This window comes from Sabethes cyaneus, chromosome 3, assembly GCF_943734655.1.
Source record: "Sabethes cyaneus chromosome 3, idSabCyanKW18_F2, whole genome shotgun sequence".
In the NCBI taxonomy this organism is placed as follows: Eukaryota; Metazoa; Arthropoda; class Insecta; order Diptera; family Culicidae; genus Sabethes; species Sabethes cyaneus.
The window spans coordinates 191,538,711-191,610,799 of NC_071355.1; the positions used below are offsets into that span (position 1 = coordinate 191,538,711).

General features: G+C 39.3%; 1 protein-coding gene across 1 annotated transcript; it reads left to right on the forward strand.

Annotated features, from left to right (window-relative positions):
- Positions 1 to 22,780: 22,780 nt before the first annotated feature.
- On the forward strand, positions 22,781 to 50,251 carry LOC128740529 (transmembrane protease serine 9-like). Its single transcript, XM_053836073.1, has 12 exons — positions 22,781 to 22,904; positions 23,056 to 23,097; positions 23,161 to 23,362; positions 23,425 to 23,589; positions 23,726 to 23,811; positions 24,140 to 24,540; positions 24,608 to 24,700; positions 24,917 to 25,017; positions 43,891 to 44,016; positions 44,141 to 45,028; positions 49,372 to 49,533; positions 49,861 to 50,251. The coding sequence occupies exons 1-12, from the start codon at positions 22,781 to 22,783 to the stop codon at positions 50,249 to 50,251; spliced, it is 2,781 nt and encodes a 926-aa protein (XP_053692048.1).
- Positions 50,252 to 72,089: the final 21,838 nt, after the last annotated feature.

The following is a 72,089-nucleotide window of genomic DNA, read 5'->3' on the forward strand; positions in this document are numbered from 1 at the left end:
CTTCCAATTCCAATCGAAAATAGTCGAGTAAAAAATGCCTTTTTTAGCGTTTTGAGCTGGGAATGATCATACATATATCGAGATATCGGCTTCGGAACTTAATTCAACTGTTTGTTAACTGTGCTAGTTATCATCCATATGCATCCTAGCGATAAACAATCTTCAGTGTGTATTTTAACCTTCTAAATAACTTTATAGAACATATGAAAGCAATGAAAACAGCGTATACAGAATTTTTGAGCAGAACTGATTTTAAAGTGGCTGTTAGCATCGGGGTACAATGCTAGCCTAACAAGCCAATCGTCGTATGTTCGAAACTCGACTGATCGGTGCCGTAATAGAGTTAATAGGATCTTTGCCCTAGCCCGAAATTTTCCTGTACTCTAATAACCGGCTGCGAAGTCTGTCGATACAGAAGGGGCAAGTTCTGAAGGACGTTTACACCCATGACTTTGCTTTGCTTGAATTTGAACTGGTTTCTTTATACAAATCATTAAATTTCGTAAGAGATAGATAGTTACTATTTGCAACAAAGTTGCTTATTTTAGTGTGTTCTACAATTTTTGTGAAGACGCTATTTTTTTGGACGCGTTTCAAAAATAAAAATTTGTGTCACCCTTTTAAGCGGATTCACGGTCACCCTAAAAGTGTAAGAAAATGTGCTATATTTTATTAATTAACTGCTGCAAAGAAACAAAAATGAAAAATTACACATTTTTACTATATTATTCTGTTTTTGAGGTTTGGTCCCATTAAAGGTTTGGTCATTAAGGTTTTCTTGAATAAATTTCATCAATCATTTTTAAATATCTTTTGACCAGTAGAACCAATCCTTATGAAATTTGGTAAATATATTTGCAGTGTTAAGACCTCTCGTTTAATACTAAAACAATTGAAACTAGATACATTATCTTGGTTAAAATCGCTATAAAGTATTGTAAATTTTAACGTGTAACTTCAATTGCTCATAACTTTCAAACTAAAAGTCCAATCAAAAAACCATTCAATAGAGATCTATCCGGTTATATTACCTTTCAAATGAGACTAATAGCGCATAAATCGGCTTGGCCATCTCTGAGAAACAGGCGATAATTATTACCTTGTCAAAACACGTTTTTAAGCATAACTTTTAAACTACTTGTTTGTTTTCAATAAAACTTCCTGAAAATTTTTATAATTTAGCAAGAGCTTTCATTTGGTACTAAGATCATTGAAATCGGCTGCGTGGTTCCGGAGAAAATCGTGTCACGTAGTTTTCACATTTTTGCTTATAACTTTTAAACGAAACATCGGACCACGAAGCAATTCAATAGTGATATATTAGGCAATAATACCTTTCAAATGAGACTAATAACGCATAAATCGGTTCAGCCATATTCGAGAAACAGGCGATAGAAAATGAGCTGCACACACACACATACACTCACACATACACACACACAGACATTGCTCAGTTCGTCGAGCTCTATCGATTGGTATATGTGATTCGGCCCTCCGGGCCTCGGATCAGTTTCGTGTTTTTCGACCAATTTCTAAACCTTTGTTATATACTATAACAAAGGTAAAAATTATTTTTCTTCAGTTTCAATATAACACATTGATGTATTCTGCAAAGTTTTAGAGTATATTATTAAGTACAAGAAATTTTGCTGAAGACAGTAACCCCCTATCTCTTCAGCGAAGCTAGAAAAATATTATTTATTGTATATGAATTAGTGAAATCAGTTTTTTATTTTAGCTCTTTTCGTAATTGTTGTATATGACTTTTCCATGTATTACAAAATTGCACAAATAGTAAAAATACACAACTTTGCTGAATATAGTATACCTCTATGTTTGCTTGTTTAGGAACTGTAGAACTTTGATTATAAAAAATACCCTAATTTTGACTCCGGATTACTCGACTACCAACAGACGGATACATTTTAAACATTTTACATTATTGCTGATTGTTTTGATGCATACAGACACCATTTTTCCATATGAAGAAACGAGAGAAAATTCCAGGCCAATTCCGGTACACCTCATATGCTGATTGCTTCATTTCTGTGATGTCAGTTTATGCTGATCAATTTTCCCAACAATTTAAAGTATTAATGCATTGAATAATTTTGACATTTGGCTCATAACAAGTTTATTGAAGAATATACGTTAGTTACACAACGATTTGTAACTTTATAACAATATGGCGTTCAAAAACCTACACGTGTTATACAAAATACAACAGCGTGAGTAACGGAAGGTTAATAAAAATTGATGAAATTTATTCTAGAAAACTTTATTGGTGTGAATCAAATAGGCATTACAGGAAATTATGCATAGTTCAAAAATCTATAAACTAGACCTTTTCTACGCAATGTATATGTTAAAGAATAATATTTGCTCTTACAACCTACTTTTACTTGCACTTACTCAAATGTTTAACAACTTACTTATCCTTATTCAGCATTTTCATGAAAAAAGGATCTATCAAAATTTGTAAGTGGTCATATTTTGTTCAAATTTTGTAAACGTATTCAATTTTCAAAAATTTTATGTAAACCAACGCACTACGCAACGTTAACCAATAGATGGATTATACTCCGAAGACGTGTCGGTTTCTATCTCAAATAGCAAGTAAGGCCGTATAACAAAGGTTCCTTTCACCACTAGGTAGATTAAATCGGGTTTTTCACTTAGCAACCTAGCAATGTATATGGAATACCACAATTAAGGGGAAACCGAAAGTGGCTCAACGATGGCTGGGTAAATGGCTACCATTCGAAGCATGTATTGTTTTGCGCCTTAAAAATGCATCTGTATTGACAGAGCACTAGGGCTGTCGGTATTGGGCGCTTTTGGTGAAAACCGGTATTTCGGTATTGGCGTAGAAAATACCGGTAATACCGGTAAAATACCGGTATTGGCAGATTATTCGAAATCAATAGAAATGTCGATGTTTTTCAGTAAATCTTTTCTTTTTGAAACTTTAGCTTCAGTATTGTTGCTTAGCAAAGTAGAATTTAAGCAGATATAATACTCTTAGCGATTTAATGCCCTTACTAGAACGAATTTTATTGCCAACACTTCCAACAATTGAAAAAACTTCCGCTTTCATCGATGCCTGGCGAACGGCTCTAGCTCAGGAATTTTTCTTCCATTTCTTCAAATTTATAGTAGGAAAACCCGCCTTTAATTACAAAATATCTTGTATTGTAGCTTCCAGCATAATTAATGCCCCGGTCTCCTACAGCCTCTCAACATTTTTTCTCTATCCCCAAACCGGAACTCCTGCATAACGTCATCCTCTTCATCATCGTTCACAAATACCTTCTCTTCTTTGTTATCAATTCCACTATTCGAAGATAGTGGGATGCAGATTTCATCTTCTTGTTTAATCAATGTATCACTCGAAAGACTTGAAAAATATTCCAAATTCTTTCCTCTGATGGCAAGAATGCTCAAAAGCGCAAAGATCCCCGTATTCTGATCATTTGTTGAACAGAACGTTTCAAGCAAGTTTCAGCTGAAGCTACTGACTATGTCAAATGACGACGATTGACAGTCAGGCACCATTTGTCGATGTTGTGTAGATTAATCATAACATGCGTTAAATTGTAGGAAATGTTACTCAAAATCAATTCAATTGCATTCAAAGTCTAGGCTGACCTTTTTCTGAATATTTGATAGAGAAATACAAATGAAACTTTAAAACCGGTTGTCATGATGAAGTGAAAATCGTTTCAATGACGCTGATTAAAGCCAGTTTTGAAACGAAGCGGCGCAGCTTCTGTTGAAACTGAAGCTTCATTACTTCATTGTTGAATAACAATTTACTACTTTTTGGGGCGAACCAACCACCGGTTGAAAGCCCCATCAAATAGTAAATAAATAAACAATTTACTATTGTAAGTGACATTTCTGGGCCCTAATCTTGTTTCCTAAACTTGTTATTTAAGAGCTTCGAATAATTGGTGGCTTTTGAATATCAAGTTATTCAAAAATAAATTGAAACGCGACGTCTGGCTCATACAATAAAACATTTTTACAGCAAAGTTACTCTACTGTACCTTAAACGGGTTCAAGAGCTATAATTATTTGACCCACAATTTCACTCTCTTCATTGTTAGTAGTCGAAGAATCTCGTCGGCATTAACACCAAGTTGGTTTTCTAAGAGTTTATAATCTTTTATCAAATTTAGTTCTTATTCAAATAAGGAATTGGAAAAAACAAGCAGATTAGAAAATACCGGAAATACCGGTTTTTTGCTTTTCCAAAACCGGTATTTCGGTATCCAAAAATTGGCCGGTATTACCGGTTTCGGTACTACCGGTACTACCGGTTAGACAGCCCTACAGAGCACGCTTTCGCCAAGTAATCAGTGCTTCCAGCGCTGTTATAATTTCCTAAAACTTGTAATTCAATTTATCGATCTGCTATGTATCAATAAACGCTCAGCAAAACATAATTGCTAATGGAAAATAAATTTAACTGATCATATCGATTATTACGTGTTCATAAAAGCGACCAATGTGTAATTTGGAATTAGTTAATAGATATTTGGTTGCGCACATATTTCGTTGAACTAGCGATTTCGGAAAAAGCAGCAACACAGTATCAAACTTTCGTCACATCAATGAGCTTTTAAAGAGCTTTCAACTTTCGCCGCATCAATGAGCTTAGAGTGAAGTAAACAAACAAAACCTAAAAATAAAAAATAAGAAAACTTATCCAATTTAATTCTACTATGTGTATTTTATTCACGACAGATACGTATTTCGCCTACGACTTGCAGGCTTCCTCAGTGTCTGTTTTCGAACTTCGAACTTTCGAACTTCGAAAACAGACACTGAGGAAGCCTGCAAGTCGTAGGCGAAATACGTATCTGTCGTGAATAAAATACACATAGTAAAATTAAATTGGATAAGTTTACTTATTTTTTATTTTTAGGTTTCGTATTCTACTAAGACGATCCAAAAACTTCAGTCAAACAAACAAAACGCAAATGCAGGAATCAAAAACGCAATCCGTTGCAAGCGGATTATTTAAACATCCTAGTGATCCTAGGCATTAATTAGTTGCTGCAGTTAATTTTGATTGAATCGGAATGCCTTGATAAAGAAAACAAACCCTTTTTCGGGATGTTTGTAGTCAGTGCGGTTGGCTGCGGATCAGCTGTTTATGTTTGCAAGCTCCGCCATTTGACATTTATTACGAATACTAATGCAATATTCAAATAAACGTTTAGGTTTTTAACGAACACTTGAGATGTACAGTACAGTGTTTGTCGCACTAACACAATAACGTTAGCCACTTTCGGTTCCGCCTTAAAGGAACATCAAACTTAATTAAGGAAACATTAGCGCAACTGTTGGTACAATATAATTGAATCGGAAAATTCATTTTTTCTTTATAAAGCTTCTCGTACAACGAAAGCAATTGTCTTGCCTTGTGACAAATACCTTGTATTTAATAAATTTAAATCCCACAAGCATTAATTGTAGCATATACCTCAATAAACAAGCAAAATGAAGTTATATTGTGCTTAGTGGCGCAACTAATGGATCATCTACCCTAATGCCGTTGAAAAATTCACGAATATATTGCAACCTTTGATCTTATGGTGATTATAAAGATTACTGCAACCCGCGTGCGTCGATTCGCGTCTAATTAAGAGCAGTTCAGAGGTTTCTTTTGTCCGTCTTGAATGCAATCTGGTATAAGTAATTGGTTTGAGTCTTTGCTTAATATGGGTGATTCTTACCACGAAAATATGGCGCCTTATCAGGGGCCTGGTTTTGGTTACAGACAAGGCTCTCTTATATCATTCCACGTTAAGTGTCCGAGTGCCATGTAATCGACCGTCTTAGATTTAAACCAAATTTTGTCAGATTTTTCGTTTTAGGTCAGCAAGAAAAAGTCCTAAGTTTGATGCCGATTGGAGGTCCCCTGGATTAATGGGAGTACTTCCATTTTTAAAGAAAAGACACGTTTATGTCAAATCCTCTTATTTTCTTTTGCTTATTTCTCTGGAAATATTAGGTTTAAAAAGACAATATTATCATATTTACAAAAGAAATCGCCCAAGGATTCCGAAAAAATATTAGTTTTAGTTATTGGCAGTGCTGTCAAATGTTTTTAAATTCGATTTTAAAACTAAATTTGCATTTTTTTTCTAAATGAGTACAATTTAATTTCATTGTATTTTTCAGACTTTTTTACATAAGAATCACTCAAAACCACGAGGTGTTCTATGCCGATCCAGAGTTCTTGCTGACCTGAAACGAACAATCTGACAAAATTTGGTTCAAATCCGAAAGGGTCGTTTACAAGTTTGTACTTTTACTCGGTAACTTGATGTGGAATCTTTTCATACCTATAAAAAAGGATTTCGAAAACTACTGAACCGATCGGTTCGAAAATTTGCATGTAGGGGTTTTTGGGGCTAGGGAAGGTTCTATCGATGGCAAAAGACCCCTCCCCCCACTAAGAGGGGGGGCTCCCATACAAATCTATGCCTATAAAAATGGATTTCTGTCTCTCTGCCCGAATGTTCCTTATAGAATCGAAAACTACTGAACCGATCGGCGTGAAAATTTGCATGGAGAAGTTTTCGGGGCCAGGGAAGGTTCTTATGATGGTTAGAGACCTCTCTCCCCACTAAGAGATTTGACTTCCATACAAATAAAACACAAATTTCTGCATAACTCGAGAACTAATCAAGCAAATGAAACAAAATTTTACATGTGGGTGTTTTTGGAGACAAGAATTTTTTCTATGGTGAATTGAGACTCCTCCTCACTTTAGGAGGGGGGGCTCCTATACAAATGAAATACAAATTTGCTCATAATTCCAGAACTAATCAAGCAAATGGAACCAAATTTAGCATGTGGGTGTTTTTGCAGGCAATTTTTTTTCTATGGTGAATTGAAACCCCTCCCCTCTTTAGGAGGGGAATAATGACCCCTCTTCCTTTTAAAAGGGGAGGCTTTCATACAAATGAAATACAAATTTCCTCATAACTCGAGAAGTAATCAAGCAAATGGAACCAAATTTGGCATGTGGGGTGTTTTGGAGGCAGGAATTTTTTTAATGATGGTTTGAGACCCCTCACCCCTGTGGTAGGGGGTTAAGGAGTCTCATACAAATAAAACAGAATTTTTTGCGTAACTCAAAAACTAATCGAACTCGAGAAATTTTAGACTCTTTCATAAAACATCAATCAATAACAAGACCACCAAAAACTATCAATAGTAACATTAGATAATTTAGCGCGAGTTGGTCACAGGTCGCGAGTGTTGCCGGCGACCTGCCGTCGGAAGCGTCAGCCACTGCGGGGGGCAGCCCCCCATAGAGATCACCTCTATCTAGGTTTATTTATTTTCCTAGATCTACTGACCCCTATTACTTTCCTTCAGTTGGGTCACCCCTGCGAAGTGGTACTTTCTAAGAAAAGGTCTTCCATGAAATGGTACATCCCGTGTAAGGTTTTTCGCGAAATGGTATCCTGCGAAACTCTATATTCCGCGTTATGGTCAACCGAGATTTGGTGTTCCGCAAAATGGTATTCGGCGAAATGGTTTGTAATGATGGCGAATATTTAAATGCTATCCGCTTTATTTTATCAGGCTAAGCAATGGGGAGAGTTGTTTTCTACTTTACTGTGAGGAAAATTTGTATATTAAAACTCATTTCTCGTGGCGCAAGTAGAAACCGCACTCACGCACACGTTCGAGAACTGCCATAGAGGCTTCGATCGTGCTCCTGCCTGATGCGACCAGAAATGAGGATGTCGTCCCAGTACGGCTTGACTTTAGAGATGCCGGCCACCATGCGTTGGAATGCGCCAGGTTCGTTTGTTTGTTTGTTTGTTTGTTTATATTTGTACCATTTTTGGCCATTCAGGTCTGTGAGTAAACTTCTACTATATTATAATGCTTTCGTTAAATCAGTGCTTGCATTTTGCGCCTGGTGTTGACTTTTTTTTACGAGTAGGGAAATCTGCTGAGCACCTAAGAAGGTATGGTACTATCAGACACCTGAGAAGACAACTCAGGGAGTGGAGTGGGGTTTAGGTATCCCGACCCCCCTAATAGGGTGTGAGGATCCCGGCCCACTAAAACCCTACTCGAGTCTTCGGCCTCAATCCCCCCTGGCACCACCTTATCGGTATTACTTCATGGAGGGGCTATTGTGTTTAACGCACCCTCTTAGATAACTACTGGACTATGGTAGTTAGGCTGTTAATTCGCCGTTGATCGGCTCTCCAGCGGTTTTGTAGCTCAAGTACAATCTGGGTAGCTGCCGCATTGACCGCTCCCCAGGCGTCCGAGCTGGAGCCTGGTGCTGACTTGACACCAGCGGAAAGTCGGTTGTTTTGGAAGAGTCCACGATATTTTTTCACGATGAGCAACTTGCGGAATTCATAGTCAATCACTTCCAGTAAGACGTTTTAGGCACATTTTGGCTCTTCTTCGTGGCAACATTCTTCTGGTTGCGAGAAACAATGCTTACGTTGCGTGCTTCTTTGCTTTTCATCATTAGTGTGTCCTGTTTGAGGTTGGCCACGCCATGATATAATTCCACAAGAGAACGTTACCAGCGCCTTCTGCTGCGTTTTCATCCAGCTTTGAAATCAGTCTGGCTCGGATGTTCGCATGCCATGGCAGTTAGAGTTTACAGGCGAAATGGAGGGGTTTGAATTGATCCGGTGTGAACTTTAAGAGTTGAAACGCTCACAGTATTTGTTCACCACGGCAGCCTTTGATGTGATTGAAAACTTCTGCCGACCGAACAATTTCTTCAGTTTCTTGATTGTGTCGTCCAGAGTGTAGTCCAGGTGTTGCTTGGTAAAAATGGTATTTATATATACCTCGTGTAACGATGTGCGTAGAAGCAATTAAACGCGGGTGGCATCATCCAGAGCTTCGCCTTCGTGAAAACGTCCTTGTATCTTGCGTACCTGTCGTCGAAGAAAGTTTATGCGTCCGGATCGTTCTGGAAATCTTGAATGCCGCTGGCTAGGGATTCGATGATTTTCTCACTGCCGCTAACAGCCGAATTTCACCGATTTTCTCCAGGTTTTTGATCTGCTGCTCCGAAATTCTTGAAGAACTTCGGAATGCTTCCAAGTTCTTCTCTCGTTGCTAATTGTTGTGGCCGTGCGCAAGGTAATGGACTGGCAATTGGAGTAACTTCTAAAACAGGTCTATCTTGCTTGATGGTTGACTACCAGGCTAGCATTTTTCTATGTATATAAAAGTAATCAGCATCACGTACAGATATGCATGCTAATAAATCGTATTTAATACGCAAAATTAGCATATCCGTACTATTTTGGGATATACGTGATGTGGAATAATTATACGCATTTCATCGATATAAAGATTTATATACGATAATATCCGATTATGCCAACTCGCTCCGTACTGCTATACAATTCTGTACTGAAAATCGTATGTGTATCAGTTATCATCACTATATACGATTGAAAATCAACTCGGGCGTAGTTTATTTAACGTTAGTTATGTTAAGTTTGTTTGTTAAGAGATATATACGATAATTTTCGTACATTGATGTACGATTTGGCACTAGCTGGGTAACGAATGACAATCTTGTTCAATATGATTCGTTCAATAATCAAACTCGTATCTCTCTTCGGAAACAGGACAGATACTGGCCTGCCACAAAGGTTTGAGTTTTATTTCGAGTTGAGTTTGGAGCAAACTTTCTTGTTCAAGTTGAAGTAAAACAATGTATCTGATTTTTGTGTCTGATGTGAATTGTGTCTAATTTAACCCTAATATTAAGTTCAATTACATATCCAATTTCAAATTCAGTTCCAAGACTAGTTTCAAATCCAATTTCAAGGCCGATTTGAATTTTAATTTCAAGTTCAATTTTAAGCTCAATGTTAAGTCCAACTTTATGTCTCATTTCACATAGCGTGCGGAGCGCTATATCTCTGCATATTTGCATCTTATGGAAAATAATAGACCAACCATTTTGATCCCTTGTATGGCTTAAATTAATTTCTTCAAGCACAGCTTGCCGCATGCAAATATTGATCTCGAAATCCGTACCTTTTGTTGTGCGATGGTGTCTGCCTCATTATCTCACGGCTTCCTGCAATGAATTATTTGTTCACAGGTACCTACCGCCAGCTCCTGTGGAAATGTTTCATCATGCATGCAAGTAGGATGGGTGCACAATTTGCGATTCCTTTTATATACATTAAATCACAACATTCCCCACGTTGATGTGACATGTGGTGCTACGTTGTCGCCGAACTTGTAGTTTGCTACATTATCCTTCCGTGTTAGTTAACTTCATATGTGCTGTCAGAGATTAGCTTGATCACAGTACCACGTAAAACCCTGCATCCAACGCCGAAACGTACTTTGTTATACACCGTACATATTTACATCCCATTCTGACGGGAACTCGCTATCGTAATCAACAAGCAGCTTCCTTTCGAGCACATCATTACACATACAGTTAGACACACTAAATCACGAGAATCACCGTAGCAACAAGCGAAACCTGGCTGCTGATAGTGAGTGGTACCTTTCTTCACAAACGCTTATTTGCCAGCTCTTAACTTACGTCTCCTAATCTCCAGTCCGCGCTGCTGCTGCTGCTGCTGTGGCTTCCTCTGCAGGCATCTCGGCATCCTGGGATCCAAATCATGACAGATTTCCTCTGCATCGTGTCCTCACTGCATGAAAGTTTTGTAGGATGCGACCGATAAGTTTGCTGGAAATAAACAGCTTCTTTGTGTAGGTCTCCACTTTCAAGACGGTTGCTTACCGGTCGGTGGTATGTAGGTATAGAGATCCACCGTCCACACGTCAAGGCAATCCTCACATGGCAAAGAAGATGGATGGTCTCGGAATAATCCAGCTGTGATTGTTGATGCAGAGTAAAAAGAAGAAGGAAAAGAAGAAAAAAGGTTCGGAAAATGGTCTGTTTTTCTCAAGTTGGGGGAAGATGATGATTTTGTAAGGTACAAAGAGGTAAGGCAGGAAGAAGTTTGTTTATATGTTTTAGAAAATTGATGCCTAAGAATGATGTCTGTTATTTACACTTCGTTGTTTGAATATATGAAACGAAATTAGTGTAGAAATTCTTAACATGTGTCACAACTTTCACGGTAAAATGCAGGAAGACAGCTGTGAATTTAAAACGTCTTCCACAATTGAGATTTATAATTTTAATAGCAAAGTATTTTTATTCAATTAACAGGGGCCAATGCTCTGTTTAAAAATTAGACGGTGATCTGTCCAATATTCAAACAGCTAAAAGACGTCTGATGAATGCCGGCGATTCGCAAAGAACCGCATCGAAGAATTGAACGTTTGTTATCGTTGCAATAGCTCTTGCTCACTTCATTCTACCTTTGAATGGCGCATATCCGAGAATGAACGAGGAAAACGTGCCAGTGGATCGGTGAGGGTCTAAATTAAGGAAAGCAGATTGCTATATAAAATATAGAAACCCTTGATGAATTATATATCGGGACACAAAGTGTGCGCTAGAGGCAGTCCGAGTCTAGTGACTTACCTTTTCGATCCTTTCTGAGAAGTGGTTTCCATCATGCGAGTGTCTGAAGCAATTTCACCGAGCGAGGCAGACAATATCGGGCTATGTGGGTATTTTGGAATGAATCGACTGCTGGTTGAAGGCAGCTCGAAAGGACGTACCTACAATGATGTGTTGTCTCATTTCGGTTATACGGTACTGACCGAAGGAAGGCCAAAAGTGTATGCACTATTTATGGGAAAGCTTCGATGATATTTGTTTACCATAACAGAAATGAGACAAAACCGAAAAATTGTTTCTGCTTGACCTGTTTTATTATTTCAAAGTCAAGCAGAAGTTAACCGATGTCAGGAGATTGTTTATCATCTTTATATGTTTAAGGAAGCAATGCTTTTGTTGAAATTTTTTTTACAGAAATGTAATCGAATCATTTTCAAAATCTTTCTAGTCAGATAGTGGTATTTTGCCACTTTATATTGTTATGCAAAAATAATAGATAGATTGATTGTTATTTACAAAATCAAGATAGACTTGTTTACATTCTATTATGTTTAACAGAAAAATAACACCAAAACTCCATAACATAACTCTTACGAGGGAGTAAATGTGTTTTTATGTAGCACGAAAATTAAATGATCTGGGAAAAATAATATGCAAACTGTGAAAAATAGGTAACTGATTTGGATGTGAAGTTTTACAAAATCCCAATTGTACCAGAATTGAAGCCACACAATTATCTGGCACGTCGTACATTTAGGAAATGCCATCGAACCGAAGTTGCTGTTGATTCCACAGATCACAAAAAACATATTTTCAGCGATAAAGCTCATTTTTGGTTGAATAGATACCCAATTAATCTAAACTGCTGCACTCGGAATGTATGGAATCTTTGTGCCATTATAGAAACACAATGGGATTTAGAGCAAATCACTCTTTGGTGCGATTTATAGATCAGTGAAATTGAGTCCCGTCGATGTGGGGTAACAAGTGGTTCCCATAACCCAAGTAACACACAAAACAAGTTCTTCAAAGAAAGTAGTCGTTTAAGGGTACTATTAACGTACTTTGAAAACATGTGTCGTTATTATTAAGGTTTTGAAATGTTTTGTGATAACATGAATTTATTTGACAGCTCATTCTTCTTCTTCTTCAGCAGCATAGAGCCGGGGTGGCTCGTGCTGTTTCAAGCACTCGTCTCCATTCAACTCGGTCTTGGGCCACTCGTCGCCAATTTCCTAGTCGTCTCAGAAGTCGCAAATCGCTTTCGACCTGGTCGAGCCATCGTGCACGTTGGGCCCCCCTGTTCCTGGTGCCGGTGGGGTTGTTGAAGAGGACCGTTTTCGTCGCACTGTCATCCGGCATCCTTACGACGTGTCCGGCCCACCGTAGCCTGCTAACTTTCGCTAGATGTACGATGGGAGTCTCCCCAAGCAGTGCCTGTAGCTCGTGATTCATACGCCTCCGCCACTCTCCGCTTTCAGTTTGTACTCCGCCAAATATCGTCCGCAGCACTTTCCGCTCAAACACGGCAAGGGCGCGTATGTCCTCCGTAAGCAGCGTCACGGCTTCAAGTCCATAAAGAACTACCGGTCTAATAATGGTTTTGTACATTGTTAGCTTCGTGCGGCGGCGTATGCTTCCTGATCGTAGCGTTTTACGAAGGGCAAAGTAGGCCCGATTTCCCGCTTGGATGCGCCGCTGGATCTCCTTACTAGTGTTGTTGTCCGCGGTCACCAGCGATCCCAAATACACGAACTCTTCTACCACTTCTAGTTCGTCGCCGTCAACGGTTACCGTCCGTGGGAGGCGCGCATTTGTTTCCTTTGAGCCTCTTCCTTTCATGTATTTGGTCTTCGACGCATTTATTTTTAGCCCAATTCTCCTAGACTCCGCTTTCAGTCTGGCGTAGATTGTCTCCGCCGTCGCAAAGTTCCTGGCTATGATATCGAAGTCATCTGCAAAGCCTAGAAGTTGGCTACTCTTGGTAAAAATCGTGCCTCTCGTTTCAATGCCCGCTCGTCGGATCACCCCCTCAAGAGCGATGTTGAACAGCATGCAGGATAGACCGTCACCTTGTCTCAACCCTCGTCGCGTCTCGAAGGGACTCGAGAGTGTCCCAGAGATGCGTACGAAACACATCACTCGATCCAATGTAGCTCTGATCAGTCGCGTCAGTTTGTCCGGAAAACCGTATTCGTGCATTATCTGCCATAGCTTGTCTCGATCGACTGTATCGTATGCTGCTTTGAAATCGATAAAGATGTGATGCGTGGGCACGTTGTACTCCCGACATTTCTGCAAGATCTGTCGGATAGTAAACATTTGGTCCGTAGTTGCGCGAGCCCCCATGAAACCCGCCTGATAATTCCCTACGAAACCTTGTGCTATCGGTGACAGCCGGCGTAACAGGATCTGGGAGAGTACCTTGTAGGCGGCGTTTACCAACGTAATACCACGATAGTTGCAGCAGTCTAGCCGATCACCCTTTTTGTAGATGGGACAAACCACTCCTTCCATCCATTCCTCCGGTAGCTTTTCCTCCTCCCAAATCCTCGAAATAACCCAGTGTAGAGCCTTTGCTAGCGTTTCCCCGCCATGTTTATAAAGCTCTGCCGGTAGGCGGTCCTTCCCAGCGGCTTTATTGGTCTTCAGCAACCTGATTTCTCGTTTGACTTCTTGGAGATCAGGTGCTAGGACATCACTATCTTCCATGGGCGCTCCTAGGTTAATTTCCGTTCCGCCTCCTTCTGCGACTTCGCCATTGAGGTGTTCATCGAAGAACTGCTTCCACCTGTCGACCACCTCGCGCTCGTTTGTAATTAGATTCCCTCCCTCGTCCCTACACATGTCAGGTTTCGGTGTGTAGCCCTTCCGAGTTTGGTTCACCTTCTCATAAAACTTGCGCGTGTCATTAGCTCGGAATAGTTGTTCTAATTCTTCACGATCTCTGTCCTCCTTTTGGCGCTTTTTTCTCCTCAGGATCGTGGTCAACTGGTTCCTAGCTCGTCGGTACTTGGCCAGGTTCTCTCTAGTGGCAATACTTAGATAATTTTTCCAAGCGTTTTTTTTCTCCTCCACCGCTTGTTGGCATTCCCCATCAAACCAATCATTTTGTGTACTCCGAGGCTCAATACCTAGTGCCGCGGTAGCGGCCTCTCCGATGGCCGAGCGTATTCTGCCCCAACCGTCTTCGAGGTTTGAAGCACCTAACTCCTCGGAAGAAGGCAGTGCCTCATTCAGTACTCGCGCGTAGTTCTCGGCAGCTTGTGGGTTATCTAGCTGCCTGATGTTCAGCCGAGGAGGGCGGCTTTGACGTGTCCGGTATACGGTGGACAGCTTTGAGCGCACATGTACTGCTACTAGGTAATGGTCAGAATCAATATCCGCACCCCGACGGGAGCGTACGTTCGTGATGTTAGAGAAGAACCGGCCCTCTATGAGAACGTGGTCAATTTGGTTCATTGTACGTTGGTCAGGTGATCTCCAGGTGGCTTTGTGGATATCCTTGCGCGGGAAAAAGGTACTTCGGATCACAGCTTCGGATTGACAGCTCATATCAAATGAATAATGTTTGTTTTTGTCAACATGTCAACACAAAGTTTTTATTATATCTCCATTACTAAATCTCAACTACTGGAAGAACAAGTTGTAGGTTATGCTATAATAACGTTTTAAAATGGAATGAAATAACCTGATACATACTTCTTTCAATTGTTGTTTGATTAGACTTCAATTTTTTGCGCTTTTCTGGTAATAGAGAAGTTCTGATGTATGTAATGTTATACTATTCTATAACAAGCTGTGTTGCTTGGGAAGAAACATGCCGCACGCAACATGCCACACCGCGCGTGCCACAACCGATTTATTGAAAGAAAAGTTCATGGAACTAACTCTGGTCTACGATGATAAGTCGCAGACGGCACCTTGGAAAATATTTATCTGTGTTTTATTTAACTTCAAAATGTTGTATCTCTATGAAAAACGCTGATATTTTTTCGGTATCAAAATACAACTAATGAATGCATTCAATTGCAATTTATAAGAAATGTTCGATTTACACTTCATACGCTGCAATATCCATGTTTTGGTTTTCAGTACTTCAAAGTAAAAATTATTTTAATATACCATACCATACCATACCATACCATACCATACCATACCATACCATACCATACCATACCATACCATACCATACCATACCATACCATACCATACCATACCATACCATACCATACCATACCATACCATACCATACCATACCATACCATACCATACCATACCATACCATACCATACCATACCATACCATACCATACCAACAAGGGGTAAACCGAACTTTAAATAAGGAAAAAGAGACATGAAACGAAGAAAATATGAACAATGACGCAGAAAACAGGTGACAGAAAAAAGAATAACGAGATAAAAGAGAAAATACGGTAGAAAAAAGAATACAAATCAGAGCAAACCCACGGAAACAGTACAGAAAAGGAGAAAAACATAAACAAAAAGTAGAAAAACGGAACAAAATAGAGAAAAAAGTAATAGAAAACAGGAAAAACGTTTGATATGATGATGATAATGATGATGATGATGCTTTTATTAAGGTCCTCTTAACCTAAAGTTATTCGGGCCCAACAAACGTGTGAAAGAGTAAAAGTAGTGAAATTTTGTGTTTAATTGCACAAATTCATGTTTAATTTAATGTCCAGTAACAAGTTTAATTTCAAGTCTACTTGTATGTCTGATTTTAAGCCCAATTTCAAATATAATTTAATTCCAGTTTTAATATTTTTTGAAACGATGGTTCTACAATTGATGAAGGGACGGTAAGGGAAAGTAATGAAGGAGGATTTTTGGGAATGGGGGGGAAAAAGTGGAAAGGAAGGGGGGGTAATAGGTAGCTATGCTTAACAAGTTGTCGTTGTGACTCTTATCTTTTGTCCAATGCTGGAAGGTGCATGGGTCGAACTAAGTTATACTCTGAGTTTATAACCGTAGTCGAACCCACAACACCCGCCAAAGCATGTGGCTCGCTGGTACCCGTGTACCTATAAACCACAGAGGCGCTGAACAAAAGGAGTCTGTACAACCCCCCTTATTAATATAGCGACATGGGTTGGGCTAGTTTAGACACAAATTGTGTCTCTTCCTACACCTACTGTAGAAACCACCGACCGAGAAATTTAATCTAACAGTGTGTGTACTGGCGGGTCGACGACACTATGCAGGCCCTTGCGACTTACAAGGTGCTGCGTGTGAACGCTGTTCGTCTGCCAGCGTGTTAGCCGCGGTTCTCAGCGGTGTTTCGGAGGAAGGCCCCGTTCCTGTGAAAATTTGACCAAACCTCGTAATTTTAGTCATGACCTTAAAATGCGGTCAGGCATATATTAATATTTTCATCAATTGTAGAACCATCGTTTCAAAAAATATTAATATATGCCTGACCGCATTTCAAGGTCATGACTAAAATCACGAGGTTTGGTCTAATTTCAAGTTAAATCTAAACTCTGATTTCAAGTCCAATTTTTAGCAAAATTTGTTTAAAGTTCGGAGTTTTCAAGTTAATCATGTGTGGTGATAAGCACTGACGTGTGCAGGCTGGGGTACGTGACCAGCTTTCTATAATAAATTAAATGTACATTAACAAAATAGTTTCTCAATATGCAACCAGGAAGTCCGTAGTTATCAATTCAATATTGAATAATAAGCCAGAAGAAAATTGACTGAAGTTTTTGGAGCGTCTTAGTAGAATACGAAACTTGGAAATTAAATGAAAAGAAAACTTATCGCTTACGACTTGCAGGCTTCCTCAGAGTCTGTTTTCGAACTACAGTTCGTTTAGTTCGAAAACAGACACTGAGGAAGCCTGCAAGTCGTAGGCGAAATACGTATCTGTCAAGAATAAAATATACATAGTAGAATTAAATGGGATAAGTTTTCTTTATATTTAACTAACTGACCCGACAAACTTCGTGTTGCCAAAAATTAACCTGTGTTGTACATAAATCATGAATCTCAGATGATCTTTGTCACAACCTCGAGTTTTGCAAGTTTCTGAGGAGTTCAACCTTAGATGATTCGTTTTGGCAGTTACGTAACTATGAAAGCATCCCAGGTAACCAATAAGCATCACCAATGCTATTCAAATATAGGCCAATAAGCATTTAAGTCGCCTTAAATGCTACTTAAATGCTATTTTGGCAAAATATACAGCTACTTTACTGATAACCTTTTTATAGTGCTGACAATGCTAATTTATAGCTAATTACCGAGACGAAGAATTTGAATACAATTTTGGATGCCAATTTACAACACTTATGCAGTCAAAAAGCTAACATACAATAACGTGCACTATAAAATGCCAGATACGCTGATTTGCTGCTTGCGTTAAGGCTTATTAGTTACCTGGAATGGGTAGTTTAATATACAAATTTCCAATTTTTCCCCACAGTAAAGTAGAAAACAACTCCCCTGTCCCCTCATTGCATAGCCAGAAAGCGGATATTGATATTCGCCATGATTGAACAACATTACGCCGAATATCATTTTGCGAAAAACCATAAGCGGAATGTACCATTTCACGGAAAACTTGTTTGTGGAAAGTACCATTTCGCGATCCTCTCCTTACTCGCTGTCGCTCGTTCCAGAAAACCCAGATAGACCTAGGAAAACAAATAAACCTAGACAGTAGTGATTTCGGCGGGGAGTTGCCTCCCCCCAGTGGACGGCGCTTCCGACGGCAGGTCGCCGGCAACACTCGCGGCCGTCTCGTCCTGAATGATCTAGTGTTACTATAGATAGTTTTTGTGGTGTTGTTATTGACTAATGTTTTATGGAAGAGTCTCGAATTTCTCGAGTTCGATTAGTTTTTGAGTTTCGCAAAAATTTCTGTTTTATTTGTATGAGAGTCCATATCCCCCTACCACAGGGGTGAGAGGTCTCTACCTATCATAAAATAAATTAAAAACTCAAAAATCTCCTACATGCTAATTTTGGTTCCATTGGCTTGATTGGTACTCAAATTATAAGGAAATTTGTATTCCATTTGTATGAGAGCCCCCCCTCTTAAAATGGGGAGGGGGTCGTAATTCACCATAGAAAAAATTTCTGCCATCTAAAACTCCCACATGCCAAATTTGGTTCCATTTGCTTGATTAGTTCTCGAGATAAGAGGAAATTTGCATTTCATTTGTATGGAAGCCCTCACTCTTAAAGGGGAGATGGGTCAAAACTCGCTTTCTAAAGAGGAGAGGGGTCTCAATTCACCATAGAAAAAAACTTGCCTCCAAAACCACTTACATGTCAAATTTAGTTCCATTTGCTTGTTTAGTTCTCGAGTTAGGAGGAAATTTGTTTTTCATTTGTATAGGAGCCCCCCTCCTAAAGTGGGGAGGGGTCCCAATTCACCATAGAAAATATTTTTGCCTACAAAAACGCCAACATGCTAAATTTGGTTCCAGTTGCTTGATTAGTTCTAGAGTTATGAGGAAATTTGTATTTCGTTTGTATGGGAGCCCCCCCCCCCTCCTAAAAAGTTAAGAAGTCCTAATTCATCATGGAAAAATTGGTTGCCTCCAAAAACACCCACATGCCAAATTTGGTTCCTTTTGCTTGATTAGTGCTCGAATTATGATGAAAATTTGTATTTTATTTGTGTAGAAGCCCCCCCTCTTAAAGTGGGGAGGGGTCCTAATTCACCATAGAAAATTTTCTTGCCCTCGAAAACCTTCACATGCCAAATTTAGTTCCATTTGCTTGATTAGTTCTCGAGTTATGCTGAAATTTGTGTTTCATTTGTATGGGAGCCCCCTCTCTTAGTGGGGGGAGGGGTCTCTAACCATCACTAAAACCTTTCCTGGCCCCAAAAACCTCCACATGCAAATTTTCACGCCGATTGGTTCAGTAGTTTTCGATTCTATAAGGAACATACGGACAGAAAGACAGACAGAAATCCTTTTTTATAGGTATAGACTGGCTGACCCTACAAACTTCGTATTGCCACAAATTAAACTGTGTTGTACATAAATCGTGAATCTCGGATGACATTTGTCACAATCAGGAGTTTCTGGGGAGTTCATAAGTGTATTAATATACAAATTTTCCTCATAGTAAAGTAGAAAATAACTTTCCCCATTGCTTAGCCAGATAAAATAAAGCAGATAACATTTAAATATTCGCCATCATTACAAACCATTTCGCCGAATACCATTTTGCGGAACACTAATTCTCGGTTGACCATAACGCGGAATATAGAGTTTCGCAGAATACCATTTCGCGAAAAACCTTACTGAAGGAACCAACTGCAGGAAAGTAATAGAAGTCAGTAGATCTAGGAAAATAAATAAACCTAGATAGAAGTGATCTCTTCTTGTCACCGAAAACACCCACATGCCAAATTTTGTTCTATTTGCTTGATTAGTTCTCGAGTTATGCTGAAATTTGTATTTCATTTGTATGGGAGCCCCCCTCCTAAAAAGGTAAGGGGTCTCAATTCATCATAGAAAAAATGCATGCCTCCAAAAACACCCACATGCCAAATATGGTTCCATTTGATTAATTAGTTTTCGAGTTATGAGGAAATTTGTATTTCATTTGTATAGGAGCCCCCCCACCCCCTCTTAAAGTGGGGAGGGGTCTCAATTCACAATAGAAAAAATTCTTGTCTCCAAAAACATCCACATGAAAAACTTTGTTCCATTTGCTTGATTAGTTCTCGAGTTATGCAGAAATGTGTGTTTCATTTGTATGGGAACCCCCTCTCTTAATGGGGGGAGAGGTTTCTAACCATCATAAGAACCTTCCCTGGCCCCAAAAACCCCTACATGCAGATTTTCGCTCCGATCGGTTCAGTAGTTTCCGATTCTGTAAGGAACATAGATCAGACAGAAATCCATTTTTATAGGCATAGATTTGTATGGGAGCCTCCCCCCTCTCTTAGTTGGGTGAGGGGCCTTTTGCCATCGAGAGAATCTTCTCTAGCCCCAAAAACCCCTACATCGGTTCAATAGTTTTCGATTCTATAAGGAACATAGGGACAAACAGACAGAATCCCATTTTTATATGTATAGATTTCCAGAAGAAAATTAATTGCGTAGAAATATATTGTGCTTCAAGTTTAATTTTAACTCTGATTACGAGTCCAATTTAAATCAATTTTCAATTACGATTTGGAGTTTAATTTTAAATCAATTTTCGTGTCCAACCACAAGTACAATTTCAAGTCCTAAATCAATATTCCATTTTAAAGCTAATTTCTAATCTAATTCAAGTCCAATTACAATCCCAATTTCATGTTAAATGTCCAGTCTAATTTTAAATTAAATTTCAAGTTCAATTTGAAAGTCGAATTTTGGTTTAATTTTATGTCCATTTTAATGTCCCATTCTTGGTCCAATTCTGAGTGTAATTTTATTCCATTTTCATCTCCGTTCTCAAGTCAAGTCTAATTTGGTCTGTCCAATTAAATGTCCCATTTTAAGTCCAAATCTGGAGCTAGTTTAGTTCCGATTTCAGGTCCAATTTCAAGTGCAATTTAATGGCCGAGTTTAACACCAAATACAACCTACCAAATACCAAATACCTAATTTGAACCTCCAATGCCCTATTTTAAATCCAATTTCTAGTCTATTTAAATTTCGATTTCACCACTGATTTCAAGTCCAATTTCAACTGCATGTTCAAGCCACATTGAGGTCCATTTTCATGTCCAATTGCAAGCCTAATTTCAAAACAAATTTCAATTTCAAGTCTAATTTAAGTACGATTTCATGTTCAATTATCGATTTCAATTTTAAGTCCAATGTTAAGTCCGATTTTAAGTCACATTCTATATCTAATTTAAATTCAATTTTTTCTTTCTTTTTTCTAACGACGTATAGCAGTCGGCTTTACTTTTCTGTTGGGGAAGAATAAATGCTTAATGCTAGAAATGTAGATTCAGGCAAACTGAAAATTCTTGATATAAGGCCAAAAATATAGACTTAGCGAAGGTGAGAGTCGAACTCACAGCTCCAATTTCAACTCTAATTTGAAGTCCAACACCAAAACTAATATAAAGTGCAATTTCAAGCCCAATAACAGCTTCGAATTAAAGTCTACTGTCAAGTTCAAACCGATGTCCAGTCCAATTTCAAGTCAAATACAATTCTTATATCGAGTCTGCTTTCATGTCCAATTTCAAGCTCAAATTTGATCCAATTTTAAACAAATTCAAGTCCGAATTCAAATACAAATGGTAATCTAATGTCTAATCAAAAGTTCAATTTTAAGCTTGATTTCAAATCCAATTTAAATTTCACGTGTGGGCCCAAACTGGAACACACACCCTGTTTTCTCTATGAACCTTAATGTAATAAGTCCTAATAATGGTACTCCAAACTTTGGAGCTGTTAACCTATTCGACCGGTAATTTTGCTATAAACAAATTAATTAGGTAGAAAAGATCCACTATCCTACGCTAATATGTAATTTTCGGTCCAAAACATGGTCGTGAAAGGCCAGTGCCACACCTTCTGTTTAGGTCTGGGCATGCCAGTGAGTGGCGATAAGTAATAATAGATTCGCCATCATACGATTACTCGATTCGGTCAAAACAATTTTCTGAAGTGTACTTCACCTTTTGTTTACGTCTGGGCAAAAATTCTGAAAAACAAACCTACAATGATACTAAAATAATCATTAAACCAAATGATCGATAATGATGTTGCTTAGTTAAACCTAAAATGTCACGCAGCATTCAACATGCCTTGCAACAATTCCCATTCGTGCGATCTAGTTACTGGCGATTTGTGCGCCTTTCATTCATTTTCGGATCTGCTGCCACTACAGGTGAGTGTTGTCACGCATCGTTGCACCCAGAGAAGCCGGCTTCGATTGGGGCTGCCTCCAACCTGGAAGTGAAAGTGTTTTGTTGCGCGATGCTGCTGTCGGACAGTCAGACAGTCAGTCGGACAGTCTTGCAAAGATTGACCCAAAGACCGGCGGCGGCGGCGACAGCAGCAGCGCACGGCTGTTACGGCTATTATATAACACGTGGTGATCGATCGTCTGCATATCGTTTGTCGGTGTCCCACGAGGCTAGGCCACAACACGACAGCAAGCAGCAGACGCGACGAAGACAGGTACAGGTACGTTCGCATACGCATGCATAGGAGCCGAAATATGCTAGCAAGTAAGCAGCAGATCGGTTCGTTGGTTCGTCGCTTGGTTCGTTCGCGTGTATGCAGTGACTTCAACATACCCAGTCAGTTCGACACGCGCAATGAATGGAATCGGATTACGGTCACTGGTGCCGGATGGTGGCCAAAGATTTACACTGGGTTTCCTGGTGTTTTTCACCGTCTTGTCGGCTGACTGTGCTCTAGCATTCTACAAAACATTTGGAGGTTAGTAACGTGACTGGTTGTGACGAGTTGTGCTATGTTTAAACAAAAAAGAAAGTGAAAGATTGCGTTGTGATTTGTGCTGTGACATTTTAGCAAACGTACTTCAAGGTTGAATATTTACCTGCTGAATGTGTTTTACTTCTGGTTTCAGAGCTAAGCGTACACACGCTCACGGATTCCGGTTCACTCGACGGTGAGACGCGTTTGTTGCGAAAGAAGCCCGATTTATTACCGTTTCATTCTGTTTTATATCTAGATTGTTCTCTAAGACTGCAGAAGCTGTTAGATCGTAAGGTGTCTAGCCAGACGGCTTCGTATCCGACGTACTCTAGAGAGTATGCACACCTGGTAGCCATCGGGTGGAAGCAAACCAGTGGTGACTTCGAGTGGAGATGTTCCGGAACACTGATCGCCGAAGACTTCGTACTAACAGCGGCCCATTGTACGGTTGAAGATGGGTAATAAATTTAAGACATGATTGCCTAATCACGGTTCAAACAATTCTACTCGATTTTACCAGAAAAGAACCAACAACGATTCGTGCCGGTGACCTGGATTTGTACAGCGCCGAAGACGACCGCTTTGCGCAACAGCTGGACATCGCGGAAATCGTCCGCCATCCCGAGTTCGATACTGACAGTGCCTATCACGATGTAGCGCTAATCAAACTTGCAAAACCGGTGACGTAGGTCGACTTTTGATTACCGAATAATAATATAGATAATCTCTCTCAAATATGCACTCGGGCCGAGGTCTCTCCCGAGGACTGTCGGGTTCGGCTCTCAGCAGAAAATCTCTGTTTTTGTTTTGGTTTCTTTTAGTGTGACCGATTTTGTAACACCGGCTTGCTTGTATACCAACGAGTCGCTCGCATCGCTGCCGTTGTATGCTACCGGCTGGGATTTTTGTGAGTATTTTATGCAATTAGAACCGTCAGTGACATTAATTAGACTAACGATACGAATTTATTGACGAGCAATGGATATCAAATTTGATGAACCCAGAAGTTATCTCTATTTTGCTTGCAAAAAGAACACTTCAAGGCGATATATTAAACGTGTCAATTTTTTGGTAAAATAATAGCGGGACAGTTGCTTAGTATCTAGTATATTTAGTATCAAATTAAATTCTAATAGCTGTTTCGAAATAGAAACCCTCAGGCAGACAAACAGAACAAAGGAAAATAATCTTTTACTCTGTTCATTTTCATTTAGTACAATTGCACCACTTTTCAGATGCTGACGTTTCCCCACCCGTCTACAGCACCCGGTTAAATTTAATCGATCAGGACCGATGCAAGTTTTGGTACCGTGACAACAAGGAAGCGTTCCGAAAGGGAATCAATCGGATGCTAATGTGTGCCGGAGATGAACAGCAAAGCGACTGTCCGGGCGACACCGGTGGACCCCTGCAAGCGAGACTGCTGTCGAGCTCGAAGTACACTCCATTTGTGGTGGGTGTCTCAGCACTGGGGGTGCCATGCGGACAGACAACACCGGGAGTGTATGCAAAAATTTCCCACTACATCAATTGGATAGAGGATGTCACTAAACTGAACTTTTTCCCACAAGAATGTGTCGTGAAGCACATCTCCAAACGTGAATCAGACGAAGCACTTGTTGCTCCCGAGCTGAAGGTTCACTAACTATCACAGAGAAAAATTAGCAAACGCTCACTTAAACCGAGCTTTTCTACCGTTTCAGACCAGATACAACCAACCACACCTGACGGGAAAACGAGACATGACGACTTCCGATCCGCACCGGGCACAATTACAAATCTTTAAAGAGTTCAAGGTACGAACAGTCGCAATCCGACCGCCAACCTCTGTAGTGTAGTGCAGTGAGTGCACTTGACGACCTAACCTCTGGCTAGCTAAATTAGAGAGAGCTTACGTCCTCGTACGATAATGATTAACTTGTCTGTTCCGGTGGGAAGATTTACCGCAGTCTTTTTGTTTCTTTCTCGGTTTACACGACACCTGTTACACCTTCGTCGGTATACTCTGACAGTGTGCTGTTGGAAAGGACGGTGATAACGTGGATTGGATCTGCGGATGTACGATTGTAGCACAGGATTTTGCCGTGACATCGGCCCGTTGCGTAAAAAACGTGTAAGTACCTGCGGTGCATGCTTCTGTTAGGGAAAGGTATCATTTTACTGACTTTCAACGTACCTAGTTATATACCAACTGTCATACAATATTGGTTTGATTTTATGTATTCCAAACCACGAACACGAAAAGTTCGTTATTACATATACAATTTGTTCTTATTAAAGTAAATTATCTTATATTCGCAATCCGCAACTAATAATGTTCGAACTAGCTCATAGACAAAATTCACAGCTGCGTGTCTGAAAAGTTTGTTTTGGTCTAGCAATTGTTTGCCAGGCGTATTCTATTTCATATGCTGCAGCAGGCTTCCGGAATAATACTGCTGACCGCAGATCCACAAGAACCAGCGCCATTCCAAGCTCGTATCATCCGTATCGTATTGTGTTTCTGCCGCATTGTATCCTTCCTTCCTTTCACTCAGCCAGCTTGAGTTGTAAGTTTGCTTCCTCCGTAAACACTGCTCAGCGTACTTTCCCACTTGTAACTACCGTAAGGATGCCTCTTTACATAGATCAAACCACGACTACCTAGCTAGGAATAACGGTTTTCTAGTCTTTAGTATCGATGATAGTGGATGAGCAATGATTTCGATTAATCATTTGTAATCTGATCTTATTACCATGCGATCCATCGGAAGCAGTACTATGTTTAGATGCATATTTTTCACTGCTGATGGACTTTAACAGAAACTCACAAATGAAGTTATTTTCCATCAAGTAAATGCAGAATTCCATTGTTCAATTTTTCCTCGAAATCTGAGTACGTACGATAAAATGACTTCTTCATATTATAAACTGCTCTATGCAGAAACACTTATCGATTGGGCAATTGCAATTAATCAATAATTCCACTTCAAAATGTAGCGTAGCTAGTACAAAGTTTTTGTACTTATTTTGCTTGAAACTATCGTGAGTAGGGTGCCTTTCTAGGGAGCTTTTGCCCACAGCAATAATTAGGAAAATAGTAAATATTTGTTGCGAATACTCAAGATAGTAAATCATAGCGATGATGGTGAATGACTATGCTATTTCACCACCTTTTAGATGTTGAATGGAATTTTAATGCTACAGGAATTCATTTCTCAAGATTTTCTGAAAACGATATTGGACGGTATGTCGTCTATGGGACAATTTTCTTTATACGCAATTATTTCCGTCTCAATCCATTGAAGATGGTCGGTTGAAATTAAAGTCCACCAAAAGCATAAATTTTTGGGAACCTGCGGTAAGACGTAGTCCTACGGCAATAAAAATATTTTTGTTCGAAACATTCTATAACCGCAAACTTGTTTTCATCAATACACTGAGGGCATCATTTTTTAAAGCATGTGAATATATATGAATATATGGTACTACCACCTGCCTTAGCAGAACATCCGTTCATAGCAATGAGCCTATCATGTCAAAAAGAGTTGAACATATTCAACGATTGGTCATGCTTCCCAACTCTTGTATGAAGAGCCAAAAGGGAATTGGTCGATAAGCAACATCACTTACACCTACCAGGGATTTAGAGAATCTCCTTCCAAGGGCTAAGTCACCTGAGTCAATCGTTGAATAAACCGTCTTAATGCAGAATGACTCCAGCAGGTGGGGAGAAAAGCCCGCTCATTATCCACGATGTGTTATTAATCGGGCCAAGATTAACCCTAGAAAGTTGACTGTTTCACTCTCCCTAGGCCCACCGCTTCAAACAAGTGCTCTGATGGTCCCTCCCTCTTCCCGATTCTAGTTTATTTATGAAATGTGGTATATATGGGTAAAAATAGAACAATCTCACCAGCAGTCCTTCGAATGGAATAGAGTTGCGTCCCTTTAGTTTCCATAAATGCTTCTAATAATTAATCTGATTTTTCTTCTGGTATCCAATATCCATGTGCAGTATTAATACTCGTATTGGCCAAAGTTTTCACTATAAAGCAGTAAATGCTTCATAAGCTAAAACGAAAAAAATAATTAAAATAACTTATATTATGCTTACCAGATCGTGTGGCTCCACCGTCTGCCCAAAACCTCGATTATGAGATCAGGCAGCCGGGAACCACACAGTATCGCACCTCCTAGCTTGCCTACTCAATAGAGCACTACCGGGTATGGCCACGTGGAGGCGCTAGGTAGGGGCTTGGGATAGCTAGAGCTATATTGGACGCTCCTCATTTGCCTTTCCCATTTCATACTTGGCATCATTTTTTAAAGCATGTATGCGGAAACTGACTGATGTTTAAACATATTTTTAGAAGGTAAATATTTTGTGTTGCCAAAAACGGATACTTTTGTTGCCAAAATCGAGGCATGCCAAAATCGAACCATGCCAAATTCAAAATTCCACTATACCAAGATAAATGAGGCATAAAAATAGTTATAATTAGCTATAAAAACCCATTAAAATGGCCCGAAAAACAAATTGATTGTGGTTGCTTATATTATTGCTACGAAACTACTATTATTGCTGACTGTGCGGCATCTCTAATAAAACTGCTAAAGTACTCTGCATGGAAGGCGTAACAATACACAGGCGTAGTAATACAAAATTGATCTTATTATGATTACTGTGGCATAAATTTGTTACTTTTATAATGCTATTGAAATGATTATACCCTGCCCAAACTGGTTTATTCCCAGCAAACATTTTCGTCCGTATATCAAAGTAACAAATATGATATATGTACCGATATATATCTAGAAAAATCGCATTCGATGCACGAAACCAGCATATGCGTACTGTTTTGGAGGCGATATACGTACTGCAAATTATATGAAAACAATTCACATTCATAAGTATTTGTATAAGATGAAACCCGACTCAACATGATTAGTTCCATAATGCTATACAATTCTATGACGAAAATCGTATGTGAATCAGTTACTATCATTTTGTACGAATAAATGTAAACTAGGGTGAGCTTTATTAAGCTTTAAGTACGATTTAGAGTTTGTTTAGCGATATTCAAGATGATTTTCACACATTATTATACGATTTGTGGTTTGCTGGGTTGCTACTATTAGGAAGAATACTTGAGTTCAACATCAAATACATAGACTAATCTCAAGATTTTAGTCTTGACCTTGGAATGAGGTCATACATATATTTAATATTTTTTGAAACGATGGTTCTACAATTGATGAAGGGACGGTAGGGGAAAGAAATGAAAATTTTTTGGTGAAGGAGGGGGAAGAGCGGAAAGGAAGGGGGGGGTATTGGTAGCTATGCTTGACAAGTAGTCATTTTGACTCCTACCTTGGACAAAGCGGCATTGGACAAAAGGTAGGAGTCAAAATGACTACTTGTCAAGCATAGCTACCAATACCCCCCCCCCCTTCCTTTCCGCTCTTCCCCCTCCTTCACCAAAAAATTTTCATTTCTTTCCCCTACCGTCCCTTCATCAATTGTAGAACCATCGTTTCAAAAAATATCGAATACATCTTATTATGCTAGGCCATATTTACATACACAGAGTGTGTACAGGGGGCTGGTACCGAATGGCCGAAACACAAATGGCCGAATCACGAATGGCCGAATTCCAACAAAAGTCACATAAGGCCGAATCACGAAACGCCGAATCGCGAAAGACTGAATCACGAGTGGCCAAATCACGAAAGACCAAATCACGAAATGCCGAATTTTTCCAGAATGCCCAAATCAACAACATTTTCATTGCTCATGTTGTGAGACCTTACGCATTTTGAATAAATTTTTTCATCTATTTCTCTCCGCGAATTTGAAACATCCCTCTGAAAAAATCTTTAAAATGTTCCCCTCTATTGCGTTTTGTTCCACTCGCAGCTCTGTGATGGTCCGCGTCATTCATAGGCGAAGAAGAAAAGCTTTTCGTAAAATTCTGTACCTTACTTTCAGAAAAACAAGACATACTCTGCGTCTTATTTTTTTATTTTGGTAGATAGAGTATAGATGATTGAAGATTCTTTGTTCCCCTAAGCGTGAATTATTTACGTTTATTATAGGGTGCGAGGCCTATTGATCGTGTCAGTAGCAAATGTTTCCTAGATGATTCAGGGCGAGAGGGCCGCAGGCCGCGAGTGTGCGCCGGCCACTGCGGGGGAGGTGCCGTTGGAAGCGCCGGCCACTACTATTTAGGTGCATGCATTTTCCGAGGTTTACCGACTAGTAGGGATTATTCCTTAGTTAAGTCCGAACGAGCGGAAGCGAGGACAGGATATACCCAACATTTGTGCAGGCTGAAGGCCGTGATTATTGTCGGCCGAATATGACGTTCGGCCATTCGTATTTCAACCTTTTGTGATTCGGCCATTCGTGATTCGGCCATTTGTGATTCGGCCGTTCATGATTCGGCCATTAGATATATTATGCCATTTGTTATTTCGGCCATTTGTGTTTCGGCCATTCGTAGGTAATCCTGTGCAGGGAACAAGGGCACCAACCTTTCAAGAGCAAGTTTTGGACAGAAAATCGCCAAGTAAGGCCACAACAAATTATTTTTAAAGTTTTGGTCACCCCCCTCCCTTCTTTGAAATTGGCTTGAAAAATCACTGGACAAAAAAATAATTTGTAGGATATACTTAAGCCAAATCGGAGATTAAATTGCACTTAAAGTTGGACCTGAAATTGGAAATAATTAGACTCGGAATTGGACTTAAAATGGGACATGAAATCAGACTTAAATTGGACTTTGAAATTAAACTTAAAACTAGATTTGAAATTTGACTGGGAATGAGCATAAAATTGGGCTTGAAATTGGACTTGAATTAGATTAGGAATTGACTTTAAAATGGGACATTGAAGTTGGACTTGAAATGGAACTTCTGATTGAACATACAAATTGACTTGAATTTAAACTCCAAATTGACTTAAATCGGACTAGAAATTAAAGTTACAATTGGACTCTATTTTAAAGTAAATAATTTTCTTATCACTTAATATTCATTACCGGGCTATTGAATTGACAACTTTGGACTTCCCGGTTGCACAATGAGAAATCATTTTGTCATAATTAAATTTGTTATAGAAGGTTGGGGACGTGCCCCAATGTGCCCCAGCCTAGGAACGCCATTGTTCACATATTCTGGTATAAACCATATTTACAGTAAAACTATAATTTTATTTCTTCAAATTAACAAAGCTGGCCGGCTCAGCTTTCTTAAAAAAAATGCAAAATAGCTTTGTAGCACAAAACAAAAAGCATCACTAAGTTATGGTGGACACTGTCATATAAAGCAGCTCAATTAAACCAATGGCCAAGTGAGACCATATCTCCCTAGTACGAGCATCATTAAACCAACGACACTCTTTGATGATGAAAATTCCAGTAGGGTAGACGCACCAGTAGTGGTGGTAGTACCAGTAGTGGTTGAAACTTGAATTATTCCATTATTTTTGCATATTTTGGTACAAGTTTGATAAGTATCGAACTACCAGTAACAGTATTATTTGATAAGTATCTAACTTGTACCAAAATCTGCAAAAATAATGGAATAATTCGAGTTTCCACCACTACTGGTACTACCACCACTAATGGTGCGTTTACCCTAAAACATTCATCAACGAGAGGATCCGGTTTAATGATGACAGGTACTCGCGAGTTACTGAGTTACTTTGACCATTCTATTAATTGAGTTTTTTTTACTGTTAAGCGAAAGCGAATAATATAATCGATTTTGCTGCTGTTTTCAGTAGAGCGAAATGAGACTACTTGAGCTTAACCTTACTCTTAAAGACTTACTTTATAAAAATCTTCTGAAGAGTGAGTCACTTCGCAATTAAACGATTTTATAGCTGCTGTCAGAAGGTTGTGTGAGTCTTTAAGATTTATTAGGAGTCAAATAATTTGGCGGAAGACTAGAACTGCGGAAAAAGAACGTGGACGATATGCTAGCCGGTGCAGAGAAGCGATTCGCCAGCAAGGACACATGAAGTTTCTACAAAACAGTCAGGTGCAGGATTTTTGCCATGACTCTGATGAGCAATGATAGTGCTGGTTACTTGCTTACTGACAAAACAGCAGTAGGTGCCAGGTGGAAGGAGTACTTCACTTGGAGAGGTAAACACGGAGTTCAGAAGGAACCGGATAAGAATTTTGAGCAATGGCCAAACTATGGAGCCACCAAACCAGAGGCAGGTTAAGAAGGCAATCAGTGAGCTGTAAAACAGTAAGACTGCTGGGAAGGTTGGTATTCTGATTGAACTTCTAAAAGCGGGGAGCGAGAAACTGTAGGAAGCAATCCACCGGATTATTGTTGTCAGAATCTAGGAGGATAAATAAATGCCGGAGGTTAGATGGCCTCATTTGCCCTATTTTTAAAAGTGGACATCGACCCAACTGTAAAAACTATCGAGACATAACTTTGCTCAATTCTGCCTATAAGATACTCTCTAGTATCCTGTTCTGTTGGCTGCGACCATTAGCGGAGTCCTTCATCGGCGGGTACCAAGCTGGTTTTCACAAGGGTCGACGGATCAAATGTTTACCCTGCGTCAATTACTAGTGCTCCGGAAGTACAACTGGCAGACTCATCAACTTTTTAAGGACTTTAAGGCGGCGTACGATTTAGTCAAACGAAATGAGCTGTAGCAGAAAATGCTAGAACAAGGTTTCCCGACGAAATAAATTACGCTGATTCAAGCGACGCATGATGGGTGAGCATTATGCGTCAGAATAGCGCATAAGACCTCAGCCGTTTTCGTGACATTAGATGTACTGAAGCCACTGGCAGAACTAGCGCTCAATTCTAGGGGAAGGCTATAGCCCTGGCATTTTTTCGACTATTTTATTTCGTCGGTATATTAAAATTAAATGCACATTAACCCATGGTATCTTTGAAATGTGATGCATATAAAAATTACTCTCAATTTTTTTATTTAAAGTTTTCAAACAATATTTTTTTCTTAAATTCAGGAGGGCTTAGCTCCCCACTAGTTACATCAATGACTGCAGGAAGGGGATGCACTCTAACCTGCTCTAACCTGCTATTCAACATTGTCTTGAAAGGTGCAATACGAAGAGCAAACGTGGTAAGGAACCGGATTATCGTCACGAAATCTCACATGCTTCTTGGTTTTGCGAATGACTTCGATACCATTGCATTGTAATCAATCGTACAGCAATGGAAGGGGCCTTAAGGCCGCAAGCAGCTTGATTGGAACTTGCCATTAACACCGCAGCAGGTTTTGCAATGTCAAATAATCAGAGACAAGCTGTAGAACAAATTCAGTTTATTCTGTTTTCTGTTTTCTGTTTTCTGTTTTCTGTTTTCTGTTTTCTGTTTTCTGTTTTCTGTTTTCTGTTTTCTGTTTTCTGTTTTCTGTTTTCTGTTTTCTGTTTTCTGTTTTCTGTTTTCTGTTTTCTGTTTTCTGTTTTCTGTTTTCTGTTTTCTGTTTTCTGTTTTCTGTTTTCTGTTTTCTGTTTTCTGTTTTCTGTTTTCTGTTTTCTGTTTTCTGTTTTCTGTTTTCTGTTTTCTGTTTTCTGTTTTCTGTTTTCTGTTTTCTGTTTTCTGTTTTCTGTTTTCTGTTTTCTGTTTTCTGTTTTCTGTTTTCTGTTTTCTGTTTTCTGTTTTCTGTTTTCTGTATTGTAATTTTCAATCAAAATTTGAGGAAATCGTGAAACAAATTGTGAAGTGAAAATATGCGGCAACGGAACTAAAAAAAATTAAACACAATCAAAAATTTGCAGCGGAAGTACTTTTCTATATTTCACTCTTAGATTTGTGGACAGTTGTCATTTTCAGGATTGCATTGTGGGGAACAGGTTGGAAGACAAAAAGTGAAGTTAGTCATTAGGTTTCGAAACGGCACGCCAGTTTACGAGTACTTGTTGTTGGGATCGTACTTGGCTTTCAAACTCTTCCACTGATCCGGACGGTTCGCGATCAGATTGTCTATAACTTTGGTACTGGTTTCGCGTTGCTTGTCGCTGCACTTGGCACATTTGTTCTCTAACGCTTCCGGTAGCACTCGCTTCAGTTCGTTACCCTCCGGTGTGCAGACTCCCTCCTCCATCAGGCACTTGTAGTAGTTGTTGAAGAGACGGTCCGATTTCAGGATCTCATCCACGTCGATGTTGTCGTACTTAGTGGTGTACTTGTCATCCTGAGCGACGACCAAAACCAGCAGGGCGAGAGCAACAACGACGAACTTCATATTGATTGGGTACTGAAAATGCAGGAGAATATGATTATCAACTAGTGAACCTTTCGGTATCGTTCAGTAGATCTACCTTTTGATTGGATGCACGTCCTGAATCGAACTATAGTTTCAACGACGATTGTTCCAGTTTATATACAGCTTCGGCTCATGCTCATATCGTTCACAATTTTTTTTTGTCTAAACTACGAATTTTGGTGATGCACCGCGTGTAGCCATATTTTCACCAACTCATCGCTGCGTGGTAATTACCCACCGCGGCGCTGTCTGACATTGACGCGCTACAGTTTTGCGGCGGTTAAACCCGTACCGTTGGATGACGTTGCCAACCACTGCAATGCCTAAGTGCATCGACCAGTAAAACAATAATCATCCATCGGCGTTGGTTTTTTTTTTGGTTCTGCCGCGAACGAAATAATTCTAAGAAATTAACAGATTGGAAGTCAATTTGTTCCACAGATATTCGATAATCGATCGATAATTGTGCAAAAAACATACAGTAAGATATCCAATATAATTACGCGATCGTAAGAACAAGTGTGAGTCATATTATCTGCGTAAATTCGGAAGACATTGAAATAAAAAAGCTTACACTTGTAACAATATCATTGCTTAAGCATAATTGATAACACAAGTTGTTAATGAATTGAATTCGGACAAAAGACTCTTTTTGTTGTATCAGTGGTACCAGTTCGTAAATTCATTAAGGTCTAGTACAGTCCCGATCAGGAGGTCATAACAAGATTATGTTTTATAACATATTATGTTACAAATCAAAAATTAACTAATTAGGAAGAAACAAAAAAAAATTTAAATTTGTATTAGATTCCTCCACTAAAAATGTTACATATGAATTTTATTATAAAAAATATGTTACTTACAAAAAAAATTAGTTTAATTACAGATATATTATATTACATTAGATAAAACCATTACAGCGTTTGTTATAAATCAGGTATTTATTAGAGAAAATATAGTTTAAATTTTGTTTTGACCATTTTCGGAAGCTAATTTATAACAACTTTTGTTATAATTTACCTAATCAATAACAACCGTTGTTAAAAAAGTTGGTAACAAAATTACATGATCTTCTATAATTTTGTTAGGTCCTCCTGATCGGGGTGTCACTTACAATTCACCGATTCATGATGATGCATGCGTTTCTTGTTTGCCTTTCATCTTGGCACTTTTTTTTTTGCGAAATCGTATCAATTTCGCTGGATTCGCCAGATTAAATCATCAAGTTAAACGAATGTTGCTAACCTCTTTTCCCCACAATGATACTGGGGAATTCACAGCTGATTCCATAGTCATTAGCAGCAGCTACAAGTGTTCGGTCAATATGCCGCTAATCTCGTCAGGGGTCGGTAATAATGAACATACAGGGATTCGGTCAAGTTGCTTAGTAGAGCATAGCGTATTGTTCCAAGTATGCTGTTTCCAATCATCATTTCGCAATTTTGCTCAGCCCTAATCAATAACATAGTATAGCACATATGGGTGGTATCCTTCTACTTACACTTACCACTGGCGTGCCAAGGATGAGGTACACTAATGTTCAATAATTGGAGTTTTTTACAAAACTATTATATGGTTTGTGTTGCAGCATCTCTGAATTTAATAAAATTGTTAACACGAGTCTTGCTTGTGCACTTATTATTAAAAATATTATTTTAATTAGTAGCTATATGATATGCCCGAGTGAATCTTAAAATTTCCATAGAAATTTGGCTATGGTTTTCAAGGCAATAATATCTCGAAATCGTTAAATAATGTCTGCATCAACCATCAATTAAGCTGGCATGCAATATTTCACGAACCCAAAGGCCCAAAAATCTAGAAAAAACACATAAATATCCCTAAAATGGTAAAAAAAATGACAAAAGATATATAAAGGGTGAGTAGCAATAGCTGTCAGAAAAGTAAATGGTCATCAGTAAAAGTAAGACGCATGCATAAATTAGAAAAACTTTTTTCATTTAAATATGCCTATTTTGCAATGTATGAAAGACTTGTAGGTCATATAGTTGTCTATCTTCAAAAAAATTCATCAATTTCTGAGATGGCCTTGCTAAGAAAATAGATTTTTAGTTTTTAAAATGCTTTTTTCTCAGTGATAGAATTTAATTTTTATTTTTAAAGTATTTTTTATGAAAATTCAGAATGTTTTCTAAATGTCACCTATAGATAATTGTTTTGTAGGTCCTATAGTTTTCAAGTTATATTTTTTATAACAAAAAAACAAATTGAGCCCTTTCCAAAAGTTAGTCTAGACCAATTTTGGAAAAACTAAGTGAATTCTGAGAAGGTGCTACCAACTTCATAGACAAGTTGAAGTGAAATCCGTCTATAGCGCATTCCTGTAAAATTTTTTACGGGATCGTAAAAAAAAGAGAAACGAGAAAATACGTCATCTTATGCTTCCAATCAATTTGCAGTTTAGATTCTTCGATCTGAACGCGCAAATCGGTAGAACGACTGTTGACTTTTCTTGAGAGGCCGCAAGAATTATGGACGGCAGCAACGCAAGCGGCAGATTAACTGGATTCAAAAAACAGTCAAATGATCGTTCGAAAAACGCAGGTTGAATGCGGAAATCGTACGCATTCACACAGTCACATTCAACTTGCGATCCCTTTTCAAGCCCTGGATGGGACGCAAATGGTTTTTCAAAACATTATCGATGTAATATTTTGTATTGATTTCAATACCAACTTCAATGAACAGCAATGGAACCTTCAAATTTCAGCCTGGAAACATTCTGACATCTTTGAACAGCTAGTTTGTTCCCATGAATATCAGAAAGATGCTGCATATATCCGATCATTTTGTTGGTTGTGGTGATCCTGCAGCAGACACAGTTTTTCGTCCGAAAACAGAATTTTACAATCACCGTGCTGCCTCAGCAGTTGCCGTCATCTTTCAACTCTGTGGAGTCGATGAAGTGGAGTGGAGTAATTCTCGCTGAAACGGAGCCACTACTGATGCGAAGTCTTCAAGTATTGGAATTTTTACACCTGATTGGTTGAAAAAGGTAAGGTAAAGGTTGGAAAATTAGTAAGGGCCTCATAGCAAAAATTATGATTTTTGGAATCTAATATGGCGATCAAATCGAAGATGGCCGCAAAAAAATTTATTCCTTTTGTATGCCTATCCAAAGTTACCTTTTTGCGTCCATGATTATCAGGGCTCTTAAATGAATGAAAATTCTAAACAAACTTGCAAGTTTTGTTGACATTTGAATACACTCTAAACGAAAAACATACGGAATAGACTCATATTAACCCATTTTTAATTTAACACGTCTAATAAACATTGACAGCTATTACTACTCACTCTGTATTGCTACACCGTAATGTTATAAGATAGGTGGTGCAGCCAGTTAGTTTCATCGTATATAAACAACCACACTATACTTGATTAATTTTAAAGCCTTAATAAAAAAAAGTTAATAAATAAATAAATAAATACTTCCTTAATTAGCAAAGATTAATTAAATGAGATTAAAATATTATACAAATTAGATGCAAAAATGACAAAAATAATGACAGAAAAATTACTACAAAATAGAACAACAATGCAAAAATTACACAAAGATCATACAAATCGACACATAAATAATTCAAAAAAGGTACAAAGGGTAAAATGGTAAAATATTATTCAAAAATACAACGAAAATGATACAGAAATGTTGCAACATGGTACAATACTAGAACAAAAATTTAAATTAACTAATGTTTATTGGAGCGTCTGAGTACAATACCAGAAACGATAAAAACAAATTATGCATGGATGACAAAAAAAATACCCAAAAACAAACAAAAATAACATCGCACATCGCGTTTAATGCATCGACAACGAGAACTATCCAAGAACAGTGATAAGGAATTCGAAGGCCGCTCGCCCGAAAAAAACAGGTCATCTCCCAAAGAATCGAATGCTTGGTGACAAAAGCAAAAATTCCCCCTCCCCGATTATAGCAAAGGAAAAGCCTAGGTGCTACATTCCGTTATCGAAACTTAACCTTCTGTTTTTATACGACAGACTTCGCAGTCAGCTGTTAGAGTGCAGAACAATTGCAGGGCCAGTTGCTACGATCCTATTGACTCTAACAGCGTCTCCCAGTCGGGATTCGAACATATGATGACTAACTTATTAGGCCAGCATCATGCCTCGAGGCCAACTGGGAGGTATATGACCCCGATCATACCACGAATTATATTAATATACTTTAATACATGTACTACATGTACTAAACAAATGACCACAAACTACACAATACTACACAAACCAAATAGTTATCGCTGGCTCCTTATACAGTTAAGTACTGGTGTCACAAAAATGACACAAATATAACACAGAATGACATGGAATTTTTTTTATAACAGCATTTTTGACGTAGGACAACGTCTTACGGTAAGGTTTGATTCTCGAAAAGTGATCAGGTTTTGAACGCTAATAGTTTAGTGGTTTCTAGATCGATTTTCAATATTTTCCAATCGATCCAAACCGGTCTACGCGTTGATCCAAGTAAAGAAAAATATTGATCCTTGAAGTTGCACTATTGAAAAATTGAAAATAATGAAGCATTGTCTAACAGGAAATGCTCGCTTTGTGATTGGTTGGAAAAGCCGCCATCATAGTATTAATGTGTTTTTAGAAAAAAAAAGTGACAAAATCTCAACGTCCCAACAGGTGGAAGATTCTTTGCGACGAATGAACTTATTTAATATCTGTGCTTGGGAAGTAAACCAGAACAAATGACAAAGTCTCCGTATCCCAACAAGATTTCTTGAAACCGCAGTTAAACTCAGTCCAATTCGATGTCTGTGTTAGGGCAGTGTGCCAGTAAAAATGGCAAATCCCAACAGATCACAAATTCTTTACGGCGAGACGGTGTATGGAGCAGACCAGGGTTGATTTGCTCTTTTGACTACAGCGTTTCAGCCAAACAGAATTCGAAAAAGTGATTTATAGGAAAAGTGTAGAGTTAGCTATTATCTACAATATCATTGAAGAAAGTATAGTTTAATCTTTTGTATTTATAGCGTTACAGAGCTGCAATGCCATTGGTACCAAAAAGAGTGCTCTTTTGGCTACCAGCGGGGTATCAGCCCCATAGCGCCATAAATATAAAAGATTAAACTATACTTTCTTCAACTATATTGTAGATAATAATCAACTCTACAATTGGCCTATGCATCACTGTTTCGAATTTTGTTTGACTGGGAAGCTATAATCAAAAGAGCAAATATAAAGTAAAATGAGCAAATCAAGCCTGGAGCAGACTATGACCCTGCACAAGAAATAATGAGCGCCGGAGAGTAGACGGAAGAGAAAAGCTAATAATCATAACTGAGGAGACAAAAAAGAGTTGAGTCTCAAATTCAGCAGTTCAAAATAAAGTTAGTTTTAAATATTCGGAAACGCTGTGGACTTTAAGGTCCAGACACAATGCATACGGATTTTACTGCGTTGCGGCAATTTGACAGTTTTTCCATGGGTTTTCTGTCAAATTTCCGCAACGTAGTAAAATCCGTACGCATTGTGTCTGGGCCTTTACTCAATACACCTAGGCGAATTCGATATCTGTGTTGGAAAAGTGCGCTACAGCTGTAATGTTCAGTTGTAATACCATTCAAACGATGAAAAGAGAATGTTGATATTGTGTTGTGGCAGTTAAATGTCTTCAATATGGGGGAAGGGTTGGTAATAAAAACACAGTAAAAGTTTTGTTCTAGACTTTGTTAAATTGTTTCCAAATCTACATTTTCGCTAGGGCAACTATGATGTTTTCACGTGGTTTGATTTAAATATCTTTATGCATTAAGCGCTCAAAACGGTGCGATTTAAATCCACAAATCCAATGCATACTTTGATCTTTTCGAGTAAATACCCAGTAATTGATATCTTTTCTCCTCCGTCGAGTTTCCGATAAACGCCGGTTTCCCTACCATAGACATCAAATTCGTCTAGGCTTAATTGCGGTCGTAGAAATTTTGTTAGGACGAGGAGACTTGATCACTTTTACTGGCGCACTTCCCAAGCAAAGATATCAAATTGGTCTAGGTCCAATCGTCGTAAAGAATCTAAATTTTTTTCTAAAAAAAAAATAATCGAAATCACAGCGAACAGAAGGTGTATTTAACTGTCGTCCCTGCTTGAAAAGCAAGGCGTTCGCCAAGATAAGAGGGTATTTGACCTTGAAACTTTTTGTTAATTTTTACTAGATAGATATTTGGTTTTTATAAAGGTTTTATCCAGTATGAATCATTACCTCTGGTTTTATCATGGTGTTGCATTTATACCAAGATAATACAAGACTAAATCTATTTATAGCTAACTATGAAATCATAAAATAACTGTTCATAAAGCAAATTTATTGCGATTGCTTATCTTACCACGATAAAACTGGGTGACGGCGACACTTCTCTTATAAACTAACTATAAGTACGGCGTAGCAATACAATATGGCGCATCAATCAAAGATGATCTTATTGCGGTGGCTTGTCTAGTTGCTAGTTTCATGGTGCTATTAATTTGGTACCATGCTGCATCAATATCCGGACGGGCTGGTACCGAATGGCCGAAACACAAATGGCCGAATCACGAATAGCCGAAATCCAAATGGCCGAATTTCAATAACAGTCACAGAAGGCCGAATCACGAATGGCCGAATCACGAAAGGCCGAATCACGAATGGCCGAATCACGAAAGGCCGAAATTTTTCGGAATGCCTAAATAACTATTCAATAAAAAACCATGAATTGGCAATTAGTTAACAAATAACTTTAATCAAACAAAAAACAAAATACTACTATTAAACAAACAAAACATGCTTTACGAACGCCTTTGTTTAGCGCTTAATAAAAGCGCAACTGCGTCCACAAAATTTTTGCTGCTGATTTTGTGAGCATTAACACATTTCGAGTAGATTTTTTCGTCTATTTCTCGGCGCGAATTCGGAACATCCCCCTGAAGAATTCTAAGGATGTTCCCATCTATCGCCTTTTGCTCCACCCGCAGCTCAGTGATGATCGTGGTCATTGACAGGTGATGGAAACCAACAATGGTTGTCCATCGTTGATGCAATGCTTCCAAGTTGTTTGTGGTCCGCGGTAGCTTGTCAATGACGGCTTAAAATTTGACCACAGAATGGGGTGAAACAATGGCCTGTTGTTCCGGTTCCTCCCACTTATGTAAGTATTCCGAAAATATGTAAGGCAATTCTCCAATTCTTCAAGCATCGTTTCTTCCATCGCGTCGTACGCCTCCTGTATCCGATTTTGCGACAGAAAAGACAAAGCCTAGATTTTTTATTACATTATAAAAACATCAAATAAAAGTACTTTATCAACAAACCTGCAGCCGTTTTACCGCCATGAATATGTCTGTGTTGGTCGAGTAATGTTGTTTTAGTCCGCGTATATTTAATTGTTTTATTATATTTTGGGTGAAATGAAAAAAGCATAAGAAGCATTCCGCTTCTACTTGTTTTTATTGAATAGTATCCCATCAATGGAAAGCATCGGTTTTCCTCTCTGCGACAACACAATTTTAACGACTGGCGCACTTTCTTCGTTGTTGAAACCAGCAACATCGGATGAATCGCCGGATGCACTCATTTTTCACAGGACAACTACCAACTACCGTGCGGAAAGCAAACCGTGTTCAACAACAATGGACACAACTGTTGGCTTTGCTATGTGCGGTCAACAAAGATGGACACGGCGGGATATTGAATGAAATGTTTCGGCCGCTTTAGTAATAGGGTAATAAACTTGTAGTTTACTGCATTTACTTCTTTATGAAAATCCATGACAGTAAGAATAAGATTACAATTATAATATAAGCATATATCTACGGAAGATAATTTTTATACTGGTTTTTACCTCATATTTCTTGGTTATAAATACATCTTCAGTATAAGGTGCGAGACGTATTTACCGTGTTAGTAGCAAATGTTTCTTCGATGATTCAGGGCGAGACGGCCGTAGGCCGCGAGTGTGCGCCGGTGACCCGCCGTCGGAAGCGCCGGCCACTGCGGGGGGGCAGCCCCCCCGCAGAAACTACTACTATTTAGGTGCATGCGTTTTCCTAGGTTTACTGTCTATTAGGGATTATCCCTTAGTTAAGTCCGAACGAGCGGTAGCGAGTAAGGACAGCATGTACCCAAGGTTTGCGCAGGTTGAAGGCTATGAATATTTTCGGTCGAATATGACATTCGGCCATTCGTGTTTCGGCCATTTGTGATTCGGCCATTCGTGATTCCGCCTTTTGTGATTCGGCCATTCGTGATTCGGCCATTTGGTAAATTATGCCATTCGTTATTTCGGCCATTTGCGTTTCGGCCATTCGTGATTCGGCCATTTGTGTTTCGGCCATTCGTAGGTAATCCATCCGGACACTTAAGCAGGTCATATGTTTAATATGCTCCGTAAACAATAATTTCGCAACATTTTAGTAACTGCTTTGTACTATAATCAAATGTAAAGCTTAAATTTGCAATAACACGTCAATTTTACAACGAAAACTCAATAAAAACATTAAAATAAGAGAAATAAACTGGCTTGTCTTGTTCATAAATCCGGACACCTCACATCTCAGTGAATCAATATCCGGACACTTTTGAATCATTTTCCGGACAGGCAAAACTTTCTCATGTTTTGTCTAAGAAATGTATACCTATAAGTAAACAACTAATCACTTCTAAAATGTAGTATTAAAAATCATAACTTTATACATTTTTTTTTTACTTTTAATGCCACTTTGGTGTTATTAATGGTACGATTTTAGTCAAGTGCTGCACTGACCCTTACATAACCAGAGAACGAAAGTGATTAAGTATTTCTACATTAAATGCCTTAAAGTATTTTGGATTTCCAAATATTTTGACGGTTCCGTGGATCGAGACTCTTTCTCTTACCACACCTTCTACCTGGTTCAACGTGTCCTTTCATTTTCTAAGAAAAACATAAGGTAGATACCATCATACATGTCCGGATTTAAAAACATGGTTTTGAATCCGGACAGCGTAATTATTTTTAAAAATACACTTTATTTCACCACTTTAATCAATGACACCGTCTCAATTAATTAAAACTAACCTTCTTTGTTGATGCAAAGCCTAAAAAGTTGGTTTCTGCGTAATAATAAGTTCCCAAAACCTTAAATCGCGTAAGCACTACTTTTTAGTAATCTGAAAAAACTCGCAGAAAAAAGACACTGTTTGACACCAACGTTACTTTTGGATTTATTAAAGTTATTTCGCGCAGCCTACTTAACCACCGATTATGTTGAAAGGATCTTAGATATATTTGCAAAGTAATCCACATAGCTACACCTCATAAATTATATATATTATTGTTTATTGAGGATAAATTATAGAAGGTGTCCGGATATTGGTACCGTCCGGATTTTGATGCAGCATGGTAATGACCAAACAAATTTATTACTCCTATTACGAAAAATATTAACGTTCAACATCGAAATCATTTTTTTATACGAGGCCAACCAAGTAACAATCCAAAATTGATCTTATTCATTTCTTATAGCAGTTTTATCGTTTTCTATTCATATGAACTAGAGATTCCAGCTGGCCTGGAGATACGACGCTGGTCTAACAAACCAGTCGCACGTTCGAATCTCATGTCCCGAAAGCGAAATGTAGAGCCAAGGTAAAGATAAACACTTTAGGATATAAAAATTGCTGCAATATCATGACGGCTTAGAAAACAGAAATAAAAAACACTTGAGAATTTAAACATATTCATATTAAAATTAAATCTAAACTACAGCTATTTTGTATAAACTCAATTGGCGAAATGAACTTAATTACTGCGTATTGCAAAAGTTCAGTGTCCCACCTTCTACCAAGGTCTGGGCACGTCAGTGGCGGTTAGCTTATGTTAATGCAGTCGACTAATTATCATTATCGCCAACTGGTTCAATGTGGGTCTGTCTCTCGAATATTCCGACAAGACGCTTTCAAGCAGCTATTATTCTGAAATTCCAACATTAGAGCATCACGCATAGCGTTTTATTAAGGCAATTAAAATGTTAGAAAAACGGCTGCCTAATTACCGAAAGACGTTATGGTTTCATCGGAACTTTTCACTTTACTATTCACTGCAGTGTACCCTCTCAGCAAAAAGCTTTGAAATGTCTTTATCAAATATTTTCATAGTGCTTTATTAGCGAGTAAGTTTCCAAACATGCCATTCACTAGCTGAAATTAAATTTATCGAAATCATAAATTAGCCTTAAGTGTTACCTTGCTTCATATATATTATCATATTAACCCAGTTGTTAAAAGTTAAAACAATGAGTTTCTGGTTGAATAGCTAAATTAATTTCTCTTTTAGAATCACAACAACTCACAAAAGTTGTGAAAGCACCTGGCACGCTTCGATATTTGTGCCATATATTGTCCGCAATGTAACTGCCACTAACAATTGCAGATTGAAACTAATGAAAACGCTTTTCAAAGGAAGAGGAAACGTACCAAACCTCAAACCAAATCGGTTTGCGCTTTTGTTATCTGCCAATCGAAACTGGTGAAAGTTGGAAGAAAATACTCCTGAAACTCAATTTAATTTCAAATTCCAGAGCAAAAACCCCAGAATGGTTTCACAACATCCTGGGGCGCAAAGACACTGCAGTGTCTCTAATATTCTCGATTTTATTTTCCTTTCCCTCCCAAACACTAATCGGTTTCTTATTCCTTTCCGACACCCACCCAATTGTGCACCGCAGCGAGGTCGACATCGTCAACTACAAAAACGACTGGAAGCGCATAGACGAGATAATCTTCCACCCGGAGTACGACAAAAAGACGCTCTACAACGATCTGGCGCTGATACGACTGCAAACCGATAACAGGTGATTATCCAACGTGATTTGAAACTAGTCCTTCTTTTTTTTTTCTTTTGCCCCCCGCCTTCATTTACCCCATCACCCATTGACCGATTTCGTTGATGATGTCAATTGTGTCCGTGCCCCGCAGGAATCGATACGATTGGAAATCAGTTTCTTGCATCGCAGCCAACGAAGATCAAAGGCAGTTCCTGTCGTTCGGCATCGGGCCGTACAACCTGAACGATGATGGTTCGATGGATAACAACACCGATGGAACCGAGCGCTACCTGACAGCCACGTTGCAACTGATGGAAAACGCAAATTGTACCGAACACTATAAGAATTATGGCATCCTGAAGGATGGCATCAACGAGACGCAATTTTGTACGTGGTCTAAAGATAGTCTGGTCACGGGAGCTTGCGAACCGTGGAACGGGAACGAGGTGCTGAATGAATTACGACCCCCCAGCGACTCCAATCCGTTCCCGGAGGACCTAATCGGGATCGGTTCGTATGCGCCGGACTGTGGATTCGGTGGCCGACCAATGATCAGCACCAAGGCAATCGCTTTTCGCGAATGGATGAATTCGGTTATCTACAGGACGATTAACGTCAACACTGTTAGGCAAGTGCTGATGGAGAAGGAACTGGCGCTGGACTACATCTGCGAGGCTTCCGACCGGGAGGCCGGCGTCTGTGTGCATATCGACCACTGCAGCCATCGCGCTCTGGTGGACGAAATCAAATTCTGCACGAACGAAACGGCACCGATAGTGTGCTGTCCGGTTAATTCGTTCATCGCGACGGCACATTTGCCACTGCTCACCGACTGCGAAACCAATTACCAGCGCTTCAGGAAGAAGAACGTGGATTTCGCCTCGCCCGACGGTCGACAGGTCGAGGCCGGGGAACACCCGCACGCCGTGATGATCGGATGGAAAGTCAACAAGACCGCCACCAATTGGCACTGTATGGGAACGTTAATTAACAAAAACACCGTCCTTACAACGGCAGGATGCACGAACACGGTCAAAAGGTACGTTCCAATAAACTAGAAGGTAGAGATATGTGCTGGGTGGATTTGTTCGCCCGTGGGGCAAAATGAATGTGCTTGCTGGTTTTGATGGTTGTTTGTAGAGTAGACGCGGGCACCTGGGTCGGGTGACTGTTGACTTGGACAGCGATGAGGCGGAAAGCCGGTTTCTGTGGTGTACTACTACTGCTCATCGATAAAAATGCGATTTAAAATTTTGTATCACCACAGACACCGGAAGATTGGAGTATGGTTGCTAGAGTGGGTAATTTTTTTTGTGAATATCTGGAAGGGGTCCTCAGCCCCAGAACGTATTATAAGAAACATTGGATGAGAGCTAACTGAACAGATTAAGTTTAATGAGCGGTTCATGTAATGTTTCAAGATTTTGGACATTCAAATCCAATCCATCAAAATGAATTGAACTCCTCACTACAGCCTCGTTGAAGAAAAAAACAGATAATCTGAACTTTTTTTCGGAACAGTAAAAGTTTCATGTGAAAATTGAAAAAATGTGTGAATTGAAAAATCTTACTGTTAGACTAAAAATATTGACTAAGCGAAGGTATAAAACAAAAAAGATGAGACTCGAACTCACAGCTCTCAATTTCCGGTTGAACGTGTTCGTTAACCAATTACACCGCTAAGCCGTCTGTCCATAGAAATACAAAAAGTTACCTAAGGGCACAAAGGTGGAATTGACGTAGAACTATGAATACGGGTATAATTCGATAATGCTTGATATTTTCCCAATGTTTAACAGTTGGTTACGCAAATTTATAATTCACTAGCTGACCCGACAAACTTCGTAATGCAAAAAGAGAAACTGTGCTGTACATAAATCCTGCGGGCTATCCCCCGCAGTGGCCGGCGCTTCCGGCGGCAGGTCGCTGACAACACTCGCGGCATGCGGCCGTCTCGCTCTGAATCGTCTAGTGTTACTATAGGTAGTTTCTGGTGGTCTTGTTATTGACTAATGTCTTATGGAAGAGTCTAAAATTTCTCGAATTCGATTAGTTTTTAAGTTACGCAAAAATTTGTGTTATGAGCGTCCGCCGCCACTACCACAGGAGTGCGGAGTCTCAAACCATCATAAAATAAATTCATGCCTCCAAAATCCCCCACATGAAATATTTGATTCCATTTACTTGATTAGTTCTCGAGTTATGCAGAAATTTGTGTTTCATTTGTATGGGAGCCTCCCCTCCTAAGAAGGGGAGGGGCTCTAATTCACCATAGACAACATTCCTGCCTTCAAAAACCCCTACATGCCAAATTTGTTTCCATTTGCTCGATTAGTTCTCTAGTTATGCAGAGATTAGTATTTCATTTGTATGGCAGCTCCCCCTCTTAGTGGAGGAGGGGTGTCTTACCATTATAAGAACCTTCGCCAGCCCTAAAAACCCCTACATGCAAATTTTCACGCCGATCGATTCAGTAGTTTTTGATTTTATAAGGAACATACGGACGGACGGACGGAGAGACAGACAGACAGACAGACAGACAGACAGACAGACAGACAGACAGACAGACAGACAGACAGACAGACAGACAGACAGACAGACAGACAGACAGACAGACAGACAGACAGACAGACAGACAGACAGACAGACAGACAGACAGACAGACAGACAGACAGACAGACAGACAGACAGACAGACAGACAGACAGACAGACAGACAGACAGACAGACAGACAGACAGACAGACAGACAGACAGACAGACAGACAGACAGACAGACAGACAGACAGACAGACAGACAGACAGACAGACAGACAGACAGACAGACAGACAGACAGACAGACAGACAGACAGACAGACAGACAGACAGACAGACAGACAGACAGACAGACAGACAGACAGACAGACAGACAGACAGACAGACAGACAGACAGACAGACAGACAGACAGACAGACAGACAGACAGACAGACAGACAGACAGACAGACAGACAGACAGACAGACAGACAGACAGACAGACAGACAGACAGACAGACAGACAGACAGACAGACAGACAGACAGACAGACAGACAGACAGACAGACAGACAGACAGACAGACAGACAGACAGACAGACAGACAGACAGACAGACAGACAGACAGACAGACAGACAGACAGACAGACAGACAGACAGACAGACAGACAGACAGACAGACAGACAGACAGACAGACAGACAGACAGACAGACAGACAGACAGACAGAAATCCATTTTTATACGTATAGATTATGTTCCAATAAAAATAAGTAAGGCAAAGTTTAGGTGCTACGTTTCGCTTGCGGTACTTGAGCTTTTGTTTTTCTATGAAAGAACTTTGTAGCTAGCTGTGAGAGTACAGGACAATGCAATCCCAAAAATTAGAAGCCGCTGGTTTGAAATCTAACAAGATATTTATTTCTATATAAAAATATGCAGGAAATCGATTGGTGATAGTTCATCCTGCGCAGACTTCGGAAAGTGGCCTATTTTGCTCTATTTTACCCAAAAATCATGATAAAAGCTAATTAAACAGTATAAAAGCTTATTTGCCGCCTGTGAAATGACCTCAAATAGCTTCCAAATTTTGTCAAAACATCAGAAGAATCCAAGTCCCATCCATTCCATACTGTTTGAAATGCAAGAATAGTCCATTTTACCCAATTCACCCCCTTTTACATAGATAACCTAATTAAAGCGATTAAAACTAACTCAAAGGTAAAAACGGTCTTCAAAAAAAATGTGTGTTTTACCATATGGGTAACTTTGGAGAACAGTTGAAAGCAATAAATTAATTGGATGCGGAGTTATTGTGCAGAATTGATTTTTAAGTGTGCAAATAAATCATTATATTAATATATTATCATATTATATCACATTATATCGCAACTAGCAAAAGATAGATAGTTACTATTTTCAGCAAAGTTGCTCATTTTAGTGTGTTTTATAATTTTTCTGAAGAAAAATAATTTTGGACTTATTCAAAAAAACAAAAGTTTGTATCACCCTGATAGATGAGTATAAGATCACCTTAACGGGAAATTAGCAGTCATTAACATTTCGTCGGAAAGCCTAATTTCGGAAGCAGTTTTTGGGCCCAAAACAGGGTTTCTGTTCTTAAAAATGTATTCACTGCATTCTTCTTTCCAAGCTGTACACAGCGAATATATTTTCATGTATAGAATTTTTGATTCAAACAAAAAAACTGCTTTTGAAATTTATAGAATCAATGACGGCTAATTTCACCTTAATAGTTTAAAACGATGCGCTGTATTTTATTGATAAACTTCTCCAAAGACACCATCGTTGAAAAATTGCGATTTTTTACGCAATAGCAAATGAACGTGTTTTTGTAGATCTAGGGGAGAATCAGGTAAAACGAACGGATTGTGTGATTGAACCGAAACGATGACAATCAACTCTTCTGATGCCTTTCGAGTAAATTGGTACTATTCGAGTTTATTCCCCTGTCTTTGAATTAGTTTTAATCGCTCTAATTAGGTTTTACTATGTATTTAGGGGTGAATTGGGCAAAATGGACTATACCTGCATTTCGCACAGTATGGAATGGATGGGACCTGGTTCTTCTGATGTTTAGACAACATTTGGATGCTATTTGAGTTCATTTCACGGGCGGCAAAAAGTTTTTATACTGTTTAATTAGCTTTTAACATGATTTTTGGGGAAAATAGGGCAAAATGGACCACTTCCCGAAGTCTGCGCAGGATGAAACTATCACCAATCGATTTCCTGCATTGTTTTATATAAGAATAGGTATCTTGTAAGATTCCAAACCAGCGACCTGTAATTCTTGAGATTACGAGCCCGTTTTTGCACATTGTGCAATGGCGGGACTAGTGCTACGATCCTATTGACTTCTCCAGCGCTTATCAGTTAAGATTCGAATATACGACAACTGCTTTGTTAGACCAGTATCGTACCTCGAGTCCAACGGGGAGGCATAAACATTGTATTACGTAAAGCTAAATCCATTCCCATACGCTAGACACATGCAAATATTCTGCAGACCATAGTTGCAACCCAGTAAAGCAGCTCCTTGGATATCCCTGTTAACTGTTATCGATCAAATTTATTACTGTATCATCCCACCGATGCTAATAACATTTCATTTTCGATCCTACCTAATTTACACTGGCAGACCAGCTGTGAGCTCCGCTCGGCACAAGTTTGCAATAAACGGTTGTTCTTTGAAATTGCCTTTCACCTCATAACCCGCTGACGGAATTTAATCGTCAAGCGCATTCAACCAATTCCCCTTTCCCGTTCTCCGCTCCCTTACCCATATCCCTCGTAACGATGAAGGCTCGTGTCCACTAATATATGCCATTCTATTTTTCGCTGGTATTTAGGCGCCGCCCGGATGTGATCAGCATCGGTGAATCGGACGTGAGCAAAATCTATGATGGCGTGGCGCAAATTATACGTGTGATGGAGACCATTCGTTACCCCAGCTACAATCCCAAAACACGTGAATACGATATTGCCATACTGAAGCTGGAGTCCGAGGTGGTGTAAGTACCGAACTAACCGACTAAAAGGGACACAAACCGCAGCGGTCGGTTGTTATTAGAATGTTTTTGGGAAAACACTGCTTAGCTCTGCGCTGCTGGTACAAGCCATCAAAAACAGGAGCTTAAAGTTTTGTTTGATCAACAAACAGAAAGTTGCTGTCCAGCATCATAGTTGTTAGCATATTTTTCCCCAATAACATTCTCTGTTGGACCAACCGCTCGGAACTCTCATATTAAAACCTTAATTGTGCTCAGTCTGCGGTAAATAATGCACCTGTTTTACATGTACCCTGGGTCGGCGTGAATACCGATTGATCGAAAGGATAGTGTCAACGAGAATGCAATCCCCGCTTGTTTGTGGCGTGATTTAAATCGAACGCCTTACTATACGCAGGAGGTGCAGTTCGATAAACAGTTTCTCACCGCACGAGACAAGAACCTGGTGCACAACCGGGACTGCCAACAGTTCACGTCCCACACCGAGCTCAACAACGACCAGATGTGCTGGCAGGAGTTCAAACTGCGTGCTGATGGCAGCGAGGCAGAAAACTGTGGCCACCGAGGGGATCCATTTATCTCGTTTCAGCGCAGCAACAACATCTACCTGCCCTATCTGGTGGGACTGTACAGCTTCGGCGACAAACAGTGCGCTTCCGGCGAGCCCGTGGTGGCGACCCGGATATCGTCCTACATCAACTGGATTAGCCTGTATCTTTAGTGATGCGTCGGTGAATGAGCCGAGGGAGAATATAGAAGAGTAGAACAATTCCACGCACCCGAGCTGCGAGCTGTCGCTCCCCGTACGCAGAGCGGCTATTTCGGTGACGGATGGTAGCGTGTTTAGAGATAAAGTGCATTTCGGAATGAACTGTTGACGTTCAAATCCCGTAGCCCTGTAGACTGTAGAAGCCCCGTTCGCTAATGGCTGCCAGTGATGGATGACAAGACGCACAAATGCAGTTTTATCAATCAAAGCAATTGGCTTAACTGTGAAGATTGTTGCGTTACAGATTCCGCGAAAATAATCGTTTACAGTGTCAACAATAAACTGCAGCTTGTACTAATGTAATATTAAATATTAGCGTATAATTTCAGTATATTACAAACACTAAAAGAAATTATTTAGCTCTTCTGACGATTATATTTTAGAAATAAATAATAGGAAAAAACCAATTTTTAGCTGGAATCATATTAAATGTACAGCAAACAATACAACAATTATTAAAACCATATACCTTCCTATCCTTTTTATTTACTCGCAAAACTAGTAATGTTGAGAAAATTCCATGAAACAACAATCTGGAGTTTCTAACAATATATATGTAAATAGATATAATATAAATAAATAATATAAATGTAAAGGTTCAACATTTGAATTTGTTTCAGGACTGTCTGGTAAATCACAAGCGTCTTAGGATGCCAATTTTATGTGGATCTAATACAGTCAAATTTCGTTAATTGCACTAAGGTTATCGCCGATTTTGAGCAAAACTTTCCTTAATCGGGCTGATCTAATAAAGTCAATCGATGACATGAACATCAATTGAACTGCTACCTATCACAGCACAGCCCAATTAATGAAAGTTTTTGTGAAAATCGGTGATAAGCTTAGCCCAGTTAACGAAATTTGACTGTACTCATATATCTTGCCCTTTAAACAAATTGACATCAGCAACCAGATTCAAATAACCACCTACCGCATTCAACTTGGGCTTCGAAAACGAAAAGTGCTATAAATCAAACGAAAAACTGAAAAGCTGGCAACACTGTTAAGAACAACCTTTTTATATACACTCAAGTCGTTTTTACACGGTTTGTTTTTTTCGATTACTCAAGAACGGTACAACTTTGGGACCATTTAAAAACTACGTGACGAATGTCGGGCCTCTCCCAAATGTATTGAGATATAAATGAATGGTCCCTAAGTTGCCCTGTTCCTAATAATCGAAAAAACAAACCGTGTAAAAAAGTACTTGAATGTACTGTATAAATGCTTTTCCGAAAGTGCTGGAAAAAATCACTTTATCGAAACTCAAAATGATTGATTTTGAGTCAACGCAATATCAAAACTCTTTTTTCCAGAAGGAATATGAATATCACTGGAATAAAAATTCATTGATAAACCAAGCCGCTGAGTTTCGATGTTACTGTATATTCGTTTTGAAAAATTCATAATACGTTACAAAAAAGTCAGAGCTGAATATCATTTTCAGTTTCATGGCAGTGAAAATGAATATCAGCGCCTTGCACTGAATATTTATATTCTAGTGAACTGAGACGCAACAGATTGCAGTAGGCTTTGTGATGACAATTTACTTTAAAGTTGAGATAACTGTTTGTGCGGTTTGTGTTGAAATCAAACGTTTATGGTGAAAACAACGCTTAGTGAAAATATCAACATCTCGAGATGTAACTGACATTTTTGATACTGAGTATCATTTGTCTTTTCGAATTCGTTGATACTGATATTTGATATTCAGTTTTAGAGATGGAATAATGATTATCTGTTCCAGAAATATCGTGACTGGATATTGAAATTGATTTTCATGCTGATAAATATCAGCTACATAGGGAGCGATATTCATAAAATTGAATATCAACTGATAATTTTAAGCACTGTTATCGATATGTAAAAGTATTTTTACATTACGTAGAGAATAACTACTTCAAAAAAATTGTTTTGCTCTTAGTTTTACATTGAAAATGAGGAATTACTTGCTTTAAAACGCTGTATCTCGGGATCGGCAAAGAAAAGCTCAGGGCGATGAGTGATTCTTATGTAAAAAAATCTGCGGAATACGATGAAGTTGAAATTTTTGAAATAAAATTGTTTTCATTGAGAGAAAAATGTAAATTTAGTTTTCAAATTAAGTTTAAAAATGTTTGGCAGCACTGGTGCCCAAAAATAATATCTTTTTCGAATTCCGTGGATGATTTCCTTTGAAAATGTGAAAATAGTGTCTTTCTTAACTTAATAGTTCCGGAGATATAAGCAAGAGAAAAAAAGAGGTCGGGTATTTTCCTTCAAAATGGAGGCGCTCCCATTTATCGAGGGAATGTTCGATCCGTAGCAAATTTTGGATTTTTACTTTCTGACCGAAAACAATCTGGCAAAATTTGGTTCAAATCCGTGAAGGTCGATTACACGTTTGAACATTTTCTCGGTCACTTGGCATGGAATGACCCACAAGTATATTTACTTATTTGATCAAAGTAATGTCAATGGAAAAATTGTATTTTTAGAAGAAAAAAAAAACACTGAATGAAAAAACTGCCCAAAATCTTGATAAAATCTAATTTTCTCAAAATATTCCCTCCTATTCGTCTTATTTTTTTTAAAGATAGCTTAAATTATGCCCCAAAATCTAGTGAAGAGCTACCATGCTGCATCAAAATCCGGACGGTACCAAAATCCGGACACCTTCTCTAATTTATCCTCAATAAGCAATAATATATACAATTTATGAGGTGTAGCTATGTGGATTACTTTGCAAATATATCTAAGATCCTTTCAACGTAATCGGTGGTTAAGTAGGCTGCGCGAAATAACTTTAATAAATCCAAACGTAACGTTGGTGTCAAACAGTGTTTTTTTTCTGCGAGTTTTTTCAGATTACTAAAAAGTAGTGCTTTCGCGATTTGAGGTTTTGGGAATTTATTATTACGAAGAAACCAAATTTTTAGGCTTTGTATCAACAAAGAAGGTTAGTTTTAATTAATTGAGACGGTGTCATTGATTAAAGTGGTGAAATAAAGTGTATTTTTAAAAATAATTACGCTGTCCGGATTCAAAACCATGTTTTTAAATCCGGACATGTATGATGGTAATTACCTTATGTTTTTCTTAGAAAATGAAAGGACACGTTGAACCAGGTAGAAGGTGTGCTAAGAGAAAGAGTCTCGATCTACGGAACCGTCAAAATGTTTGGAAATCCAAAATACCTTAAGGCATTTAATGTAGAAATACTTAATCACTGTCGTTCTCTGGTTATGTAAGGGTCAGTGAGCACTTGACTAAAATCGTACCATTAAAACACCAAAGTGGCATTAAAAGTAAAAAAATGTATAAAATTACGATTTTTAATACTACATTTTAGAAGTGATTAATTGTTTACTTATAGGCATACATTTCTTAGACAAAACATGAGAAAGTTTTGCCTGTCCGGAAAATGATTCAAAAGTGTCCGGATATTGATTCACTGAGATGTGAGGTGTCCGGATTTATGAACAAGACAAGCCAGTTTATTTCTCTTATTTTAATGTATTTTATTGAGTTTTCAATTGTAAAATTGACGTGTTATTGCAAATTTAAGCTTTACATTAGATTATAGTACAAAGCCGTTACTAGAATGTTGCGAAATTATTGTTTACGGAGCATATTAAACATATGACCTGCTTAAGTGTCCGGATATTGATGCAGCATGGTACTTATAAGTACTTTCTTTTTAACATTTTTTGAAAAACCTTTAAAATTCATATTTTTTTTAAAACTGACGAAATCAAATTCTATACGCATTATTTTGAACTAAATTATTATATAAACTGTTTCTTAGACCCAGCCGTTCTCATGTTATTGCATATGCAAAATGTAAAATTTACCTATTAGAGTCAATTTAGACGAAGAACCCGCATCCGTAATATCTGGAAATATTAGGTTTAGAAAGAAAATATTTTCACATTTTCGCATTTCAGTTCCAATCAAACATAGTCGAGTCAAAAATTGCCTTTTTAGCGTGTCGAGCTGGAAATGTTCGTAGTCAGTACGATTGGCTGCGGATCAGCTGTGTTTATGTTTGCAAGCTCTGCTATTTGACATATATTACCAATACTAATGCAACATTTAAATAAACGTTTAGGTTTTTGACGCACACATGAGATGTACAGTAAACAGTACAATGTTTGTTGCTCTAACACAATAACGTTAGCCACTTTCGGTTTCTCCTTAAAGCAAGATCAATCATAAGTTGCGTCTCGTTTGGTTTGGATTCATGCCTAGACATATATTCAAATATATTACGTATTAATTTTAACGTCATCCATTTTGTATAATCATCTGTTGTGAATTACACTGTCAAGAAAGTAAGTTTTAGGGATGAACCATCAGCAGAATCAGGCATACGTAAAGTTTTTGTTATTTAATGTTTCCCCGGTTATTTAACGTTGCCCCGGAAAATGAGGCAAGTGGTACCTATAGTTTTGATTTCGATTCGTCGTAGATTCATGTCATGTAAATTGATAGTCCTCCGATGACCTCAGAACTACCATTTACTGACAACGTGGAATTATCTGTTCGGTCAGGGCGCATCACCCACGGTACTAAGGGAGTCCCCGAGCCACTCGACCTAGTCGTGCTTCCGAAAGTTCCTGCCAACAAAGTCGTTCTAGCCCTTCGGTCGTGGTTGGTGACGGGATCTCTCGACAATCACTCTCAAGCAAGTACGATGCCATTTTGAATCCATCGATCGCTTCCAGTTCATCTCAACCAGTTTCTCCTCGTAGATTATCATCTGAAAGTCATACGGAACACATTGAAGTTGGCATTATGAAAGCCCTCGAGCCCTCCGCTGTGCGAGGTTTGAGAATTTAAGTAGACGACCTATTCCCTACATGCTAACTGAAACCGGCTTGGATGTCTACATTACCTCCAATTTTTTGGAATCGATTTTAACGTGTATCGTTGTGGTCACAGCGTGAGGAATAATGACAAAAGTTATTTTGGGGGCGTAATTATTGCCGTTGCTCAACAGTACCGTAGTTCGCTGTTCAATTTAAGGCATGGAAATGAACAAGTTTGTGTTTCTGCTATTATCAAAGTTGTTGCGTACCGTTCTGATTCAAACTTAGAACAGTCTCAAACTTCGAACACTTCAGAATAAAATGCTCGTTAGTATCGCTAATATTATAAAATATTATGTTTATTGTACACCACCGTGTTCGTTAGAATGTCCTCTATCCGGTGAGGTATGACATTGAACTGTAGAACTCCTTGTAAGAAACCAGCAGGCGCTGGAAAAAAGTGAGAACTCAGATTTTAACTTCGTTCGCATACTCTTAGCGTTTCGTGCAAAAGTAGCTGTTTTTTTCGTTTGCATTATTTTACCAAGTTTAGAACATTTATCTTCCCACTGCGCGATTATTAGGTAAGTGCAAGATATATATGTACTAAAGCATAGTTAAAATACAATATTTCATGCATTATTTCAAAGATATTAGATAAATAAAAAGTGTTCGAAGTTTGAATCACGTTTTGAGGCGTGATTCAAACTTCGAACACCCACGAATAATATCCGGTTTTTTCGGGTTTTCCTTCGGGAAAATTAATTGTCTGCATTGATAAAGCTGTAGAAAGTAAACTTCCTTTAGATGTGGTTCATGGAGTTCGTAAATATTAGCAATTGACTTCAGAAATAAGGATTGAAACTAATTATTGTGTGAAAAATTTAAATCACACTGTTAGGTGGATTTAAAAGGACAGTGTTTAGAAAAAGGATATAATTTCACTTATTTAAGTTGAATGACCCTAAAAACATTAATACTTTTCAAAGTAATACAAGTATTCGATGTCTGAGACTGAAATATTCGAGCTTTGAATGTCGACCATGAAAGTGTTCGAAGTTTGAATCAAAACCGAACAGCAGTTTTTTAGTGTTTTTCATTATAAAATAACATTTTATCCTCATTTTTGAAATTTTCCCATGAAAATAAATAAATTGTCATGCTGTTGAACCATTCATGGGGGTAAAATAAAGATGTTTTCGAGCATTTTACTTTGAAGATAGTTTCAGCATGGCTTAAGTGTTCGAAGTTTGAATCAGAACGGTACTGCAATTTATATCTCACCTGATAGAAGCACGATTGTGAAGTTTATTGACGACCATTTCCCCTGAATCCGTGAATTTCGTTACAAAGGGAATTCTCATTTACAGTGACCCAACCACTAACCAACCGCAAATTACATAGTTTAATGGAGGATGGAGGCAATTCTCTCCCGCTTGCTGCTGCTAGTGCTACTGAGGTCGATGGATTTGAATCTCTGAGCCTGAAACAAGACAATCCACTGCGTAATCACCACGGACGAACACTGTACTTCGTTTACTGACTGTCTGTTCAGAAAGCAGATATCTGTGGAGCTTCCCGCTGAAGTTCCAGCTGTCAATTTCGGAGTCGCACTTCTAAACTATTGTCGTATTAATTTTGATGCACTTGTGGAGCACCTTTCGTATCTGGGTTGAACTGCTATTAGTGGACGAGAATGACGTGGATGGTATGACATTGCAACTTTGTAGTGCTGTCTGCACTTAGTTGATTGAATAAAAATCTAGTTCGCAAGCAATGAACACTGCAAAATAAACGTCAAATTCAAATATGCCAGTGACGCTTACCGTAGGCTAAATAATTCTCTCATACTTTGTTTTGCTTTTGGACACTCGTAAACTCCAAGAGGAAGGGTAAAGGTTCTACCCTTCCTTTTAGTGTGATCTTAGGCAGAAAACATCAACAGGAATACCACACAGTCTGATGTCAAAGCAGCTGCGTCGGGTGTCATCGATAGTGCAGTTGATTTGGATATTTTCCACATCACTCTCGATATGGTCATCGCTGAAGAGTTCCTACTTACCTGGTCCTAATGGTGTTTCAGTCATTATTTTCTGTCACTACGCTAGTGCTCTTGCCGTGCCCCTCAGTCTATATTTCTATATACCAGATTATATATCATTAGACCAACTTGGTTTTATCGTTGTGTGGAAACTCAAATTGACGCTGTATACACAGATATTGCATTGCTTTTGACATAGCAGATCTTGCGTAAGCTCTCTAAATTGGGTATATCTAATAGATCGACTTCATGGCTGAGCTCATATCTTTCAGACCACAATGTATGTGTCAAGATGGATTCCACAGTTTCTCGTGCCTTTAGCAATGTTTCTAGTGTCCCACAGGGCAGTAACTTGGACCTTTGCTATTCGCCGTGTTCTTCAATAATATTGCTGATCTGCTTGGTTCCGGATTTATTTCGTTGCGAAATCTATCGATGACGATGACCGCTGTCGATTACATGCACTGTTGGATGACTTTACTGACTGGTGTAACAGAAACAAGCTAACAATAATAACAATGTTGTTATAACATTTCACCCCTGTAATGGGCCCATCTCATATGACTACCTGATTAACGGAACTATTCTTGGACGCGTCGATCAGGTCAGCGATCTGCGAGTTCTGCAGGTAACAAGCTCAGGTTTATTATTATTATTATACCTTTATGCCTTTATTATAACTTTACCAAAACATGCAACAATGCCCTAACGGTCCTTAACACCTAATACAGTAGACATAAAAACATTGAAATAAATTTAGAACGTAACACTTGCTGAGATAGATGAAAGTCACTGCCAAAATTCGTATGAATCCACGTTGCAGACCAGTGATGGCGCTGTTAGCACTGTAGTAGGTGTGAGCAGAAACCAGAAAAAGAAAGGGATAAGGCAAAAAAAAGTAAAAGAAGAACATCAACAAAAGTGGATGACGATGAATAAAAACCAGAAAGAAAAAAAAATTCTCGTTGAACTAGGGCCACTACTGACACGAGGAACATTTTTACATGATTAGTTAAAAATGGTTAAAAAATGAGAATTACACTTTTAATGCATACTTCGAAACAGTTCACCAAGTGACCCGACAGTTTCAAAAATGCTGAATTATTAGTGAACCTAAATTAGTAGACATCTGTATCATGTGATATTTCCTAAATTTACAATGAAACACCTAACAAATGGTAAAGAAGACGAAGAGGGCTGAAAAGAAAAAATCAGAAATAGAAAACCAACGGGAATGAAAAATGAAACGGGAAAAATGGAAAGAACACAAGAAAGCAAAATCAAAAAATGAAGAGCAACAGAGATAAATGAAAAACCAGATGGAAAGGATAAACCGAAATTTAAACTAAAGAATGTGAGAAGAACAGCCGGAAAAATGGAAATTGGAAAAGACTATAGAAAAGACTTAAGAAATTGAATAAAGCACACGGGATAACCAGGAAGAAAGAATCAGAAAATGAAGTGAGAAATTAAATCGACATGTTGGAAAGAAAAATGGTTAAGAGAATGGATAAACGGAAAAAAGGCAATAAAAACTTAGCTTTCACATATCAATGGAGAGGATGTGAAAGGTACCCGAATAAAAATGTACAGCGGAAAAACATTGAATTTCACTGTTACAAAACATCGAAAAACTTCATAGAAACAGTGAAAAGCTCTGTAAGTTACACTGAACTTACCATGAATATTGATGTTTTCACAATAAAACTCAATGTAAACCGTCGATTTTACAACGAATAAGGGCGTGATTAGGTGCTGTTACAGTAAATTTTTTAACTTTTTCCCATGCATACAAAACCCAAAAATAGTTAACTTTTAGAAAGTGCAGAAAGTTTTACAGTGAAGTTGCAACGTAAATTGTTGTTGTAAACAACAAAGTTTATAGTAATCTTGATGTTTTTACATTAATATTCGTTGTGCATTTCTATCCGGGTTATGGTAAAAGAAACACAAATGTAAATTTAACAAGAGAAAGGGAGTAAGTATGGAGGTCTGTGTCTAAGAATACGGGAGGGATTCGCGTAGAACTACAAATGCAGGTACAATTGGACAATGCTTGACAGTTTGAAAATACTAAAGAGTTTGTTACGCAAATTCATAATTTACTGTATTGTAGTAAATGCCCTAAATCATTCATATATATTTGTTCGATAAAATAACTTCTAATTCCCCAAATGTCTGCACTTTGTATATCATTTTTATTAGTTTTTTAGAGTAGATACATATAACAGTCTATCTGCTCGGTAGTAGAAACAAAAGCAGTCATACAAATAATATTTTCGCATGGGAAAGTGTGTAATACGAGGAGTAATAGAATTGGGAGAATAAAACAAAATTAGATATTGGACTACCTAACATGGACGACGACAGTAGTTTATTTAGTAAAACAGTTGGGTACCAACCGAAAGAACTTGGGTGCGAGCCCTACCTACCATTGCCATTGCTCCAATATATTTTTGGTCTGTATCAAAATTTTCCAGTTCATCCAATTAATCATTCTTCGCATCAGACACTTTCTCACTTTCCAAAAGTATAGTAATTAGTAGCTTTTTTATTCTTATATCACAGGTTTTTAGCCTGTGACTGGTTCATCTCATAATGAGCGGCTTTCTTTTATAAGCCCTATTCACTTCCTCTATTAAAATTCAACAACTGGGGTATAGTCAGGCTAAAAGCCTAAATCTTCCATCCTAAATCACTAAGAAGCCCAGGCTAGACTCGAACTTTTAGTTTTGCTCTTTGCGACCATGAAAACCTTCAATTAATTTAGAGCTCATTGCGGCTATCTTTACAATCGACGAAATGTAACACAAAATAAAACCGATACTCTCACACTATCCACATATTAAGCCTGCGAATATAGTCGGCACAGTGCAAAAGCAGTAGGTATAAGTAATGCAGCGAGAAAATTGATTTCCCTTGTCGATTGAAGTTACAAGGTATTTTTTAATTAAAAGTCTCTACTTATTACCCTATAATGAGCATCAAGCACGCGATGCCATGCCAGGTCGCTCGTTGCTCGCAGCCAGGCAGCAGGTGCACCAACTAAAACAATATGGCTAAAAGCAGGAAACAGTTTCGTCGGTTTCTACGGTAGGAAGCAACTTTCCCGGTAATCCTGACGTGCATCGATAGACGAGACGAGCTTTCGATGCAGTTGTCAGAAACCGTTAAAGTCTGGATGAAATTTAAAGTGATTGATCTACGATTAGAATTTTTTGTGAGAATGGTTGAGCTAATATCAATTTGTAAAGGATTTCATGCACAGTCAGAGTGCTCCAAATGTTGAATGTTGGTCACCAAAGAAATAAATTATAGTTTTCAAATTTCACAATGCAAATTATTAAAATAGTAGCCCAGTGGAAGGTTAATTTAAAATCTGCTCCTTACTCTTGGTAACTTCTACAGAAATGCTAATGTTTGGCTAGATCGTCAGTCAGGTCATGAGGCTCATTTTGTATGCATTACCTAAGCTATAATCTACGCCGTCGCAATTTTGAAACCGTTTGCTGTTGCTTAACCTGAATCATCCTCTTATTGATGAGATTTCAGTAGCCTTGTTGATGTCTCTATCTCCTTCCAGCTGCTCTCAATGGTACGGGTGGCCACGGCAGGTAACCCGAATCTTTCTGTACCTATACACACCTCCGTACCTTCTAACCACAAGTTAAATTTCCCTCCGGAATAAATGAAATTCAATTCAACTCCTCAATATGACGCGGAAACCGTTCCGATTCCCGGCGTCATACCCTGCAACAAATGTCGCACGTTCCTGGCGGATAGTAGGTATATTCGGAGAAATGATATATTGGGAACATAGATAAATAGATCCACCAGCCGTCGAAGACTGTAATGTCTAATCATATTATTTATGCAATGGTAAGTGCTGTGTGCTTGAAGAAAACTATTCATGAAAAAACGTAAATTTATTTTAAATGGTTGTGTTTTTTTGTAAACATTGTAAGGAGAGCAAAATTTCTAACTATAGTCGACATTTCATAGCACTACCCTACCCTGCTAAATAACAGCACAGACCCGACCCGAACGGCAGCACAACTCATGCCATCAGCCGGCGATGTGATGCTATCTCTAGGCAATCAACCACACCACTAACCTAGTTCTCCATTCAGTTTCACGCATACACCGACACGACCCGCAAAACCCAGATCGGAGTGTGTCTTCTGACTGGCTCAATCGAATCAGTTTCCCGCCGGAAGTGGAGGTTACTCACTTTTCACTCTGATGCTGGTCAGGTTGGCTGGTTGAGGGCAGTAGGGAAGAAAGCCGCTGATCGGTCCAAGTGACATCAATATTCTAGCGGCGAAACGACTACGGTGTCTGCTCGGCTCACCTGAACCGGTAAAACCGCCGGGGTTTGACATTTTCCCCACCGTGCCGCTTTGGCTTATGGCTAGAAGATGAGTCTTTTAGCTATACGATTGGATTGGAGTTAACCAGAAGAGAAAACAATTGAGCCATGGGAAATTTTTTGTTTGCTTTTAGTAATTTACAAGGTTTGATACAAGGAATAAAATTGAACAGAGATATTATATTTGTTGCGAATTCTTATTTTACCGATCAAGAGATAGCGATTACTGCGTTTTTGATTTGCGTACACTCCTCTGGAGAGTAAAAATTGATTTAATCAATAAAAAATATGTACCTTTATTTAAAGTGCCAGAAAAATCTGAAAATGCCAAAAGAGCTAGATTTCCATTAAGTTATACCTACTATTTGTTTATTATTCTGACCGAACACATTTCGTTTAACTCAATCGTACGCCGCCATGAAATCCACAAACAGATGTTAAGTGTTAAGTCTGCAAGCTTTGCCCCTGAAATTTAGCTAGGATTTGTCTACCGTGGCTTAGTATTCACCAATGAAAATTTTCGTAGTGTCAATCAAAAGAACCGAATAATGAAAGGTAGTTTGTACTCCAAATTAAGTAATGATAACCACAATTGCTCTTGCAATAGAATCAATTGTAAATTGTAAATAGAGTAAATGAGGCCATCCTGCTATTCATCCGGCACTTGTTCATCCTTTCAGGGAGGGACGAGGGAGGGAATCTAATCACAAACGAGCGTGAGGTAGTCGATAGTTGGAGGCAGCATTTCGATTAGCACATCAACGACGATATAGCAAATGGAGATGTAATGCAAGTTAACCTCGGAGTGCCTACAAACGATAAAAGCGTGCCAGCTCCCGATCTCGAAGAGATTAGGCGAGAAATCCGTCAGCTGAAGAATAATAGCCGCGGAAAAGAACCGACTCCGGGCAGAACTCTACAAAAATTACCAAGAACCGCTAGCAACGGCAGCATTGGATAATTTCTAGGATTTGGGAGGAAAAGAAACTACCGGAGGAGTGGATGGAAGGTGAAGACTGTTCCATCTACGAAAAGGGCGACCGGCTAGATTGCTGTAATTATCGTGGCATCACGTTGGTCAACTCCACCTACAAGGTACTCTCGCAGACTTTGATACGTCGCCTATTCCCAATAGTAAGAGAATTCGTAAGGCAGTTTCAGGTGGGCTATATGCGTGCTACTACGGATCAAATTTTTGCTCTCCGACAAATCGTCCAGAAATCCTCGAGAATACAACGTGCCCACGCATCATATTTTCGTGGATTTCACAGCAGCATACGTCACAGTTGAACGCAAACAGCTATGGCAGATAATGCACGAGTACGGTTTTCCGGACAAACGGATGCAGCTGATTCAAGTTACTCTGGAGCAAGTGATGTGCTACGTGCGCGTTTCGGGGGTACTCTCAAGTCCTTTCGAATCGCGCAGAGGCTTGCGGTAAGGGGATGAACTGTCCTGTATGTTATTCAATATCGCTATTGAAGGTGTGATCCGGCGAGCGGGCATCAAAACGACAGTAACGATCTTCAGTAAGAGTAGCCAACTCCTAGCCTTCACAGACGACCTCGATATCGTTACTAGAAACCTTGGGACGGCGAAGGCAATCTACGTCAGACTAAAAACGGAAGCTAGGAGGATAAAGTTACAAATCAATGCGTCGAAAACCAAATATATGGCAGGAAGAGCTATAGAGAAATAAAGTAACGTTTGCCTCCCACGGACAGTGGCTATTGATGGTGATGAACTGGAAGTGGTTGATGAGTTCGTGTATTTGGGATCTCTGATCACCGCCGGCAACAATGCGAGTAAGGAGATCCAACGGCGTATTCAAGTTGGAAATCGAGCCTACTTTTCCCTCCGTAAGACGCTTCGATCAAAAAGTATACGCCGCCGCACAAAGACGACGATTTACAAAACGCTAATCACACCGCTAGTCCTCTACGGACTTGAGACAGTAACTTTGCTTACGGAGAACATACGTGCACTAGTCTTATTTGAACGAAAGGTATTGCGGACTATTTTTGGCGGAGTACAAACGAAAAGCGGAGAGTGGTGGAGGCGTATGGATCACGAGCTACAGGCACTACTTGCAAAGATTCCCATCGGAAACCTGGTGAAAGTTGTGGGACTGCGCTGGGCCGTACACGTCGCAAGGATGCCATCTTTTGTGACATCTTTAAATAGTTGTAACTCTTTACCCTCTGGGTATTTTGATTACACTGTGTATGTTGCACTAGCTACTGTGCGATCAAAGATGGAGTAGGAAAAACAGCAGCGGCGCAAGCAAATAAATGCACAGTACATTCTTCACAACTACGACTTGTCATTCACGAAAGCCACTGCGAAACTTTCGGCGAACTATTTTCAGAAAACGCATTCGACGTCCCGTGGGTCTTCCTCCTTTTAGCTTTAATCGTCCGTATCGTTGCCGATGGATAACCACATTGCGAGCAAGTGTGCTTCTGAATATGGTATGAAGACCTGCCGCATCGACAGCACACTGTATGAGTCTTATTACGTATTAAATATTGCGCAAGCGAAGCCTTGGGTATAAACGTCTTTAAGACTTAACCCTCTCTTTATCGACACAGACTTCGCAGCCGGTTATTAGACTACAGGACAATTACGGAACTAGTGCAATGATCCTGACAACTCCAGGAGTCCCGCCCAGCCGAGGTTCGAACATTTGACGCATCTCGAAGATCCGGATTTCTTTGTTTGGGAGTAGTAAAATCTACAGTAAGGCATGTTAAAATTTGGCACAAGGAGCATTTGATTATAGCTCGGAAGGAAAAAGTGTGACAAAATGGATATCAATATAACGATATATATGGATATATATAGCGATATATGGACATAAAGAATCACAAACGGGTAGTTTACGCTTTCAAGAGGAATTCAAAGAATTCGGTTACAGATGTGGTGAAAAAACTGAGTTTACGCAAAACTTTCATGGAAGATGCAAGAAACATAAAGGGCTACACACACAAAACGTCTGAGAGGCACTGAATCGCGGTAGATGGTAAAATACGATAGCGAAATCACGTGCAAGGAAGTTCTACTCTCGCATGCTGGTAAACCCGCATTGCCTCTTTGTGGATGACAAGGCCTACGTAAAAGCAGACTTCCGGCAGCTTTCGGGGCTCCAGTACTTCACTACTCATCATGAGTTCAACGTCCATGAGGATGTTTGAATGCATAAGATGACAAAGTTTGCCAAAAAAAATGATTTGACAAGTAATTTGTCTTATAGAAAGCAGAGCATCCCATTCGTGACAGCCGGAACTGTCAATAGGCAGGTATAACTAAAGCAATGAACTTCCACTTCTGAGATCACGCAACCAAAATAACAATTATACAGCTACTTGGTTCTATTTGAATTTTAAATGTTTTATAGCGGTATTAGCTGTTACCTCTGGATTTATCATGATGATGCAAGTCAAAAACTAGTTATAGCTAGCTATAAAACCACAATAAAACTGTTAATAAATCAAATTTATTGTGGTCGTTTATATTACTGCGACAAACCTAGTTGTCTGCGCCACATCTTCTATAAACTTACCATAAGTGAGGCGTAGCCATACAATACGGTGCGAATCATAATTGATTTTGTTACGGATGCTTGTAAAACTACAATAAATTTGTTACTTTTATTGAGCTATTAAAACGGCCCAAAATTCATCAAAACAACGTGTGTTGCAGAAAGTGACTAATTATCAATCAGTTTTCATGTCGCAGAAAGCAACCAAAATAATTTTACCAAAAATTTAGATTGATTAACTGAATGTATTCATTTTTAATGCTAATTTTGGCTGCTGGGAAAGACGGTATCCCGGTTGAACTTATAAAAGCGGGGAGCGAGCGGCTGTACGAAGCAATCCGCCGGATCGTTGTCAGGATCTGGGAGGAAGAACAAATGCCGGAAGAGTGGTTGGATGACCTCATTTGCCCAATTTTCAAAAAGGGACATCGAATGGAGTGTAAAAACTATCGAGAAATTACATTGCTCAATTCTGCCTACAAGGTGCTTTCCCGTATCCTGTTCTGCAGACTAAGACCGTTAGCGGAGTCCTTCGTCGGCGAGTACCAAGCTGGTTTTCGTGAGGGTCGCTCCACGACGGATCAGATGTTTACCCTGCGTCAGTTGCTAGACAAGTTCCGAGAGTACAACTCACAGACACACCATCTGTTTGTGGACTTTAAAGCGGCGTACGATACAGTTAAACGAAATGAGCCGTGGCAGATGATGCTAGAAAACATGGTTTTCCGACGAAACTAGTTACGCTGATTCGTTGCGACGCTGGACGGATTCAAATCATGCGTTAGAATAGCGGGTGAGACCTCAGCTGCTTTCGTGACGTTGGATGGACTGAAGCAAGAGGATGCACTCTCTAACCTGCTATTAAACATTGCCTTGGAAAGTGCATTACGAAGGGCAAACGTGGAAAGGAATGGAACTGTCATCACGAAATCTCACATGCTTGTTGGTTTTGCGGATGACGTCGATATCATCGGAATCAACCGCAGAGCAGTGGAAGAGGCCTTCAGGCCCTTTAAAAGGGAAACTGCGAGATTGGGACTTACCGTTAATACCGCCATAACGAAGTACATGGTTGCTGGTAGGGAACGTGGAAGCCCAAGTGGTGTTGGTGCCAAGGTGGAGTTAGATGGGGAACGATATGAAGTAGTGGAGGAATTTATATACTTTGGTACACTCGTGACATGTGACAACGATGTAAGCCGCGAAGGGAAACGACGAGTTGCAGCCGCGAATCGGGCTTTCTACGGATTACGTAGCCAGCTGAAGTCCCGTAGTTTGCAAATTCGCACAAAACTGGCGCTCTACAGAACACTAATCCTCCCGGTGGCCCTTTACGGACACGAATCATGGACGCTAAAGGAAGCTGATCAGCGAGTGCTTGGGGTTTTTGAGCGTAAAATTCTGCGATCTATACTAGGTGGCAAAATGGAAAATGGAGTGTGGCGCAGACGCATGAATCACGAGCTGTATCAAGTATACAAATATGCTGATATAGTGAAGGTAGCGCAATGTGGCAGGCTGCGGTGGGCTGGACACGTGGCCAGAATGCCCGATGAAAGAGTAGCCAAAACTATTTTCAGTAGAGAACCAGGAAGAGGCCGTAGACTCCGAGGCAGACTCCGCACCCGGTGGGTGTGTGCTGTCGGAGACGATGCACGCTCAGCTGGTGTTCGTGGGGATTGGAGAACGGCAGCCCAGGACCGACGGTACTGGAGGACCATAATTCGTTCGGCGCAGGATCGGTAACGGACCGTTGCCACTAAAGTAGAGTAAGTACGTATTCATTTTTAATATTCACGGAAAAATTTAATGCGCATATGCCGCACAACTGCGGAGACTGCTGAAAATTTATTATTTATTTTATGTGATTTTTTATTATGATCGCATTAAACCAAATCGATCAGGATCATCCGACAGTAAAACTTTAACATTTCTGTTCACGGATGTATTTTCAAGTTAACAAAGCTGGCTAAATGATTTAGCTTTTCATAAGAGCAAGCTGTACGCTTTATAGCTTTGTAGCGAAAAGCTACATTAAATTACGGCTGTAGCTGTCGAACACCGGAAAGTAGAATAGGTTTTATTGCTGCTTCCTGCAGAGCGTGATGTGACTACTTGAGCTTATTACCTGAATTTTAAAAAAGTTATAAAACCCGTCTGAAAAGTGGGCCCTTTGGTCGGAAAGAAGTTTTATAGCGGCCATCAGGAAGATCTAGTGGAGTTCATACATTTATAAAATTGGTCATGATGACCACTAGAGAAACGTAATAAAACCTGAAAATTCCAGTTGGAATTGTTACTTAGAAATGGTCCTACGCTTTCCTGGCTGGCTTTAGCCTCGTGCCATTACTCGAAAGATGTTCTGAAGTGATACAAATCTAGGTAGGCCAATTTCGTGCCGCAGGGTCTCAATCCTTCGAACGCACCGCAACGGTGGCTAATTGAAAAGTACACGGCCATCTTCACCTCGGAAATAACCTGAAGAAGGCTGGCAGTATTTTGACAAACTCTATGATCATTTCTGGCGATGCTGGTCACAAGAAAATCTGACTTTCCTTCGAATGCGACACAAATGGATTTCAAAATCAACGATTATCATGTTTGATACCGTGGTGGTAAATTTTTCTGTTATATTTGTGCCATTTTGGGATTCTTTTTGTGGCTTAATATTTGGGTTTGATTTATTATCGCGTTTTTCGTGTTATTTTCGTATTATTTTTAATTTTTGTGTCAATTTTGTTTTGCTCCTTTGTGTCTCTTTGTTTTTTATAATTTTTTTTTGTATTGGTTTTGCATTATTTTTGAATAGTTTTCCTGGTTGTTTATTTATTAATTTACTAGCTGACCCGACAAACTTCATACATAAATCGTGAATCTCGGATGACCTTTGTCACAATCTCGAGTTTTGCAAGTACCTGAGGAGGTCATGGGTGTTTTAATATACAAATTTTCCTCACAGTAAAGTAGAAAACAACTCCCCCCATTGCTTAGCCTGATAAAATAAAGTGGCTAGCATTTAAATATTCGCCATCATTACAAACCATTTCGCCGAATACCGTTTTACGGAACACCAATTCTCGGTTGACCATAACGCGGAATATAAAGTTTCGCAGAATACCATTTCGCGAAAAACCTTACGCGGGATGTACCATTTCACGGAAAATCTTTTCGTAGAAAGTACCATTTCGCAGGGGTGACCCAACTGAAGGAAAGTAATAGAGGTCAGTAAATCTAGGAAAATGAATAAACCTAGATAGAGGTGATCTCTATGGGGGGCTGTCCCCCGCAGTGGCCGGCGCTTCCGACGGCAGGTCGCCGGCAAAACACTCGCGGCCTGTGATCGTCTCGCGCTGAATTATCTAATGTTACTATTGATAGTTTTTGGTGGTCTTGTTATTGACTAATGTTTTATGAAAGAGTCTAGAATTTCTCGAGATCGATTAGTTTTTGAGTTACGAAAAAATATCTGTTTTATTTGTATGAGAGTCCTTATCCTTCTACCATAGGGGTGAGGGGTCTCAAACTATCATGAAAAAAATCCTGCCCCCACAACACCCCCCCCCCCCTGCCCCCATGCCAAATCTGGTTCCATTTGCTAGATTAGTTCTGGAATTATGAGGAACTTTGTATTTCATTTGTATGGCAGTCCCTCCACCTCCTAAAAAGGTAAGGGGTCCTAATTTATCATAGAAAAAATCATGCCTCCAAAAACACCCACATGCCAAATTTGGTTCCATTTGATTAATTAGTTCTCGAGTTATGCAGAAATTTGTGTTTCATTTGTATAGGAGCCCCCTCCCCCCCCTCTTAGTGGGGTAAGGGATCTCTAACCGTCATAGAACCTTTCCTGGCACCAAAAACCCCTACATGCAAATTTTCACTCCGATCGGTTCAGTAGTTTTCGATTCTATAACATGTACATGCGGACAGACAGACCGACAGAAATCCATTTTTATAGGTATAGATTTATTTTTTTCAACAATTCATCTGACGCTATTGTCTATATGAAACATGAAAGTCAAAATAATTGTATACACTATTAAACAAACAACACATAACACGAATGGTTTCATTCTGACCAGATTCGGTGCTTCTGAAATCCGGTCGAAAAAACTCTATGTTACGTAGAAAGCTTAGGATAGCATTGATGTTGATTTGAGGATTGCGAGGCAATCTAATTCGCCGACTAAAACCTTCTTAATGAAGAGAACCCTTTCAATTTTTCGTTTTCTTTCCAAAATTTCCATATGCAACAAACGACAGCGGTCTTGATACGGAGGCAAATTGTACATGTTTCTCCATGGAAGATATTTAAGCGCGTATCGAATGATATCTGGCTGGACATTTTTTTTAATATCATTTATTTTATTTGGCTCGTTTGCGGTAGCTTAGCGGAGCCGAAAGGCTTTTATAAAAATAGTACACGAGGAGCACTGCTTACATCTATGTTAGGAGGTATGATCGATACACCCGATTTACTGGGGTTAGTAGGTATTTACAGTTTTCTTAATATAGAGGGGGGCTAGGATGGCTGGACATATGAAACGAGAATACCTGTATAAGGGCTTCACACCACAGCTGCGTATTCAATCACGGAACGCACAAAAGTAAAGTAGTAAAGAGTGCACAGGCAATATGGATCCCGAAATTCCTTGGTGACTCACAGATAAATCGCAAGTTTTTATTGGCCTTCGCTATTATGCACGAGTAATGCTCAAGGAACGACAGCCTCTCGTCCAAGTGTACACAGAAGTCTTTGATAACGGAGATTCTTTCCAGTGACTCCTCATCGATAGTGTAGTTCCACTGATTCTGTTTTTTTTTGCGATTGAAAGAGATGACAGAGCATTTACGCACACTGTTGAGGAGCTCGTTCGTTTTGCACCACTCGACGAAGTTATTGAGAAGCCTTTGAAGCTCGCGACAATCTTCAATAGATTTCACACTAAGGAAGTTCGTCAAATCATCCGCACACAGAAGTATGCATCCTCGAGGTAACACAGCGCATACATCATTGAAGAATAGTGAAAACAGCAATGGACCAGGATTGCTCCCATGCGGGACACCAGATCGAGATTGATTCGAGCGTGCGCTGCCCAATCTCACAAGAAGACGCCGACCAGATATGACCGCAGCCAGTCTACAAAGGTTGGTACTACACCCATCCGTTTTACTGCGACCAATAGCAATTCATGGTCCACTCGGTCGAAAACCGCCTTCAGTTCAATGTAAATAGTATCTATTTAAGTGCCGTTTACGTGTGAGTTTATGACCATAAGTCATAGATTATGTGTACAAGATTCGTAAAATTCTCACATTCTACTGCTTCTACTGAAATTGTACTAAAATTTTGAAAAATGGTATCTATGTCGTCGGTTTAACGTTTTAAATTACAGTTCGCCAAATAATTTTAAAGCATCCGAATCACCAGCACACATTGATTGCGCCAATTATGATGCTTTAAAAAGTGTTATTTACATTCAACTTATTAAATTATACACTTATAGCCCCAATTCAATTACAGCGTAAAGAGAGAAAAATGTTTGAAATAAAGAATGAAAAATTGGGTATTTTGTGACAGTAGCATAGACTACATGTACATATGTACATCGTTAACTGCAACATAAAACAAATACTCGAAATTGTTGTAGAACATAAAACTATCCTCAGTAGTTTTATCCTAGGAAAGCAATAAAAAAGCACTTATGCTGATAGAACGCCTCGGGCGAGCGTGCTCCTCTTGGCCACAAGACCAGTTCGAGAAATCAGCTAAATAGTGTAAGCCTCCTTAATCGGACTGTTCCCAGCGCCAACTTCAGCTCCAGCAGGCTCCAGCTTCGGTGGCAGCACCCGGGCCAGCACGTACTCCCGAGCGGTTATGAAGCAAGACCGTGTACTACTCGCCGCAGTAACGAGAATGCGGATACACTTCAACTATCAATGCTTCCTGATTCTACCTTTCTTTCCCGTGTGTATGAGCCATGCACTTCGACCCTCTTACATGCCGCTACACTCACTCGGTCGAAGCTCGCTCACGTTCAGGCATCACTTCTGCGAGGCTTCCGCACTAATGCCGGTCTCGTTCCGCATCCTAATGCGTGGCTGCCTGCTCGCCAAAAGCGACGTAAAACATCCTGACACAGGAAATATGTTCTTTGACTTCATAAAAATCACGTTGAGGTTAAACGCCAGCAGGGATCAAGCTTTGCAGGGGGTTGAAGGAAAGCGATCCGGTATGAAGGCAGCAGTAGGGTACAGAGACCGCTTCTCTCCCCTCATTCAGTAGCCTCTTCATCACAACTGGCTAGGACACAGAACGTACTCAACTCCACACATCTCGAGCGAAGTTTCTCCTCATCCTTGCCCTCTTCGTTTGGTCGTTCAACCACTTCCAGACATACACACGTGAGCTTTGTTTCTAGCGCACACGTGGAAAGAAAATCGGCCGTCGCTGATTCATGACGGGCGACTGAAAAGAGAGATTGGAAAATTATGTTCACCAAACTCGTTTCCTGGTTCCGCAGCATGGACCCCATTCGCCACGAGGAGATGGCATGTGCCAGTGGGAATGCTTCTTAACATTCGATACGTAACTGCTAAGTGTTGGTGGTACCACATGCATTCTTCCGCTAGCCACACGTGTGCAATCACGTTTCGATTTTTATTCAAGTCTCAAATAGGGTTTTTTATGCTTTTGCAAGTTGACCCGTTTCCTATGATTACCTACCCGCTTCCTTCGGACATCCAACCGTATGTTTTATACCTAGATTCAGTGCATGGGACCGAAAATTCATGCAGGAAACTTTTACTGGGATTCTAACGATGTTTACTGGAAATTGGAAAAGTGAGATTAAATAAAATTGCTGGTTTAATTTATTTTACCTCGCATTATGTAAAATGAAAATAAACCTATTTAATTTAGGTCGAACTGAGTCAATAACAATCAACTCGATGGAGCTATCATTTGGAGTTAAAGCAATCAATTGAACGAAAAATGCAAAAACAAATTGTGATTTTAATCAACATTGAAAGATAATTTTTCCCGTTTG

Bases quoted from the DNA above. Each gene is read 5' to 3' on its own strand.
- LOC128740529 (XM_053836073.1), top strand. From the start codon at position 22,781: ATGAATGGAATCGGATTACGGTCACTGGTGCCGGATGGTGGCCAAAGA. The intron at 23,590-23,725 runs GTAGGTCGACTT...GGTTTCTTTTAG, and splicing joins AAACTTGCAAAACCGGTGAC to TGTGACCGATTTTGTAACAC. The intron at 23,812-24,139 runs GTGAGTATTTTA...ACCACTTTTCAG, and splicing joins TGCTACCGGCTGGGATTTTT to ATGCTGACGTTTCCCCACCC.